We start from the raw sequence: 72,089 nt of genomic DNA, 5'->3' as shown, positions 1-72,089 counted from the left end.
GTTTCATCAAATGCCTCAAAGGATCTTACTGGGTAATTATCAAAAGAGAGTAAATTCCACCATTGGTTCATATGGTTTGTGGTAGCTTGCGTTTGGTCTTTATTTATTTATTTTCATTAGGAAGATCCTTATTGTTTAAATCTATTTCGATTTTGGTGTCTAATATACATAAAATGACTATATGGTTTGGGGTAGCTTTGAGGCATTTGATGAAACAAACAACGTCGTCCTTCCCCACCTCATCCGTCTTCTATGACAAACTAAAGGAAATCAAACAATAATTTTTCAAAAATAAATCCTTATGCAACCTATCCAGTGACCCCAGTGAAAAAAATCGATAAGCTAAATCAGAACCACTGTCGTTGGTTTTCAAAACAGTAAAACCCACACACACAAACACACCGGAGACTATCATGTTCCATCTAAAAAAAGACGGATCTCCTTCCCTTTTCCACCGATAAACCACTAGAACCTATATATACCCTATCATTGGAACCATCTACAAAGGTTGTAGATGGCGGAGGAAGGTGTGCATTGATGGCAAATTTGTTCAATCCATCATCGAAGATCGAGAAACACTTCATAGCCTAATAAACGCACAATAGTTAAATAATAGTAAAGCTAGCAATGAGCTTACATTGAAAACAGTTGTTAGCAATTTAAAAAAATCAAAATTAAAAAAAACTGAAAAACTACAATCGAGTAGTAACCATGCCAACTAAATTATAGTGGCAATCAATATGTATTTCACAATGATTCGGGTCTTTCTTGCTGAATAGAGTTTGGCATTTTTTTTATGAATTCAATTACAATATAGGTGGCTTTTAATTAAAAGTATTCGTAGACACATGAATCTTTTCGAGACAATTTTCTAAACCTAATTTTATGTCCTCTTGGTTTCATATACTTAAAATATATTGTTTTAAACCACATGTAACATCCCAAAAAATACTAAATAAAATTTTTTATTTTTAATCAACCAAAATCATCAATCATTCGTTCCAAAACCAACAAGGTGGGATAATGTATAAAATATTTATCAGAGTACAAATCATATCTTAAGTGCAGAACATCCGTGGATGCGATTCAAATCACGTCGAGCTCTTCCCCTTAAAAATAAACAGTACCTGAAAACATTTTAAACATAAACAATAAGGACAAAGTTTAGTTAGTTTCCCCAAAATACTACATACCATACATGCTCATCAAGCTATCCGACTCCAGAACCTTAGCCCGAACCCTCACTGGCACCAGAATTGCCAACAGGTCTGCCTCACAATGCCACCATACTAAAAATAGACTAGACAAACCATCAGAATGCGCATCATATATATATATATATATATATATATATATATATATATATATATATATACATCGGGGAATTACAACTCAACAAGCTCCCTGGATTCATCGTAGCCCTCTTTGAGTTGAGTACGGATCCTCTACTTCCAATAGCACAGAGTACAGACCCATACTACCTTCCACATTTATCCATACTTTCCTCAATGATTACATTGACTCTACCAAGTCACTTTATAACCATACAATTCCCCTCACAGATAAGGCTCCCAACACTAAATATCATCCTAGGTTTTCCTAGGGCAAACTTCACACCACTCTCCGCCATCAACTGTAGAAGGAACTCCCGCTAACTTCCTCTAACTAGCTCACGAATACAATTACATATTACAAAAAGACCAGATAATTCTTGGAATAAGAGGCCTCACACTACAACGGTTGGAATCAAACAAGAGTTGCACAATAGAGTTAAAACCTAACCTTCTATATTTTCTAGTTTTTATAATACGTGACTTAGCATATTCGCTTACTAGTTAGCTAAAGTTAGTTAGAACTCCTAAAAGCACAAAGCAGGCAACATTCGGGCATCAAGTAATCAGAACCAAGCATCACCTAATCAGGTCATCCTATCACCGACTGATCAGCACTAGCATGCAATTCTAAAAGCTCACACAATAGACATACAAAGGCATCTCTCCTAGCATTCTATCATGCAAAACTGAGCAAATCCTTAGCCTTAAATAGCATGTGATTCACATATTCACAGATCAAAGCATATCTAATAACATGTATGAGTATTTTGGGAAACTTACTTGAGCTCAGCTGATTGCATGCACAACACCCTCTCTTATTTTAGAAAAACCTTTTCTTAAAATATATCTCTTTTTGGAAAAAATAACTTTACCAAATCCTTAGTTTGAGTTCAGACACACCCGCGAGTGTGCCCAAATCCCTCAAACCAAGGCTCTGATACCAACTTGTAACATCCAAAAAATATGACCCAAAAATTTCATTTTTAATTTAAGTAAAAACAGTATTCCAAAACATTGTTCATACAACCCAGAAAAATAAGTATATCAAAAATCATAAAATTAGAGTGTGTCCATAAACAGAATCCATATGGTGTGTGCAATGGAGTCAACTCGAGCTCTTCCCCCTAGAACCGGAAGTACCTGAAACATAAACTAAAAACCGTAAGCACTAAGCTTAATGAGTTCCCCAAAATACGCATACCATACATACATATCATATAACGGGCCTAGCCCAAATAGTATAACGGGCCCCGCCCTAACTCGCATAACGGGCCCCGCCCAATGAGTATAACGGGCCCCTCTCTAACTCGGATAATGGGCCCCACCCACATACAAATCATATAGCAAGTAATAACATACAGGATAATCATCGGGCCCCGCCCAGAAAACATACAAGCACATATACATACTTTTGTCACACAGACAATAAGTATTTAAACTGATCATATCATGGGTCGGCATTGGTGCCTTCGACATGCTATACATGGTGAGGAAACTCACCTCGAATGCTGAATCTCACTGAAGATACCTAGTTGCTGTCCTAACGACTCCCCGAGCTATCAGTACAAAATAACACCCAATTAACACTTGGGTTCTAAAGTATATCGAATAATCCATATTTGGGGTAAAATTACCATTTTACCTTTGATCTAGTTAACCCAGAACTAAGGCCCAAATCCAAAATCTAAAAGGCCCAAAACCAAATAATCCTTCATGACCCAATTTTCCTAGTTGGGACCAACCCTTTCATGAGCCTTCCCTAAGCCCAATAATCTTTTCCAAGTCCAAGACACTTGATCTTAGAAGGCCCAACAAGAGCTCATAAACCCAAGCCCAACAGGAAACCCAAACCCTCGGCCCAACTTGCAAAATCCCTCTGACTGAGTACGCGGAGCGTACTAAGATGTACGCTAAGTGTACTCACTGCTTGGCTTGTACACTGCGTGTATAAGCTTGTACGCCCAACGTACTCATCCATATAGCCAACTTTTCCATTAAGCTCTTATTGCTAAAGTCCAAGGGTCCAAACCATATATCTGAGTCATAATCAACGTCTAGAACCATAAAGTCACTGACTTGGTGACTTTACATGCCCCAAATGAATTGAAACTCGAAATATAACATTTCTACTTCCATAAAATGAACTCAACTCATGCATGGGTGAGTTTCAACCCAAAAGATGTTGACTTTAAGACTTAGAAACCTCATAAACGTCAAGAGCAACAACTCATAACTAGATGTTGACTTATGGTATTGCATCAAGCCACCAAAACTCACCCATAGGACCAAAAGTTAACCAAAATCAAGCTAAAACTAGATCTAAGCTATGACACATCAAGTTCAGAACTTTATACCTCCAAAGAGTGCCAAATGATGATGAAGCTCCGGATCCACAAGCTCTCACTCTTCCAATGAAGCTTCAAGATGATCACCTTCCTTCAAAAGCACCAAAATATACCCAAAATGACCCTCTAAGCTCAAGAACACTCAAAAATGGAGTTAGGGTTTCATGGAGGTTGATTAGGGACAAGAGGGAGGCTGATAGAAAAGATCCTTGGGACATAATGTTCTTTAAATAGTGCTTAAACCCTAAATATTAGGTCTTTGGGTCTGGACACACACGTCGTGCATACCAGCTTGTACGTTTTGTGTATGTGTATGGCATCCGTGACTCACTTACTCGTGTTTGCCCTGCGTACATAAGGCGGTACACCTAGTGTACGACACCCCCACCAAGCCCAAAAGGTTAAGTCCAAGATCTTCAAAGCCCAAAACAAAATTAAATGAGGAAGCAAATTAAATAAATAAATAGGTACTCATCCAAAATATATTCCTTCTTTTCGTATCTAAGGGTGATACTTAGAGAACAAATCCATTCAAGATAGTTCGGACCAACAAGTTTGTTTCGCGAGAGAAGTAGAAGCAATGAGAAGTTTGATGATAAGGTATATGCGGGTGAACAGGTGCACTATCACCTGCAGTCATTTATAAGAATAAACAAAGTTTAAGATTAGTTTATTCAATACTCTTTTTAAGATAATTACCCAGTTATAACATTATTTAATAAAAGGTTAGGATCCATATTTCGCTTCAAGATGCAAAGTGGACTAGCTGAAATTACACAATGAAATTACTTAGGTAGGCAAACTTTTGCCAATTTCAATCTCTATGAAATTCCAAGATTTTTCGAGATTTACTGACTTTAGTTAATTGCATGTTAATCTATTTAATGTTCATTTTAGCATTCATGATTGGATTAGTCGAGGATCTTAAATCAAAATGATGAATTAACCATGCAAAGGAACGATGGTATTTAGCTCAAGTAATTCTTGAGAATCGTGATTATCACATCCTTTTATAATTATATCCCCATATTGATGTGCCGGAAAACCACACACGCATCGTCAACATAATATATGAAAATGTGTATTTTTTTCATGGATAGCTTAAGACTCACGTTTTTACTTATTCTAAAACGAGATTTTGTTTTAATACTTTTATGTTAAAACTTTTTAGCTAGACACATCGTCTTATCAAACCTTTTCGGTAGCTCAACTTAGAACGTAAGAATGCAGTGAGGGTGGCTAGCACTAACGCTTTTAAAAGTTAACCTCATTTGGAATCGGAAAGACCCACTTAAACCTTCCTTATAGTATGAGAGTGGGTGAGCATAGTCATGGTAAGACTGACAATGCGTTCACATATGTGATATATACATATATATATATATATATATATATATATATATATATATATATATATATTAGGGAATTAAAACTTTTTAAAATTTTATGTCTTTTAATTCAATTCGACATGTGAGAATGCAATGTCAATAATTAATTTAAACATATATTCAATATTTGACCCTTAATTAATTAATTAAGCATTAATTAAATAACTAAACCTATTTTTTTGGAATGACAAATCTAACCTAGTCCTACTAAACTACTCCTAATGTCACATATGTTCCGAACGAGAATTGAATACCCGACCTCAAGGAGGGAGGGCAACATCTGGTCCAGCTGGGTTTGAAGCCATTTGGTATTTAACTAATTAGTATGATGTTTTCCAACTCCAAAAAAATTGACAGGTTTGCATGTATTCGAAATCGAGGCAGACATGCAAGGGACAAATGTGCTTGAAACAAAAAAAAAAGCCTTTCCAAGAACAATACGCACCGTGTAGGAGGACCTACACGTTGTGTATCTGGAAGACACAATTTCAAAAGGGGAAAATTAAGGTTTATTTTATCGACCCCTACGCACAACATAGCGTGGCCTATGTATCGCGTAGGCTGAAAAATTATTTAAATCCTTACGATATTATCAGTCAATTCTAAAAACATTTAAAACTAATTTAAAGTTTTAGAGATCGAATCTTATATGAACATACAAACTCAATTAAACACAAAGGAATGGAAATCCTAATGTGTCATAGACATGGACAGGTAGGCTCTGATACCATTGTTAGGTTATGAGGTCTTTTGGCCACAAAGGCGCACAATGGAAGCATACATATAATCAAAACATAAACTCATGAACCCAAGAAATGATCCATGTTCAACCATGTCTAGGCAACCTAATAAAGCAAGAAGAAGAAAGAAAGAGAACATGCTTTTGTGGTCTTCAATGTCTTAGTCTTCGCCACTTAATCAAACTTTAGAGAATCCAATGGAGAATCCATATTTTTTAATTGCACCGAAGAAACAAACAACATTGGAAAACACCCAACCTGGAACCTGCTCGAGAATCAGACAAATCTAAAACTCGTAGCCTGCTACGCGACGCATGGGACCTTCTATCGTGACACGTCAACGAGGGTTTCGAGTATTTCGACATTTAAGAGCACCACTGAATTTATGAGGGTTTTGACTTTTGACTATTTTATCTAGCACACAAATCCACTTTTAGGCCTCTCTATTTATAGGGGAAAGATTCAAAACCTAACAGATAATTATCTTGTCTCAGAACAAATATCCTTAACTTTGGTAATTATTTGATATTCAAATCCTTTTATTTAGAACATTCCGGATTTTTCAAGTTTCATTTAATTAATCAATCAATAAATTAATTAACAAACTAAAATGAAACCCCAAAAAAATCAAGACAATTTAAAACTTTTTCAACCATTCAAACCATTAAGTTATTACAAAGTGTTTTCAAAATATTTTAAACATCACGGTATCCCAGAAATCCAGATCATGAAAACATGAGGAGGTTTACGATCACGCCTTCGCCTTACCGCGATCATCTGAAGTACCTAAAACAAAATCCAAAACTTTATGCCATGTAACTTGTCGAGTCCCTTCAGTCCATTCTCATTCAGACGTTTTTAAACTACCCCAAAGCTCCAAAATGCAGATCTAACCTCTTAGGGCATGGTTTCCACGTACAGTTGCAAACTTCACGTGAATGCATGGTCCTAGATGCCAAAACCAAGTTAAAGGAAAGGTTTAACCCAAAAACAAGGGCCCAAGCTTGCTAAATCTGATAATTTTATGGTTATAGGGACCTAGAGGAGTCTAGATCTGAAATTACAACTTCAGATCATGACCAATACCCGAAATGGTTCACATATATGCTAAAATGGCCCTTAACTTAAGCATGGAGAGATCTAGCTAAAGAGAAGTCAAGGTAACAACTTGTTACCTTCCACATGATGCCAAGATGAAGTAGAAGTCGAATCCAAAAGCTTCTCCTTGTTCCAAGTTCCTTAGACTTCAAGTCCTCTGCACAAATTCACCTTCCAAGCTTCTTAACACACAAAATGGAGTAAAATCGCGATTAGGGTTTTCTGAGCTCAAGAGGGACGGTAAGGGAGGCTGGGGGAGGCTAATGATCCTTTAAATAGGGTGCAAAACCCTGGAAATTAGGGTTTCATCTTCCAGCTCCTACTCGTCGATTCGGGGTCCTCCAACTCGTCGAGTAGACTACATAAATCACACAGGCTGACTAAACTCTACACGACGAGTTGGGGCCTCCAACTCGTCGAGTAGACTTCCTTAATTTCATGAAATCACTAAATCTCATTTTCGGAAATCGGGATGTTACATAAAACCCTTTAATTAATCTCTTTCCAGTTTTACTCATTTTGTTCTTGTGTGTAACCCCAAAGGACAATGTTATAACCGACTTGTTGTGGCTATGGCACCATTGTAAGCTACCTCTGAGTAGACCTAAACTTGTAAGTTATAGATATCCATTCACCTTAATCATGTTTCTCCACCATTATGGGTTCTGCTCTTTAGACTTTGCAAGGTGTGGTGCCTTTTGACCTCGTTAAGCGTTGTGGCCCCTTGACACCTATTTTTCATCATGCTCGAGATCAAACTCGTCAACTAAACAAGTGTACACTTCGCACCATCTAACTTGTTTTTATCACTATTTGATGCCCTATTAGAAGTCATTTTAATTCTAATTACACCAAATGGTCAAGTGACACTAAAATTATTAAATACTTTAACCATCTTATCATTATATACTCGATAACATTGACTTTTATATCCTTTACTAGGAGATAGATCTCATATACATGATCTCTCCTTTGCGTATAATACTTACTCCCGCATGCAAACTTCTACTCCCTCCTTATTAGTCTTCTCGTTGAATTGGACTAAAGATATTATCTCATTACGTACTATACTAAATTTTAATTATTTCTCTTCCAACGTCTTCCTCCAAGTATCCATCTCATCATTCAATTCCATCGGTATCTCTTGCCACCAATATAAAATCATCAACATTTCCATTTTCAATTGAAATCATGTGGATATAAGAGTGAAACAAAGCAAATTATCTACTATTAACATTTATCGATGCATGTACTATAATCATCTATTGTGACTTTGTAAGTTTTATGTTTAAAGCTATAGGCATAAATCATGGTTGCCTTAGTTGTGTAGCCTGTTTTATTTAACCTTGATGTCATATGTTTGGACCGTAACTATAGTAACTTGTTATTTATTTATTTTTGCACACGGGTCATAAAAGTCTAACCCTCTTTAGATCTAACACAAGTCCACCCCATTCAAAGCAAAACCCGACTCATACAAGATGTTGGCTCACATATGATCCCTCAACTTTTGTTTTTTACAATTTTGACAAATGTTTGATTATTTTATGTGAATTTTGTCCAAATGTCCGTAACAAATTATCCAAACCTTTTTTTAAACTTTGTTTTTATTTTCTTTTTAAAAACTAGTTTTTTCATTTACAAGATTATATTTCTTGCAAATTCTTTTAAATCTTATTTAACGATATAGATCTTAAAAAAATTGTATTTATAGAATTATTTTTTTATAACTTTTTAAAATGTCCGCTTTTATGCTTATGGTTTTTTAAGATTCACTACTAGAAAACTGGGCAATTTCCGACAGCCATATCTGTCAGAAATCCGTCACTAAAGCCAATTTTCGATGGAATTAGGTCTGTTGTAAAAAGCCCTGTGGGTAAATATTACTGACAGAATTTGTGACGGATTACCGACAGATAGCAACGGTCTTTCGTTCAACTTCTTTGACCAAATTAACAACAGGATAGTGACGGAGTATCGACGAACACATTATTGACAGAATACTGACGGACACTTTTATTGACGGAATACCGACGGACACTTATAGTGACGGATTTCCGACCAAATGTACTTTGACTATGTTTGACTGCATTTTGATAGATTAGCGACTGACTGTTTTGCTATGGATTTCCGACGTAAGTACTATTTCCGTCACTAATCCGTCATAAAATTGATAAAAATTTTAAAAACTTAAAATATCCAATTTTTTTCTGCCCAAAATACAGAAAAAAAGACTTTACATTTAAATATAAAAAACATCAAATAACTATTACTAAATCCAAAACCAACTATTAGTATTTAAAAACCTTTCATAATCCAAAAATCAAATATTAGTCATTAAATACCAAAATAACATAATCCAAAACCAAACAATTTAATCCAAATTTTATATACATATTTGATTTCAAAGTTAAGTATAATTCTTGATTTACTCTTATGTTATGATTTGGAAGATGCATATTCTCGCAAATCTCTTCGTGAACACATTCATATTCAACCTACAGTAAAAACACAATACGAATATAAAAAGTAAATTTTGTAAGCACAAAAAGGGTTTTAAGCCGCTTTTAGCAATATACTTACATTAAAAAAAAATCTGAAACATCATACCTTTAAAATTTAAAATTGTTATTTACCTAAGTGTCTCCTTTAGCAATGTACTTACAAAGTACAATCTACTCCAATAAATGAAGATCAGTTTTGACACATGTCAATCTCTCATAAATTTTGACACTTGTCATTTTATGGTATTTTTAAAATAAATAATATACATATGTCAATTTCTAGGTTTTTTTAATTTTTAAAATTAAAAAAGCCACATAATACATATAGCTATATAAGTAAAGTATTAAATGTAATAAATATGATCTTAAATTGAAATAAATATGTTTTTTCCTTCCTTATTTTAAAATTACTTTTAAAAAATACTTAATGTTTACATTTTGATATTTAATTTTTTTTAATTAACCCATGTAATACATGGGTTTCACACCTATTGCTTTAATAAGAAACATAAAAGCACACCACCACCCATATGTGTACAATGAAAACCACCAACCAAACCAAGACTAGTTCATCCACATCTTTCTCCAGACAATGCATAATTACTATAATTACTGCAACATAACAAATATTTAATTAGATTTTGTATTCATAATCGAAAAAATTGATTTATTATATACTTTAGCAAAGAGCCATGATACATATATAAATAAGAATAAAATCAAAAATGACGAATTGACATATACATTTCATGGCATAAGTTTTGGTAGAAAAAGTTAATTACTAATACTAATAATAGTAATTGAATTATTTTTATAATGTTATTAGTAGAAAAAGTCAATTTAATTCCTAAAAAAGAATTTTTGTTGTATCGACGGATAGCCCAAGTCACTGATTTCGCTTACATTCCGCCGGTAATTACCGACGGAAGTTATTTTCGTCACTATTGTGTCAGTATTCCGTCACAAAAATTAAGGTTTTTATCTTTTTTACAATTCCGTTGGAATTTCATCACTAATTTCCGATGGAAAAATTCTCATCACTAATTTCCGTAGGAATTCACTCAGATTTCTAGTAGTGATTTGTTTGTTTTTACAAATTATTATTATTTTTTACAAATGTTTTTTCTAAGTGGTTTTTTATATATTTCTTCAATGTGGTTGTAAAAAAAAACATGTAACAATTCATTTTTACAAAGCAAAGTATATTATTGCATATAGCTAAACTTAATTCACCAGAAACTATATCTTAAATATTATACATATATAAAAATCAGTAACATCATGGGTGATGCAAAGTGTAAACCGGTATATTTTGGTTAACTTATGAGTTTGAAAAGTTTACCATTTTAAAATAAAATTGTTCTTTCATGTAATTTTGTGTGTAACTTGAAAGGGAACCCTAAATTTTCAAAGGTACTTTATAAAAACCCTCACACTTTCAAAAACTCGTTTGTGTGTTATCCGAAGATTTTATGTGTTTTTACTAATTAACAAAGATATCCATCCCTAAATCAATTTTTTTTTTCCATATGTGTGTCATATAAACATTAGTTCATGTATATATCTAATTTGCGTTATTATTGTGGCTGAGTTTACATGAATTATCGAATTTCTCCATTGATTCCAAGCAATTTTGTGGATGTTCAATCAAACATAACTTTAGGAAACGTAATTACCTTTTTCTGATTTGTTATAAAATTATCGAAGCCCTTCAAAAAAATATTTAGAAAATAATTCAAAGGAAAAAAAATATTAATAGAAAAAGATCAGTTGAATAAAACGGTTATAGAAATTCAGTTCGTTTAGTTTTTCTGTTACTCTGTTAGAACGCTTGGCTGGAAGGATGAAGGAAATTTTGTCTATATAATTTCAAATCAAACGTCTTCTCTCATTCATCTTCAAAACAGTTTCAAGTTTCAACAACTCCGATTCATTCATGCAACGTAACTAACTTCCAATCATCTCATCAACGATGACGACGCAATTTGAACTTCTCTCTGAGATCGATCCATCGAAATTCGAAGCAGTAACCCCGTCGCAGTTCATCACATTCACAATGGTAAATTCCCTCAACCACCGCCGGTGGCTCCACGCTCCAGCACTCCGCGTCGCCGTACTCGATTCTCCGATGGCCAAAGCTGACGATGAATCCCCAATAATCGCTGCCGTGATTGTACCGAGGAACCGGGAAACAGACTGGACCTTCTGTACTGAATCAGGCCATTTTCAGCTCCTATTCAAATTCCATGGCGTCTCCCGCCTCTTTCTAATCGGTAATATTCCGCCTCATCTTGGCGCTTCCGTTTATAAATCCCTTCCGGTTCTTGATTCCGAGGAGCAGGAGAAACTAAAAAACGAATTGAAACCACTACTGATGTCCTGGTATCCCAAAAAGAGTTCTGATAATGCTTTTCCAGAAACCCTATTCTTGACAGATGAAGATGATGTAGCGTATCGTGTGACTGTAGCCAAATTTCTGAGCCCCATTGTTGGTGAATTTCTTGTTGAAGATGTTGAGTTGGTCGGTGGTGATGATCGCAATAAACAACTCCGGAGGAGATTGCGATTTAAGAGAATGCCTAAAGTGATACAATCGGAGGCCCTTCTTGTTCCTATCATTCCCTATGACGAAGCTACTACACTGACAAATTTGCAAAGTTTGAGGTCAATAGAAGGCGCAAAGTTTAATGCTGATACAACAGTTTTGGTTCAACAATACTTGATTCCCATGGTTGCCGGTATGTTCTTGATTGCTTCACATCTCAATGAGCAAATTCACCAATCTTTAGCTCCAACAGCTTTATGTTTAGGGGTTGGTGGTGGCGTTTTGTTAAATTTCTTGGACACTGAAATGGGGTTTGTAGTTACTGGAGTGGAGGCCGATGCTATGGTTATATCTGCTGCCAGATTTCATTTTGGGTTAAACAATTCAGGGTTTAATCGACTAATTGTTGGAGATGCCATAGAAACTATTCAAAACTTTCCACCCCCAAAGCCAGAAGAGGACTCAGATGAACTGAAGGTTGATGATGATATACCAGAAGGAGACAGAGATGATTCAAAGGTTGATGAAAATGTACCACAAGAGTATCATCCTAAATTTGATGTGATTTTTGTTGATTTGGATTCAAGGGAGGCTAAAAATGGGTTTAGTGCTCCACCACCAGAATTTGTTAAGAAACCTGTTTTTGAAAGTTTGAGATCACTTCTTGATGATCATGGTGTTCTTATTATCCATGTGGTTTCTTTGAATCAAGTGTTCTATACAACATTGGTGGAAGAACTTAAGGAAAATTTTCACAAGGTTTTTGGAATTAATGTTGGGAATCAAGATAATTCTGTTGTTATGGCTACTGTGTCACCACCTTCCTCCACTGATGATGATAATGATTTCTTGAAGAAGTTGAAATCTGTGACTCCAGGGACTAATATGGATTCCATAGTGGAATTGTGAAGCATTTTGTATGACAAGTTTATAATTGCAACACTAGAAAAGGAATTGCATCTCTTAAAAGGTGGTGTACATGATTTTGGAAAGGTAAATACTTTGTTTTCTTTCCATTTGAATAGCAAAATAGATTGAGGTATAGTTCTTGAAGACTTGATGGGAACCATTTAAGTCATTAAATGTAAGATACGTTGTAATCAAGAACAAGATTCAAATAAAAGTTGTCCCAATTCTGTCCATTGTCTTTAATATGGTCTCCATACTTGTGTTAATTGTCCAGAAAAAGCTACATGTTTAGAATGCATTCAAGAATCTTGGTGATTTTCATTTTTTTTATTGCAATCTCTCCTGATGCAGAGTTTGTGCTGATTTTATGGAAATTTTACATATAAATATTGAACGAAAAGATTTACTAGGGGTGGCTCTATTTAATGACTCAAGAAAATTGGACCTTGAAAGGTCTTGCATGGTCCTTTTTAATAATATGTATGAATGCATAGGCGATTTGGGGAGATGAATTCATAATAACACGTTACATTTTTATTGGAATCTTGCACTTTTTTATTTTGAATATTTTTTGACTCGAAAACACACACACACACACAAAACAAAAAAAACAAAAAAAAAAAAAAAAAAAAAAAAAAAAAAAAAAAAATCCCAAGCTTCTATGATAAAATACATTTTTTTGTTAGAGATGGTGCGTTTAGTGATAGCAATGGTGGTTGTCAAGAATATCACTAATATATAATGGTTAAAATTAAATTAGGATATAGTTATAGAGTTTGTAAGAATATCACTAGTATATAATGGTTAAAATTCAATTCTCTTTCGATTTTTATTTTTTATTTTTGTTCGTGTATATTTCTATTTGGACTCTGCATATTCATTCATAGTGTTATATATTAGGTGATTTTACACTTAACTTGTACGCAATGGAACGAAAATTGTAACCTAAAAACTTTTAACTTGATTCAATTACTTGAAAATACTTGATTCAAATTATGATATCTATTTCTTCCGGGCAATCACACATGTCATCTACAAACAATGCATTATGAAGAAGCTGATGTAAAATCATGATTATGTTATTGATTAAAGTTATTAGAACTACGATACAAAATACACACGTAAACATCATGTAATTTTACTAGAATATCTAGTATGTTTTTTATTAAAACAAAATAAAAGGAAAAAAAAACTTAATATTAAAATTTAAAATAGTAATCAGATTAAAATAATCAATCAAAAAACAAGGTATATGACTAAATGTGATATGGACCTGATGAACTCAGCTCGAATCCTTCCACCGTTAAGCCAAGGAGAAGAAACAGTGCCAGGGAATGAAGAGTATCATAAACGAATATGAAATGAATTATGAAATAGATTTTTTTTACGAAGGAGCATTGTTTTATTGTTGTAAATTCAGAAGGAGAAATTGATCTTTTTAAAAGGAGAATTTTAAGGAATTTGATGGAATCTAATTGCATCAGTTTTATCAACCAAATTGATTTTGTGTGTGTGGGTGTGTGAGTGTTAACTCGTGAAGTTGTTGAGGATTCGATTTTATGGATGTTCGATTAAATATAATTTTGGTAACTGTAATCAATATATGATTTCTGATTTCTGATAATTAATAAAGAGAAAACAATTTAGAGGAAAAGAATTATTACCAATAATTTATATTAAATTATATAGTTAATATTTAAATAGAAAAACTAAGGTTATAGAACTTGAATTCTGTTAGTTTTATGTTTAGTTTTATATTTGGAACCGTTGGCCCGAAGGATATTGGAAAATTTGGCTATATAATTTCAAATCAAACGTATACTCTCTCTCTCTCTCTCTCTCTCTCTCTCTCTCTCTAAACTCTAAAGCAGTTTTCAACAACTCCGATTCATGCAATTAACCTCCAATCATCTCATCGACGATGACAACGCCATTTCAACCTGTTACTGTGATCGAGCCCTGGAAATTCGAAGCCATAACCCAATCGCAGTTCATCACATTCACAATGATAAACCCCCTTAACCACCGCCAGTTGCTCCCTGCTCTAGTGCTCCGCCTCGCCGTACTCGACTCTCCAACAGCCAAAGCCGACGACGACTCCCCGATAATCGTAGCCATGATTGTACCCAAAAACCGGGAAACAGACTGGAACTTCTGTACAAAATCTGGCCATATTCAGCTCCTACTCCGATCCCATAACATCTCCCGCCTCATCCTAATCGGTAACAATCCCCCGCGTAATCCAGGACTCGCCATTTATAAACGACCTCCGACTACTGATACATTGGAGGAACAGAGACTAGTAAACGAATTGAAACCACTACTAATGTCTTTGCATCCCAAAATGAGTTTTAACCGAGGTTTGCCAGAAACCCTATTCTTTACGTATAAAGACGATTTGGCGTATCGTGTGACTGTTGCTAAAGTTAAAGGCCACATTGTTGGTGAATTTCTTGTTGAAGATGTTGAATTGGTCGGTGGTAGTGATCGCAATAAAGAACTCCGGAGGAGATTGAGGTTTAAAAGAATGCCTACTTTGATCCAATCTCAGGCCCTTCTTGTTCCTCTTATTGACTATAACGAAGCTACTACACAGACAGATTTGGAAAGTTTGATGAAAATGGAAGGCGCGAAGTTTGAAGTTGATACAAGGGTTTTGGTTCAGCAATACGTGATTCACATGGTTGCAGGTCTTTTCTTGATTGTTTCACATCTTAAAGAGCGATATGAACAAGGATTCTTTCCAAGGGCTTTGTGTTTAGGGATTGGTGGTGGAGTCTTGTTAAGTTTCTTGAATACTCAAATGGGGCTTCATGTTACAGGAGTGGAGTCCGATGTGTCTGTTTTGATAGCTGCAACAGAGCATTTCGGGTTCAACAAATCACTTGCAATTCGAGTAATTGTTGCAGATGCCATGGAAGTGATTCAAAACTTCCTGCCCCTGAACCCAGGAGGGAAAATGGATGATAAATTTGATGTGATTATGGTTGATTTGGATTCAAGTGATGCTAAAAATGGGTTTTGTGCTCCACCACCGGAATTTGTTAAGAAATCTGTTTTTGAAGATTTGAGATCACTTCTTGATGATCATGGTGCTCTCATTATCAATGTGGTTCCTTTGAATGAACTGTTCTTTACGACATTGGTTAAAGAGCTTGGGGAAATTTTTCACAACGTTTATAAAATAGATACCGGGAATCAAGAGAATTTTGTTGTTATTGCTATCTTTTCACCATCTTCCTCAGGTGATGATGATGATGATAATAATAATAATATATTCTTAGAGAGGTTGAAATCTACGATTCCAGGGACTTATCCATTTGTTACTTTTCATCCCTTAAAAGGTGATGTACATGACATGAACATCCCAAATATCATATTCCTATAGATTTCATTTCCCAGAACAGGCTTATTGATCAATTTGTTACTAGTTTTAGAAATCATACTTTGATTTTTCATTAGAAATGGAAGTTAGATCGAAGTGCAGTCAGAGTTGATGGGAACTAGAGATCGAGTCACTTAAATTCTTACTAGTGTAATTTGTTGGAAAAAGCAAATTTGCCAATTATGTCTATGTATAAAATCAAGTCAAATTATGAAGTTAAAAAGGAATTGTTACTATAACCATGTCATGTTTTGAATTTACAATGAAAAGTAAAGTAATCAATCTTAAGCCATATAGCTAATTGTATATTGAATTTTAAGGTGATAAAACTATTATATTCAATGTGTGACTCACAACTTCTTTTAGGAGATGCTTTTCTAAGCTAAATAAAGAAAATAAAATATAATAAACTAACTTATGTTTGTTAAAGTGATTTCGTGGATGTTGTTTTAATTTTTTTTGTCAAAAATGGAAAATACATGTAACCTTTCACCTAGGGGTATAATAACACGTATTAAATCTTCAAATCTTTAAGTTGAGATTTCAGCCTTACAAGAAATACTTACATGTAAGTGTATTTTTGTCTAAAAAAACAAAATCTAATTTTTGTAAGTGCAGTTTTTCTACTTGCATACTTTTATAAAGAAAAATTATCAAACACAATCATAATCATTTTCATGAAGGAAAAAAAAAGTTAATATAAAGGTGTAGAAATATAATGTTGTATTAACAACATCCCCACTCACATTAACTTATTTTAACTCATTTAGGGGATTCTTTAGCTAAAAATTGCTCAAGAGGAAACAAGGAAGAAATCACTTGAATTATTGGTGATTTCAAGGGTGCAAAGCAAAAGGAATTTGGTGTTCTCGATTAAGTGGACGATCAATGTGGTGTTGTTAAGGTACCTATATCATTCCAAATCAAGTGAATAACCATGGTGCTTTTGTGGCCATGTGTTGGATTCATGCTATTTATAGTTTCAGTAGATTAATGGGATGATTATGGTGATTGTTGCATTGATTAACATGTCTTAAGTGTCGTCGATATGTTTTAGAAGTTATCCATTGTGCTTCAAAATTGGTCAAACTCACGGACATGGACGAACTAGAGATTATGCCTATTTTGCACGACTTTACATGTATATGATGTAAAGTTTGCACATTCTTGCACGACTTTGAAAATTATGGTGTAAAATTGTATAAAGCTACGCCAAAATAGGTGATTTCCTGACAAAGTGCACGACTTTAAAGGAGTCTCTACAAAATAGTGTAAATTGACTTGATGTTTGGGAATTTTTTTAGAGGCCTAATGTGTTATGGTAGCCTTGTAAAACCATGTAATTGACAAAAATCGGGGGTTGTAAAATCATACAAACCTTAATTTTTTTTTTAACTCTTGGGGATTAGTGTTCTAATGTAAAATCCTTATGTTGAATATAAGTTATTGGGCTAAGAAGAATCAAAATTGACAATATATATAAATTTAAGTGGATGAAACAAAATTGCCTTCGAAAAATCAATCCCCATTGATAAACCTTTCACAGGAGCTTTAGCACAAAAGAGAAAGTTCAATTTTCCATTTTTTTTGGCTTAAGAGAAGCAATACATGTGGCCAACATTTAAAATTTAAAAACTTCATAGTCAATGGTTGCTAATGAAAAGATACTGATGGTTGCCAATACTTCAATAACAATTCTTCTTATACAAAAAAGAAAAACATAAATATATGCATACTAGGAGAGTGTTTGGACATGTTTATTATGACTTAAGATCACATAATCAATTTATTACAGATTTGACAAACTGCTTCTGATTCTAATTTTACAGGACCAAAGCAATTGTAATTTAAAAATAAATAAATAAATAAAATAAAATAAAATTAAAAAAAAAAAAAAAAACCTTGTTCAAAACAAATGATTGTTATTGTGTAGTTACATAAATTTTGTTCAAAATTCGTATAACCTTCAAACTCAAAGTCAAAGGAGAGTAACAACAATGAAGATGAGAAAAACACCCATGAAAGTGTACTTCACACCAGCCATCAAAGTCGCCATTGTTGCAACAAACAGCTGCCGCAACACTTGTACACCAGCCCATGCCAACGCCCCAGTTAAACCCACCGCTACAACATTATCCGGATCCGGATCCAAAAGCAACTCGCTCCACCTCAAATTAACTCTCGGAACTTCATCTCCTCCTCCTCCCTCTTTTCTCAAATCTTCTTTACCATCGCCATTACCATTCGAATCTTCAGAAGATGATACCTTAAATCCTCTACTGTTTTTTCTCCTTGATTTGAGTTGCAAATATGAGAAATCGTTAGGTAGAAATTGGAAGACAAATCGACGGTCTGTTTCTAGTTTTCGATTTGGATTCATGAATTGAATCGATGAAATCTGATGGGATTTGAGCCCTAGCATGTTTAGAGTGAAATGGGGATTAACCATAAAATCAGCTAATTAGGTATTTTATTAATTGTAATGTAGCATAATTTCAACTGATATCCTTTTGGTTTAATTTTTACCAATGTCAGTCCCTAATTTTGTAGAATTATTGCATTTTTCTCATATTGAACACATGAAAAACTTTGACAAAATTGGGTAAACTTTTATAGGAATCTTGTTCTTGATAACAATGTAATGTATCTTACATCTAATGACTTTCACCGATTCCCATCAAATCTACAAGAACTATTACTTCATCTATTTTCCAATTCTAATGAAGAATCAAAGTATGATTTCTACAACTAGTAACTGTTCTGGGAATTGTGAAACTGATACTGCACAATTTATGTAGGGACTCCATGTCCATGTAACCTTCCGGAATCACAGATTTCAATTTCTCCAAGAAAGCATTATCATCGTCATTGGCGAAAATTGGTGGTGATACAGTGGCCATAAGAACAAAATTATCTTCTTTATCAACGTCTGTTTCATATACCTTGTGAAAAGCATCCTTGAGTTCTGCTATCAATGTCTCGTAGAACTCCTCATTCAGAGGAACCACATTCATGATAAAAACACCATGATCATTAAGAAGCAATCTTGCAGCATCAAAAACAGATTTCTTAACAAATCCTTGAGGTGGAGCACAACTTCCATTTTGAAACTCGCTTGAATCCAAATCAACCATAACCACATCAAATTTAGCATCCAACCCACCAATTTTAACCTCTGAATCTGAATCATCTGTTTCCTCTTCTTTTGTTGCAATGTTTTGAATCACATCTATTGCATCTCCAGCAATTAGTTGAATAGAATTGTCATTGTTTAACCCGAAATACTGCTTTGCAGCAATCAACACAGCATCATCCACCTCCACTCCAACAACTTCAAACCCTAGTTGAGTGTTCAAGAAAGTTAACAAAGCACCACCACCAACCCCTAAACACAAAGCTCTTGGAGTAATCCCCTGTTGAATTCGCTCATTCAGATGTGAAGCAATCAAGAAAAGACCAGAAACCATAGGAATCAAGTATGGGTGAACCAAAACCCTTGTATCAACTTCAAACTTTACATTCTTCATTTTCCTCAAACTTTCCAAGTCTAACTCTGCAATACTATCGCCATCATCAAGAATGGGAACAAGAGAGACCTGCGATTGAATCAAATTAGGCATTCTTTTAAACCTCAATCTCCTCCGGAGTTCTTTCTTGTTTTCACTATTACTTCCCAATTGAACATCTTCCACAACAAATTCACCAACAAAGGAGCCGCAAAATCTATCTATATTCACACGACACACCAAATCATCTTCATAATTCAAGAATACTGTTTCTGGCGAACCGTTTTGGAAACACACTTTCGGATGCAGAGCCGTTACTAGTGATCGCAATTCTTTTTGGAGTTTCTTTCTATCAACGGTATCAATAGCCGGAGGGCGAACATAAATGCAGGGCTGTGGATTAAGCGCGAGATCATTACCGATAAGGATGAGGCGGGAGAGGTCTTGGAAGTTGAATAGGAGCTGAAGTTGTCCGGATTCAGTACAGAACTTCCAGTCTGTTTCCCGGTGTTCCGGTACAATCATGGCGGCGATTTTTGGGAGCCTATCAACAGCAGCGGCTATCGGAGAATCTAGTACGGCAACGCGGATTCGTGGAGTGTGGAGATGGCAGCGGTGGTTAAGGGTGTTTGCGACTGTCAATGTGAGGAACTGCGATGGCTTTAGGGTTTGGAATTTTGGGTTGCTCGTCATTAGTAGCGTTGATGAGAGAAGTCAGTTGCATGAATGAATCAGAGTTCTTGAATTGTTTTGAAGATGAGAGAGTAGACGTTTGGTTTGAATTTTATATGCAAATTTTCCATCATCTTACCGGGCCAAGGTTCTAAACAGAAAACTAACGGAACTGAATTTTAATAATTATATTATTTTTATTTAATTTTAATTATATAATCTAGGATAAATTATTAATAATGGTATTTTTATGAGATTGTTTCTTTCCATGAAATGCTTTCTCAAAACTGATAGCTAATAACCAATTTGATTAAAAATATATAGAATTAATATATGTAATACAATTATAAACCATGGAGATGTTGAAGAACTCACTATAACTCATCCACAATAATGATGTGGTATTAGAAACGTTCATACAAGGATATGTGAGAATGACAAGCAAGATGGTTTTAGCTTTATATAAATTATAAGCACGGTTTTTTTATTGTGTAAAAAATATACAAAACCTACAAAGATTCAAGACTATTAGATGCATTTTTATGCATTATTTGGGATATTTCTCCTTTTTTTCATAACATTTCATACACACATCATGCATTTCATTACTTTATGGAATTTTGTACATATCTAGTAGAAATGTGGAATTATCTAATGTTTTATTTTGTAGAGCATATATTTGGGAACACTTCAAGATGCATTGGGCCCATTTTCGGGAGCCAAAAGCTAGAAACTGAAAAAGCTGGAAACCCGTTTTACATAATCGTGAGGTTTTGCATTTAAAATTTACATGAATGTACTGAAGAAGGATTTTGTGTGGATTTAGCAATTACATGACCGTGTAAATCCATGAATACATGATTGTATGGGTCGATTTGTTGACGGTTAGAAGCATTTCTTATACACGGTTAATAAGAAAAAAGAAAGTTTCCAAGGAGGTTCAAGAGAGAAATACAAAAAGAATGGGAGAAGTTTCAAAGGAATTTACATTCAAAACAATCTTTAATTATCGTTTGCAAGTGACTAATTAGTAAATTAATTTTCTATTTTGATTTTGTAACAAACACTTAGCAAACATGACCGGCTAAATCCTTAACTTTTCGACTTTGAGTGTCTAATTCGTCTTGATCGTGTTTGTTTCCTATATTTGTATTGGATTCATGTTTGGAATTAACAATATATGTTTGTTTTACTCAAAAATCGCACTGATCATATATGTTTTTGTGTTTCTAGACTTTGTACTTGTTTTAGGAGCAAATTTACGGAAAATGAATGCTTTTCTATAATCATACATTGCGTGTTTATGAAACCTTTAAGCTTACGAAATGCAACAACATACCATATGATTGAATCTCATTAAAATAGGGTTGCGGATGTAGATTTCGAGAGTCATGTCCGTGTCAGGGATAGAGAGATTGTGTCACATATAAGCTATGGGACAGGTCCAAATTATAACTAGTAAATAAGACAAAAAAAAAGTGAAAATAAATCAAAGTGAGCACTAATGATAATCAAAAATGATAAAATATAGTATAAGAATTTGGGAGCATGGATAGTTCATAATACAACAAACGAAACCAATAAAAATTTGTGCTTGCGGAAAGGTGAATGTTATTGAGAATCTTTTGATTTTTTATGTTTAAAGCAAATTATTATTTGGGTAAGTTACATCAATGGTCCTCATGCACATGTCAGAAAGCGTGTTTAGTCCCTATTTTCAAAAATTAATTCGGAACGTCCCTCATTTGCATAAAACTTGCACTTTTCGTCCCTGATATACGTTTTGGTTGCACATCTAGTCCATGACATATCTAAAATGATCATAATGCCCTTTGTCTATTTATTTTTCAATTACTTTAATGTTATTATTATTTTTTTTAATTAAAAAAAATCGCCCCACCTTTTTAAAACTCTTAATTTAATATCTCTCTCTCTCTCTCTCTCTCTCTCTCTCTATATATATATATATATATATATATATATATATATATATATATATATATATATATAACATCACCGGGAATATTCACCACCACTCCTTCCCCCTTCACTTACCCAACCCATCTACCCACTTTATTGTGTCATGGTCGGAGAGTACAAGATGCACAAAACATATAAACACACACACACATAAACACTAACTCGATGAGATGGAAAAAAAAGACCAAGAACTCACCGATCACCCCTACCAGTGCTTACCACAACATATCCATCAAAAATCGTCAGTCCACTAAAAACCATTGGTCATCGTTGCTCCATCGCTACCTCTCACCCACTATCATTTGTCTCCCTCTTTTACCATCTAAATTCCTCGGATGATCTACCCTCTTTTTGAAGATTAGACCTGAGTGGTAAGGTAGAAGGTGGGAGATGAGAAGACAATCGGAGTGTAAAATCAATACCCTCTCGTCGGAATATTAGAGGCGGCTAGGGTTTAGTCGTCGCCGATTTGCATGCTAAGTGCAGATCTGTAACCCAACTCAGCCGCTAAAGACCTCTCGACCACTGCCGACTTCCCTTGATTGATCCACCAGACCATCCGGCGAGCACGACAACCAACGATTTCTAAAACTGACGTCCGGCGGCCAAACCCGAGGTCTCGTCACCGCCTTGGTTGTTTCCAACCAAACTCCCACCTCCTTCTCATTTGTTTTTCGCCACGATTGCACCCTATACTAACTGTTTAAAAGAAATCAAAGCAATATCCAACTGATTAGGCTTCAAATCAGAAGAAATCGAACTTGCATTAGAAGTTTTTTTTTCCATACGAGAGGTTCTTCTACATATTCATACGAAGATATAATCAGATTTTTGGTTTTTTTTTTTTTCTATTTATGTATGTGTGTTAGTTTATGTAATTAATTTTTGGATTTGATTTCATAAATGGATTTGATGTCTTGAATGAATTTTTATTTTTGAATTTTTTCTGGATTAGAACATGGATTATGTTTTCTCCGATGACAGATTTGGCAGTGGTGGTAGCCCGGAGGTTAGTGATGGTGGTGGTCAGAGGCTAATGGTGGTGGTGGTGGTGGTCAGAGGTAATTATCCGATAGCCAAGTACCATGAATTTAATAAATAATTTTCTTAATGGATTAATAACTAGATAAATTAAAAAAAAATGATAATAAAATAAAAAAAATAATAAATAAATAAATAAGGGCAAAACGGTATTTTTATGTCATGAGCGATGAAATGTGCAAGTTTTAACAAACGATGGACGATCCAAGTTAATTTTTAAAAATAATGATTAAACACGTTTTTTTGGCATGTATACGATGGACGATTGGTGTAATTTACCCTTATTATTTACTCAAACTTAATTAATAACATTAGATTTAACTACCAAGCTCGTTTTGGCTACACTCTAATGAAAACAATATGTGTTAGAGCTTGTGAACACATTGCAATACCAATTTAAATACATAACTGGGAGTCCTTTACACTATGTGTGGACTCTGGTTGGGACGAGACACATTCTTCAACATGGAATATGTTCAAAGTTGTATATATTTTTTTTAATTGTGTATCAATTTATTTCTTTTAATAGATCTATTTATTAAATATCTTTCGTAATGGTTTATTTGAAAATAAGTTTTTTTTCTTTAAACAATGCAGAAGGGTCCCAAAGTAAAAAAGTTTACCAAAAAAATTGAATATAATTTCCAAAATAGCACATTGGATTGAAAATGCTAGTAAGGTGCACATGGTTAGACATTATATATAAATACAAATATATAACTTAAAAGGATTAACAATAAGTACTTTTTATAAAGATTTTTAAATACATTGTTTATATAGTATATCCAAATACATAGTTTCCATAATATTTCCAAATATATAATGTTCTCAGTATCTCTAATACATATTTTTCTTAATAATTCCATATATGAAGTTTCAAAGGTTTGTCAATACGTAAAGCATTGCATTAGTTTAGAATATACACTTTAAGTGAAGAAATATCATCATCTAATATCATAATGTATTTGAATGCAATACATGTCATATTTTAATTGGTTTCTCAATTTCTATTTCCATTCTATTAATTCCTTGAAAACTAGTTTGGATTTGGGAAGAACTTCCTCACATAACCCAAACAATGAGATGTTTGGGCTACTTAAATGTAATATGTACAATTTCATGGGCTATCATCTATCTATCTATCTATCTATCTATCTATCTATATATATATATATATATATATATATATATATATATATATATATATATATATATAAAGACTATCTTCATTAGCAATCCAATCCAACCCAACTTTTCTAATAAAAAACTAATTTCTCTCTTTTCTACGTATTCAACTCAATCCAGTCTAACTTTTTACACCCATTAGCAACCCAATCCAAACCCATTTTTATTTAAAAATATAACTTAATTTAAATTTTCTTTTACTAAAAACTACTAGAAATATTAAAAATAAATATTTTATTTGAAACAAATAAATTATTTATATTAAAAGTAAAATTAAATAAAATAAATATTTTACATTCATGAAACATACTTAATAAAATAGATAAAATAAATTACAGATACAGAAGATGCAAACTACTAAATTATTCTTCAGTGCTGAATTTTTTCCATATATGCTCAATCAAATCGTTTTTTAGAGCGTTATTAGCTTCTCTATTGCGAACCTGTGCCATGTTGGTCATATAACGGGATAGATCTCCAATTCGTTGAGTAGAGTATTCAAAAGATTCTTCGTCTTCTGTAGTTATAAATTCTGATGGATCATAATAATGAAGGTATGTGTGTCGTTTATCCTCAACTATCATATTATGAATAATGATACATGCAATCATAATTTTCCCCATCATATCTTTGTCCCACACAAGGTAAGGGCGATGAAGAAAAGCAAAACGAGCTTGTAAAACTCCAAATGCTCGTTCAACATCTTTTCTAGCTGCCTCTTGATATTCAGCGAACAACTTGTGTTTTCGAATTTGTGAAGAACTTATTGACTTGACAAAGGCAGCCCATGAAGGATATATACCATCAGTGAGATAATAAGTCATATTATTTTCTCGATCATTCACAGTGTAACTCACCTTTGGTGCTCGACCTGCCAAGACATCATCAAAAAAAGGAGATCTTTGGAGGACGTTAATGTCATTGCACGAACCTAGTGTTCCGAAGAATGCATGTCATATCCATAAGTCATACGATGCAACAGCTTCCAAAATTATTGTTGTCTTACCGCTTCTACCTGCATATTGTCCAGCCCAAGCGGTGGGGCAGTTTTTCCATTCCCAGTGCATGCAATCAATACTGCCTACCATACCTGGAAATCCACATTCTTCTCCAACATGGAGCAGTCGTGCCAAATCATCTCTATTGGGACTTCTAAGGTACTCTTCACGAAAGCATGAAATAACACCTTCCACAAACTTTACAAGAGCATCCCTTGTCACGGTCTCACTCATTCTCAAATATTCATCAAGTGCATCTACTGATGTCCCATATGCCAACACCCTCATAGCTGCAGTACATTTATGTATTGGTGAAAAACCTTCTTTGCCTATGGCATCGCGTCTTTGTTGAAAATATCGGTCATTGGCTGTAACAGCTTCCACTATGCGGAGAAATAGTGGTTTCGCATTCGAAATCTACCACAGAATTTTGTTTCACCATACGTTGGGTTGTCAACAAAGTAGTCTTTCATCAAACGTGCCTCACCCTGCTCACGTTCCCGGTCACAATACCTCCTTCTTGATCTAGGATGATCTCTTACACTCATGTTTGGCAAGCCTATGAGTAACTCACTCATGATAACATCAAGTTTTCGATTTTGTTGAACAACTCGTGCTTCCCATTCATCATATTCATTCACATGCGATGAACCGGAACCATCTGATGAGTTTGCATTATAAGACATTTTTCAAAAAGATTAGAAATGAAGAGTGAAATGAAGAATTAGAGGTGGGTATGAAAATATGTAAGTGTTATACTCTATTAATAAAGGAAGAATATTTATTTTTGTTTGTTTTTTCCAATTTTTAAATAAAGATAATGTTAAAATAGTTTATCTAGATAAAATCCAAGGATCCTATAAAAAGACGACACGTCACAGAATCTTATACACATAAGATAATGAAGGATTTTCTCGATGATAAGATTATACTGACAACTCTGCATTCAATAAAGATGATAATGACAACTTTGTATTCAATAAAAGCATACGAGAAATGAGTGGTGTCTCCGAAAGATGATAATGACAACTGTGCATTCAAAATAAAATGTTGGTGATTTTATATCACTAATATATATATTTAAGTGTAATAGGGGTTAATTTGTTGATCAATGTCACTTTAACAATTATCGAACAAATTAGTATGGTGCGGAGTGCACATTTGTTTGATTTTGTCATTGTTGAAAGTATACTGTTATTTAGGGGCGAAGCCCCTGAACTGACGGGGGTCCGGGGGCAGCGCCCCTGGGAGTGGAGTCCAAGGGGCGGCATCCCCTGGCAGGGTCCAAGGGGCAGAGCCCCTGGCTGGTTTATGTTACTATATAAAAAATGTCTTAGAAATCCGTATTTTGATAAAAACACCCGGTTTTGTGATCCATTTATAGACCCGGTTTTATGGTAGTTTGTGACAGGTAATATGGCCATTTTTGGACAGGAAGTTATTTATATATAACTACCATATGGCAGTTTTAAGACAGAAAGTTAGTTTTCTGTTATATATGATCAATTTTGGATTCTCTTTTGGGTACAAATTCATAACATCTTCTTCATTCTATATTCTAGAAAAATAGTGAGTTTCATCCAATTTGAGATTTTGAGTGTACCCTCGAAATGCTTTAATCTGAAAGTGTTTCACAACTCTCATTGAATCCAAGTATATCTCTACCCCGAATATCTAACATAAAATATCTTACAAATACATAATACATAATAAAATATCTTACAAATACATAATAAAATATCTTACAAATATATTAAAAGCATGAGATACAAATATAAAATAAAATATCTTACAAATACACTAAAACATACACTAAATTGCAATTAGTTTCCATAAAACTTAGACATTAGAAAACATTTCATGTTTTCTTCTTCAGGTGACAAGCGCTCCTTTTGTAGGAGTGTGTTCAAATGCAAACTTTGCATCTTCATTAGCTCCCTTTCATCTGTTTTTTGCTCCCTTTGTTGATCCAAGTCGATTCTTTTTTTCATGACTTCTACTTCACTATTTCTACTAAGCCTCATTGCACGAAGTTCTACAACAACTTCATTAGAAGACTTACTTTTTTCTTTTCTTTTAGCAGCATCTCTACCCGTTGGATGTTTAGTTGTTGAACCAATAATATTTGCCCCTTCTGTGTTGGATTGGACACAATACTCCCCTTCTTCAGTAGACCTTGATCTTTTTATGCTACCACCACTTTCTTCATCACCCACTTCATATTCAGGACGTGATCGTGTTGCATCATGATCTAGCTGTAAATCCCATTTTCGATGTTTACACATAACCTCATTAAAAACAATTGTGTCATTGAAGTTGTTTCCACTTGTCTCATACAATTTATGAGCTTTGTTCTCAACATCTTTCATACTCATTCCACTTCTTCTTTTTCTATATGCTTCTCGGTAAACACCAACCTTTTTTGCCGGTACTTGCATTAAGTCGTTTATAACGACCTTTAATTTTGAGCTATGTTCCTGTTACCAATCTTTCCTGGGTTTTCCGCCTGATTTGCATCATATAGCTCCTTCACTTGTGCCCATATTGATGTTTTCTTTTGGTTTTTTCCACGTCTCTCATCTTCACTAACGATACAATATGCTGACATTAAAGCGATATCTTCATCAGCATCTCATTTATCACCTCTTGGATTTTTTCCGATATTTTGTGAGGTTTAAACATTTTTAGTGATTGGAAATTGATTGGGATTTGCAAAAAACTGTAAGGTTTCATAACTTTGAAAGTTTTGATAATCTTGAGAATCATCAAGATTTAAGACCAAATTTGGATTCATCTTATTAAAGAAATCAAAAGGGTTTAGAAATGAAAAGTTGAGATGAGATATGAAGTATATCAATATTATAATCTATTTATAGAGAAAAAAAATTAGTATTTTTTTAAAAAAATTTTGATTGAGATAATATTAGATTTTTAGTAAATAATGTTTTTTATCCTAAAATATACTAATGTTATCTAAAAAAAATATGGGTGTATGTTTCTTGTTTCAACACGTATAAAGTAGATTGGTGTGAGCTCTTGTGAACTTGGGTTGGAATGCCGGCCTAGTTCACCAAATTAACTCAAAAAAAATTATTTAATATAGTGTGAGCGGTCGTCAAATAGACCCCAATGGAGGTAGTCTAAGGGCTACATGTAAGGGTGGCTACCATAATTTATAGTAGTTACTTACTTTTCCATGAGGCTAGTCAAGTGACAAGTATAACATTGGATACCAATGGTAGCTACCCAAACACATATTCATGTATCCGGTATCCCCAAATTCCTAAAAGCAATATAAAAGTACCTTTCGGTTTGCCTATTTCCAAATGTCTTAACTTCTCAATGTTTTCCACTCATGCTCCCTATATGACTTAATGAATACATATAGCACAATAGCACATGGTTTACCAATGTTACTCAAATATCTTTAAATGCAAAAAATGAATCAAATGCATACATATAATTATACAAGTGTCTTTAAATGTTATATATGATTCCAAAATATATACATATGATTTACTCAACTATCTATAAATACTATGCATCATTAAAATATACATATAATTACCACGTATTTTTAAATGTTATACATAATTTAAAGATACAAATACAAATATACACCCACGTATAAGTTTCCAATATATACGTATAGTACTAGTGTGCTACAATAATAACATGTATTCCAATTCAATACAATCAGCTAAGTAGAGCATCCACTCCAAGAATCGTTAGAGTGGTCCAACTTTTATATAACAATATTGCTTAATAAAAAATGAGACCCACGTTAAATAAGTTTTGTCAAAAAAAAAATGCTAAAAGTTTTTTTTTTATATATATATAAAAATGAGACAAACACTTGATATATTTTTAGTTATATGAAAAGATTTTATTTTTGGTTTTATAATTTCAATTGCTATCGTTCTCGTTTGATGTTTTAACAAATTCAGTCCCTTAATTTGTAGATTTATTGCATCTTGTCTTTAACAATTTTCCATTTTCAATTTCAAGGTTTCAATTTTGGATGTCTATAAGCACAAGGATAGAATTGGGACACAATTGTTATCGGAATCTTGTTCTTGATTACAATCTATCTTACCTTCAATGACTTCTCTGGTTCCCATTAATTCTGTAACAACTATACAATTCAATCATATGTCGCAAAATTCTTCATCTATTTGCTATTGTGATGAAAAATCAAAGTATGATTTCTGAAACTAGTAACAAAATTGAATAACCTGTTCTGAGAATTGTATTGGAAGATAGATGGAAGTTGATGAACCGATACTTCACAATTCAGCTACGGACTCTAAAAGACCTTCAGGAATCTCATGCATCAACTTCTCCAAGAAAGCAGCAGCATCCTCGTCCATGGAGGAAGTTGGTTCTGATACAGTGGCCACAAGAACAACATTATCTTCATCCTCAACATCTATTTCATGTACACTGTGAAAAGCATCCTTAAGTTCTTGAACCAATGTCTTATAGAACAGGTCATCCACAGGAACCACATTGATGATACAGACACCATGATCATCATCAAAAAGTAATCTAACAGCCTGAATCACAGATTTCTTAACAAATTCTAGTGGTGGAGCACGTATGCCATATCGAGGCTCATTTGAATCCAAATCAACCATAACTACATCAAATTTAGCATCCAAACCATCAATTTTAACATCTGGATCTGAATCATCTGTTGCCCCTTTTTTTTGTTGCATCGCAGAGTTTTGAATCAGTTCGATAGCATCTCCAACAATTAGTTGAATAGAATTTCCATTGTTGAATCCGAAAAACTGCTTTGCAGCACTCAGAACAGCCTCATCGATCTCCACTCCAACAACTTCAAACCCCATTTGAGTGTTCAAGAAAGTTAACAAAGCACCACCACCAACCCCTAAACACAAAGCTCTTGGAGGAAACCCTTGTCTAATTCGCTTATTGAGATGTGAACCAATATAGAAAAGACCAGAAACCATAGGAGCCAAGTATGAGTGAACGAGAATTGTTGTATCGATTTGAAACTTTACGTTCTTCATTTTCTTCAGATACTCCAAGTTTATCACGTCAGCAACAACCTTACCATCATCAGCCATAACAGGATAAAGATGGACCTGTGATTGTATCAAATTAGGCATTCTTTTAAACCTCAAATTCCTCCGGAGTTTTTTATCAACGCTATCATCATGAACTTCCATTAACACATCTTCAACAACAAATTCCCCAACAACAGGGCCTACAAATGTAGCTACAATCACCCGATACAACAGATCATCTTCATATGTCAAGAATCGGATTTTCGGCAAACCGTTTTGAAAACACACTTTGGGATGCAGAGACATCACTAGTGACTGCAATTCGTCTTCTAGTTTCTTTCTGTCAACATCAACGGTATCAGTATCCGGTGGCCGAGTATAAATGCAAGGATGTGGATTAGGCGGGAGATCATTGCCGATTAGGATGAGACGCGAGATGTTAGGGTAATCTAATAAGAGCTGACGAAGACCAGAATTAGCACAGAAGGTCCAGTCTGTTTCCCTCTGGTCCGGTACAATCATGGCGGCGATTTTTGGGAGGTCATCGGCAGCGACGGGTACCGGAGAATCGAGTACGACGACGCGGATCCTTGGAGTGCGGAGGTAGCAGCGGTGGTTAACGGGGTTTGGGGTTGTGCATGTGACGATCCGCGATGGCGTTAGGGTTTCGAACATTGGGTCGATCGACATTACTTGCGTTGATGAAAAGATTGAAAGTTAGTTGCTGGAGTCGGAGTTGTTCACAACTGTTTTGAAGAGGAGAACAGTATCCGTTTGATTTGAAATTTATTACCGTCGCCCTTTCGGCTCTCGGGAAGGGATTGAATTTTTACAAGACAAAACTTCAAAAATGGTCCCTGTGGTTTCTAGAAATATCAAGTTTAGTCCCTAAGTTCAAAAAACCTCACAGATGGTCCCTGTGGTTTCAAAACTTTTAACAAATGGTCCTTCCGGCTCACTCCGTTAGCATTTCACCGTTAACTCATTTTTTAATAAAATATTGCAGGGGTAATTTCGTCATTTCAGTTGTAACCTCCTCTCTTTAATATGAAATGATTACTTGCTTGCACATCACTACCCGTCCCTCTCCCAAGAAGATAACCAGTTACAGGTTTAGTCATCGGGTTCATTCCCATCGTAGAAGCAAGAACAGAAATTGGGATTTAGGGTTTTAAGCTGCAGAAATTGCAATGGTGCTATCAATATGGTGTTTTCGAGAAAAATTTGTAACCGTGGAGGACTTAGGAAAAACATACGGTACAATACTACAACAAAACTTGTTTTTTCTTGGTCTATTGTGTTGACGTAAGGAAATCATTGATTTTACTCTTTCTTTTTTTTGTGTTTACAGAAGGTTATGAGAACTATTTCACGTTGAAGATACACTACAGTGGTGTCTTCACCAAAGCACCTGGAAGGAAATACGTTGATGGTGTTGTAGCATATGTAGATTATGTTGACACTGATTTATTTTCAGTTCATGAGCTTGACGACATGGTTCGAGAACTAGGGTACAAAACTGAGCAAACCCTTTACTACCATTTCTGTATCCCTGAATACCCTTTGGACTATGGCTTAATGCCTTTAGGTAATGATCAAGATGTACTTAAAATGGTATCATATGTCCCTAAACACAGACTTATTAGGGTGTATATTGAAACTGGTCAGACAAGGGTAGGTAGTTATTACAAGTCTCCTTCTAAAGTTGTTATTGAAGAGTTGGAGCCTGATAGTGTGTCACATGAAATGAATAGAAAGAAACCTTGTAGGAGAGAAGCAGGCTCATGTAGTAGAAAGCTTGATCTAAACAAGTCTATGAACCCTGATTATGAGCAGTCACAAGTGTTAGATGTTGATGAAGGCCATGATTACTCAAAGAGTATTCTACCATTTATAAGGTCACAAGGTAAACAAAGTCATGTCATTCAAAAGGAAGTGGTGAATCATGAAATTGAAACTCAAGAAGAAGTGATCACTAGTGCAGTTGAAACTGAAGAACAATTGGGAACTTACCATGTACAGGAACCAAGCTGCCAAGCTGATAATGGAGCTAATACTACAACAGTTGATGACTATGAACCATTTGTAGAGGATTACTCACTTTATGCTGATTATGATGCTGAGTTTAATGTTCAAACTTCATTTGAAAAACAACCAGAAGTGGATTATCCAGAGGGTATGGTGAGTGATGATAGTGGAGATGCTTTCTACTCTGAGAGTGGCCATGGTTCTGAGGATAGTGGAGATGATTCTGATGACAGTGAATACAATGTGGATGAGTCTAACATACAATTTGATGTAGATGTAGACATGAGTGAATTCCATAATGCTGTTGATGTAGATGAACATGGAATCTTGAACAATCATTCAAAAGATGATGGGATTGGAGTGGTTGACTTTGATAATGAGTTGGAAGTTATTGCCACTGATGATTATCAATTTGCAGGATTTCATGAAGATGATAGGAAGAGACTGCTAAAAGAGTTGAGTAAGTCAAGTACATGCTCACATGGAGAGGTTCATGTTAAACCATTTCAGATTGGTCAGGTCTTCAAAACCAAGGTTGATGTTAAAAACTACATGAACTCACATGCTGTAGCAACAAGGAGGTCTTTATACCTAGCCAAAAATGACAAAATCCGGATTAGGGTGAAATGTAAAGGTGTTGTAAGTAAGGCTTCTACAGGAGTTGATAGTGGTGGGCCCTCAACCAGAAGTAGGGCAAAGTGCAAGGGTAAAGATGTAATTGCCAATAAAGGTACATGTCCATGGGCAGTCCAAATATCGAGGGCTAATGAAAATCAGGATTGGTTGGTGAAAACAGTACAGGATGAGCATAAATGTTTGCAAACAAGGGCGGTTAAAGCTTGCACTTCCAGATACGTAGCAAACTTAATTGTTCAACAAATACAGAGTAACCCTAAAATTCCAGTGAAAGCTTTACACGAAGAGTTGTGCAAGAAACTGGAGGTAGGAATGTCATTGCAAAAAGGTCGCTAGGGCAAAGTCAATGGCTGAGCGTATCATTAGTAGGGACTACCAAGTACAGTATGGATTTTTGAGGGATTATGTGTTGGAGCTACTCAACACTAATCCTGGTACAACAGTTCGGATTGATGTGTATCCAGAAACCTCCCTGTCTGTTACCACAAGAACTTTTAGAAGAATATATGTCTGTTTAGGTGCATTGAAGTTAGGATTCAAATCTGGATTAAGAGATTTTCTAGGTCTGGATGGTACTTTCATGAAGGGCCCTTACACTGGGCAAGTGTTAACTGTTGTAGGGTTGGACTCAAACAATGGCATATACCCTGTAGCATATGCAGTGGTAGAGACAGAATCAACAAGTAGCTGGACCTGGTTCTTGGAACTGTTAGGAGAAGATCTGGATCTGGGACCAAATTCAAACTTTACCTTCATTTCAGATAGACAAAAGGTGTGTACCACCTAACTTTTTTATTACCTTTACTAAATACATTTGGTTAACTAATGTTGATTACATTGACTTTTGTTTAGGGAATAATACCAGCAATGGAGAAAGTATTCCCTAGTGCAGAACACAGGTTCTGTTTGAGGCATATCCAGGAAAACATGAAGAAGCAATGGAAAGGAAAAGACTTAAGTGACCAGCTTTGGGAGTGTGGTAGAGCAACAACAGTCAATCATTTTAACAGAGCAATGGATGAGTTGAAGAAGATCAATGCAGAGGCTCATGCTTGGGTGTCTAAGATCCCAGCAAACACTTGGGCTAAATCTCACTTTAGTGGTAAGTTTCTAGAAATTTATTGAGAATTGTTAATCTTCCCTTTTGTGTGTTTACTATATGTGTAATTGTCTTCTGTTAATATATATTATTCAGGAAGGGCACATACTGATTGTTTGTTGAATAACCTTTGTGAGGTATTCAATTCAAAGCTAGATGAAGGTAGGGATAAACCTATTATCACTTGCTTAGAGTATATTAGAGAGTATCTCATGAAGAGGTTATGTGTGGTGCAAAAGGAAATAGATAAGTGTGAAGGACTTCTAACCCCTACTGCAACTACACTGTTTGAAAAGATTAAGGCTGATGCATCAAAGTATGTGGCTAAATACAATGGGGCAGGGAAGTACCAAGTGGCAAGCACATAGCAAGACCAATATGTGGTAAATTTGAATGATCACAGTTGCAGTTGTAGGTTTTGGGAGATTACAGGTTTCCCATGTAGACATGCTGTTTGTGCTATATGGGACAAAATTGAAAATGGTGAAAATGCCCCACATGTTGATGAATGGGTCCATCCTTGCTATAGGTTATCAACATGGAAAGCCATGTATTTCAACAAAATTGATCCATTGAATAGACGTACAATGTGGCCTAAAAGTGACTGCCCATTCACTTTACTTCCACCAAAACATAAGACACAGGTTTGTATTTAAAGTACACCAAATATATAGTATACATGTGAACATGGAATGAATTCAATTTTAACTATAGTATATCAACATGTGTAGGTTGGGAGGCCTAAGAAGAAGAGAAGAAGGGGTGTTGATGAGCCAAACAGCCAAGCTGGTAGATTGAGCAGGAAATATTTGGCAGTCACTTGTTCAAAGTGTCATAACAAAGGGCACAATTCCAGAACATGTAAAGGGCAGGGAGGCAGTGGTGAAGTTGGAGGAGGCTGAAAATTGACTTTTTAGTGGTTATTAGGATGTTGGTGTTGTAGGTATTTAGAAACTTATGTAATGTGTACTTGTTTGAAGATGTGTTAAGAACTTGAAAACTTTGCATGTAATGCTTGTGTTGTAGGTCTTTTTAAAAATTTGCATCATGGTTGTGTTAAGAACTTTATAACTTTGAATGTAATGGTGTGTATGCACTTTTTGGTGATGAATTAATATGTTTTGTGTACTACCCTTCACTTCACAGATCAATTAATAACAATGTACATTTCAATTGCAAATGAAAACCATCTTCAAGATGCAATTACAATACACTTAACAATTACATTTCAAAAACATTCAAGAAATTGAACAATGAACTATAACAAACTACATTCCATTACCATTACCATTACCACTGCATTACACATTAATCTGATACATAAACCAAATACACCAACACCAATTCCAAAACCACCTACATAAACTGAAAGCAAAAAAACCCCTATCCAATTAAAATAAAAAAAAAACCCTGCAATGGTTACAAACCAAAAACCAAAACTCCATTACCATCCAAACCTTCAGAAGATACTTAGAGATTAAAATAATACCAAAAAAAAAACACCCATGAACAAAACAACATCAGCTGGTAGTTCCACAATTCTGCAGTTACAATGGCGACCCTCTCCTCCAATCGATTCATTGATCTTATCAAACCTGGAATCACCACCAATGCCCTAGCACACATAGGGGGATCAGACCATCGAATGAAACCACATCTTTTACAGTTCCAAAATTGCCTTCCAGGGTTACGATCCGTCCATGAAGTGATCTTCGTTGCTTCATTCCCACATCTGCAAGTCACCATCTTTGAATCAGAAGCGATTGGATGTCGTGAAGGGTGCAACGGTCGAGCAACAGTGGAAAGGAGGAGAGATGATCGACTAATGAAGCTAAAGGATTTGCCCAAAAATCGGACATGCAATTTCTTTTAAAGAGAGGAGGTTACAACTGAAATGACGAAATTACCCCTGCAATATTTTATTAAAAAATGAGTTAACGGTGAAATGCTAACGGAGTGAGCCGGAAGGACCATTTGTTAAAAGTTTTGAAACCACAGGGACCATCTGTGAGGTTTTTTGAACTTAGGGACTAAACTTGATATTTTTGGAAACCACAGGGACCATTTTTGAAGTTTTGTCTTTTTACAATTATTATTTTTGTTTAAATTTAATCTTAATATAAATTATTGATAATGGTCTTTTGTGAATATGTTTTTTCGAGTTAAGCAGAAAAAATATTGAAAGGGTTCCGAGTAAAGCATTTGATATATCAAAAGAATGAGTTATTTTACAAAACTACTTCGTGAAAAAATATTCAAAGAGTTCTATGATTTATTTTCCAAAATAATAATAATAATAATAATGTGAGCTATTCATGGAATTCCGTAGGAAAAATAGTAGAATTGTAAATCCATGTACATAACTTTGCTTAAACAACCTCATTAACCTTCAATTTGAGCGTCGATTTTCTATTATTGACAACCGGATGTTAAGTGTCGAAGTTAACTTCCAAGGGGTTTTGTTTCAAATCCATTATAATACATTACATTACAGTGGGGGTGTGTGTATCAATTGATGATGTGGATTTTGAAAAAAAAAATGAATTACCCAACTTAATAAAGTACCTTATTAGCTTGATCAAGGACTTTATTACAAATCTTTATTACTTTTACAAATCTTTATTACTTGTGTAGTGATCAAATTTTGGCAAGATGTTTGAAGTTATTGATATGTGATATAGATTTCAAACAATGCATAGTTAATAGACATCGTAATGGTTGTCTCATATGTATGTACATTTAGAGGTGTTTGTTTAGATGTAGCGGTGATTCGATCCGATAAAATCAAATGAATCCAAATTGATTTTGGTTTTCAAATCATGTATTAAATAGTATAAACTAAATTCAAATCCAATATGATCCAACCAAATTACAATTCGGTTGGATTAGTTTTATAGTTCGGTTTTTAAAAACATAAACATCTTAGAACCACATATAAATAGAATATTAGTCAACTTTATATAATATACAAAACCAAATTATTTAGTTGTGGTTTAAAACTTATAAACAACTATTAAAAAATATATTATAGTTTAATATTTTATATATAAAAAACTTTTGATAGAAAATGCATATTTAGGGTTTTTATTAGATGAACTTTAAATATAATGGAAAACAAAAAATACTAAATTAATAAATAATTATAGATATATATTGAAAATAAACAAATAGTAAATTGTTATTCGGTTGTAATGGATTATTCGGTTCTTATTTTATAAACAAAAACCAATCCTAAATCCAAAATAATAATTTTGGTTTTGTTGAAAACCAATAAAAAAACGAATATTCGAACCAATTTATCCAATTAGATAATGTGGTTTTATCCAAATAGTGAACAATCCTATGTACATTGACCATCATGATGAGGACATATTGGATTTGATTGCAAAGAAAACCATTCACTTACGAAAACTGATTTCAGACATGATGAAATTGATATGAGTAGTGAGGAAAAAGATGACGAAGTTGATGACAGGTAGTATGAAGATGGTGAGGAAGATGGTTTGTCTAATGATTGCCCAATGGAACATGAAATTGATGCGGAGAAAATAAAAACTATGGCGGCTAGCCTTGAGGATCCATTTGTAAATGTGTTGTCTATAAATACTTAAATAGCAATGACAATATAATTGTAGAACAAAAATAGTTTCGTACACATGACCCCACATTAAATTGGAAGCCAATGATACCAATTTATGGCATGTGTTTTGAAGACATATATTGTTTGGAATGTCGCTATGCAAAATTATGGAGATATGTCCATGAATTAAGGAGCTATAACGGTGGTTCAATTATCAAATTAGATGTCAATGTCATGTCTAATGGAAAGAAATGCTTTAAATTTTTCTATATATATTTGTTTCAAGAGTGCGAAGGATGGGTGGATAAAAGGGTTGAAAAAGAGTAATTAACGTGGATGGTCTTTTTTAAAGGATGTTTGTCAAAAAGGAATTGCTTTCAGTAGTTGGACATGATGTAAACAATTTCAGTTGAAAATAAAGAGACATGGAAACGACTCATAGAATTGGTGATAGAAGACATACGAATGGTTATTGGAACTAGGGGTGTTCAAAGTCGGATATCCGCAAATTTCGGATACTGGATTTTGGTATCTGAATCTGATAAAGAATGGGTTATGGGTCTTATATAAATATATGGGCAAACATTGGGGACCTGATTGTAATATCTATTATTATTTGTTTTGCACCCTATCTAGAATTATCTCAAGGATACCATAAATAGTGTGGTGACAGGAGTAGTAGGCATTCAGTCTTTTGCATTTGAAGTCATCGACATTAGCTTGGGCAGGAGGTCATCTCTTTGAGACCTTCTCTGACTTAGGGTAGGAAGGATAATCATTTGATTAACTTCTCTGATTTGTTATTTTGTTATTTCCAGTTGAAGTTCATAGTAATCAAGCATTTACTTCTTGATTTTCATTATTGTTTTAAGATTCCTATCAATTGGTTCCATTTTCGAGAATCAAACCCAGGTCTCCTAGGTGAAAAACCATATATCAAGCATGTTAAAGTACAAAACTTAGGAACAAATGGTGAAGAGTTTGCATGGTATCGGTACACAGTGAATGGTTGAACGAAGGGTCCGCCAATTGGTACTTATGAGCTTGCTTTAGTAGTTAAAGAACTTGGAGCTAGAGAAATATTGCTCAATTGTATTGCATGTAGCGGTCAAGGAAAATGATTTAATATTAACTTGAATATGGTAATTCTCGATGTTGTGAGCATTCCGATATTCAAGGTTGACTTCTTTTTCCCTCCATGGTTCTCTTCAAGTGCCAAGAAGCTAATTAAAAGGATTTTGGATCCTAATCCCCAGACAAGAAATATAATAGCTGAAGTGGTTAAGAATGAATGGTTTAAGAAAGGATATGTGCCACCAAGATTTGAACGAGATAATGTTATTCTAGCTGATGTGAGTGTTATCTTCAATGAAGCCGTGAAATATCCTATCCTATGGTGGAAAGGCAGGATGAACAGCCTGCTCAACCTGTCACCATGAACGCTTACGAATTTATCTCTAAATCTAAAGGCCTCAATCTCAATCATTTTTTTGAAAAACAATGGGGCTTGTGAAGCGTAAAACAATATTTACATTGAACTGTCCAACAAATAAGAATATATCAAAATAGAAGAATCTACTACACCAGTCAGATTTGATGTAAAAAAAAGTACAAAGTTGAAACTTCAAGGTGAAAAAGACAGGATGCATGGGCCATTTATATGTTCCAATAGAGAATTTTGAAGTGGCACCTTCAATTCACATGGTTGAGGTTTGAAAAGCAGGAGGAGATACATTAAAATTTCACAAGTTTTACAAGAACCTTTCTATTGTATTGAAGGCTATCGTGTGGAGAAATAGAGTTGTGGAAAGTGGAGATCTAAATGGCTAAATGGCTCGAGGACAAGCCTCTTCTTCAAGACGGCAGTATTGATAAAGAATTGGTTATGTGTCTTATATATGTAACACCCAAAATCTGGAAGGCCAAGAAAGGAAAGAAACCCTAATTTTTAGAGGCGACTCGGCGAGTCCGAGCGGGATCCGAGTCGAGGAGTAAGTGACCGACTCGGCGAGTCGGTCAAGGTGACTCGGCGAGTCTGGTCTGTGCGAGGAACACCCTACTTTCGGGACTTGGAGCCTTTATAAACGCCTTAATATCCTTCCTAGGGTCCTTTTACTGCCTCTTGCACCCAGAGCATTGAACCCCAAGCCCCATTGTTGCCCATTCAAGCTCCCAAGACATATTGAGTGATTTGAAGGAAAAAGAAGAAGGGGAAATCATTGAGGCTTCAAGAATTGGTCTTGGATCTGAAGATTGGGGAACATTTCTGAGCATCTGAAGGTAATAAGCCGTTTCTCTCTTTTAGATCTTCTATGGTTGTGAGATTTGGGGCTTTTAAGCCATGGTTTGCCACCCAATTGAGTTAGAAGTCGGATCTGGAGTTGCTACTTCAGATCCAAGTGTGTTATGGCCTAGAGAAGCACAAAGTATCAGCCATTGAGTCGATTTCGGAGCCTCTTGGTCTTAAACCCTAGTTTATGGTGGATTGTGCCTAGATCTCCTTCCTTATACGTAAAGTTTGCAACTTTACGTGGGGAATAGGCTTGGGAAGGGTAGATCTACAGTTTGGGGTCCATGCATGACTCAAAAGTCCTCTGCATGTATGTAGATCTAAATGGACTCGGCGAGTCCTTCGAGTGGACTCGGCGAGTAACATGAAGATGGGGAGGAACTCGACGAGTGGGATGAACAGCTCATCGAGTCGGATGAAGATGGGCATGAACTCGGCGAGTTGGATGAACAACTCGGCGAGTTGGATGAACAACTCGGCGAGTTGGATGAAGATTTCCTTATGCTCGGCGTGTCTGTTCTTGGACTCGGCGAGTCAGGTCGCGTAGCCCCAAACCCTTCGAGTTGAGATTCGAATCAGTGAGTCAGGTGGAGACTCAGCGAGTGGACAGGTTAGGACTCGGAAATCGTTGGACTCGGCGAGTCATGTCGCGAATGGAAGGACCCTGAGTATATGAACTCGGCGAGTCAGTATGTGGACTCGGCGAGTAGGGTTGACCTGGAAAGGTTGACTTTGACCAGGACTTTGTCATTGGCAAGAGTTGACTTAGTTGACCTTGGAGGTCAGTTAGACTAAGTGTTATGTTGATATTGGTAGCTCGGGGAGCTAGTGGAGCAGCAGTTCGGAGTCAGTGGTCAGGTAGCGGTCAAAGGGATTAGCAGCAGCAGTTCAGCAGTATCAGGTGAGTTTCCCTTTGTGTGAATGGGTCTACGGCCACAATGCCGGCCCATGTAGATATGAGTAGAAGACCCGGGGGTTAGCCCTAGGCATCGTATGCTAGTATGTTGTTCAGGACGAGGTCCAATGTTAGCGGGCGGGTGCCCAAGGAATGATTTATGTGATAGTTTATACTTGTTGTCTTTGTGATACTTGTATGTGCCTGGTAGGGTGGTGAATGTGGGCGAGGTCCCTTACCTCACCAATAGCAGAGTGTGGATGGTGTTCCACATCTCATTAGCAGCAGATCAGGGGCGAGGCCCAAGTTAGGGAAAGAGTGAGTGCGGGCTGGGCCCGTATCTCACTATCAGTAAGTGTAACATCCCCCTCTGGCACGTATCACAATATTGTCCGCTTTGGGCGACTCGGCACGAGGACTTCCCAGGGGGTCACCCATCCTGGTACTACTCCCGCCCGAGCACGCTTAACTGCAGAGTTCTTATGGGATCTGCTGCCCTCACGGTTTTAAAACGCGTTGTGACAAGGAAGGTATCAACACCCCTTTATAAGGAAATGTTTCGTTCTCCTTCCAAGCCGATGTGGGATCAGATCTAACCCACTTTCACCCCCCATTATAGGGTTCGACGTCCCCGTCGAACACATCGACCCGTGCCCTGGCTCTGATACCATTTGTAACATCCCCCTCTGGCACGTATCACAATATTGTCCGCTTTGGGCCACTCGGCACGAGGACTTCCCAGGGGGTCACCCATCCTGGTACTACTCCCGCCCGAGCACGCTTAACTGCAGAGTTCTTATGGGATCTGCTACCCTCACGGCTTTAAAACGCGTTGTGATAGGGAAGGTATCCACACCCCTTATAAGGAATGCTTAGTTCTCCTTCCCAGCCGATGTGGGATCAGATCTAACCCACTTTATCAAGTGAGTTAGATCTGATCCCACATCGGCTAGGAAGGAGAACTAAACACTTCTTATAAGGGGTGTGGATACCTTCCTTGTCACAACGCGTTTTAAAGCCGTGAGGGCAGCAGATCCCATAAGAACTCTGCAGTTAAGCGTGCTCGGGCGGGAGTAGTACCAGGATGGGTGACCCCTGGGAAGTCCTCGTGCCGAGTGGCCCAAAGCGGACAATATTGTGATACGTGCCAGAGGGGGATGTTACAAATGGTATCAGAGCTAGGGCACGGGTCGATGTGTTCGACGGGGACGTCGAACCCTATAATGGGGGGTGAAAGTGAGTTAGATCTGATCCCACATCGGCTAGGAAGGAGAACTAAACACTTCTTATAAGGGGTGTGGATACCTTCCTTGTCACAACGCGTTTTAAAGCCGTGAGGGCAGCAGATCCCATAAGAACTCTGCAGTTAAGCGTGCTCGGGCGGGAGTAGTACCAGGATGGGTGACCCCGTGGGAAGTCCTCGTGCCGAGTGGCCCAAAGCGGACAATATTGTGATATGTGCTAGAGGGGGATGTTAAGCGTGCTCGGGCGGGAGTAGTACCAGGATGGGTGACCCCCTGGGAAGTCCTCGTGCCGAGTGGCCCAAAGCGGACAATATTGTGATACATGCCAGAGGGGGATGTTACAAATGGTATCAGAGCCAGGGCACGGGTCGATGTGTTCGACGGGGACGTCGAACCCTATAATGGGGGTGAAAGTGGGTTAGATCTGATCCCACATCGGCTGGAAAGGAGAACTAAGCATTCCTTATAAGGGGTGTGGATACCTTCCCTATCACAACGCGTTTTAAAGTCGTGAGGGCAGCAGATCCCATAAGAACTCTGCAGTTAAGCGTGCTCGGGCGGGAGTAGTACCAGGATGGGTGACCCCCTGGGAAGTCCTCGTGCCGAGTGGCCCAAAGCAGACAATATTGTGATACGTGCCAGAGGGGGATGTTACAAATGGTATCAGAGCCAGGGCACGGGTCGATGTGTTCGACGGGGACGTCGAACCCTATAATGGGGGGTGAAAGTGGGTTAGATCTGATCCCACATCGGCTGGAAAGGAGAACTAAGCATTCCTTATAAGGGGTGTGGATACCTTCCCTATCACAACGCGTTTTAAAGCCGTGAGGGCAGCAGATCCCATAAGAACTCTGCAGTTAAGCGTGCTCGGGCGGGAGTAGTACCAGGATGGGTGACCCCCTGGGAAGTCCTCGTGCCGAGTGGCCCAAAGCGGACAATATTGTGATACGTGCCAGAGGGGGATAAAGTGGGTTAGATCTGATCCCACATCGGCTTGGAAGGAGAACGAAACATTTCCTTATAAAGGGGTGTTGATACCTTCCTTGTCACAACGCGTTTTAAAACCGTGAGGGCAGCAGATCCCATAAGAACTCTGCAGTTAAGCGTGCTCGGGCGGAAGTAGTACCAGGATGGGTGACCCCCTGGGAAGTCCTCATGCCGAGTCGCCCAAAGCGGACAATATTGTGATACGTGCCAGAGGGGGATGTTACAAATGGTATCAGAGCTAGGGCACGATTCGATGTGTTCGACGGGGACGTCGAACCCTATAATGGGGGGTGAAAGTGGGTTAGATCTGATCCCACATCGGCTGGGAAGGAGAACTAAGCATTCCTTATAAGGGGTGTGGATACCTTCCCTATCACAACGCGTTTTAAAGCCGTGAGGGTAGCAGATCCCATAAGAACTCTGCAGTTAAGCGTGCTCGGGCGGGAGTAGTACCAGGATGGGTGACCCCCTGGGAAGTCCTCGTGCCGAGTGGCCCAAAGCGGACAATATTGTGATACGTGCCAGAGGGGGATGTTACAGTAAGAGCATGGACGGGGCTCCCTAGCTCATCAGTAGAGTTCGGTTGTTAGGACCGGAGGGTAGTCAGACACCCCAGAAACGTCTGACAGTATGTGATGATATGTTTGCATGCTGGCCTGTTATACCCTTCGGTTGTTAGGACCGAAGGGTAGTTCAGACACCCCATATATGTCTGATAATCTGTTACGTTATGATATGTGTATGTGATAGTAGTAGAGTTCGGTTGTTAGGACCGAAGGGTAGGTCAGACACCCCAAATATGTCTGATAATATGTTATGTTACGATATATGTGCTAGTAGCAGTAAGGGGTGAAATAGTCCCCGAGGATCGGTTGTTAGGACCGATGGGTAGTCAGCACCCCAGAATGGCTTGACACGGGTAGTCGGCACCCCAGAATGGCCGTACAGGGTAGTCAGGCACCCCATAATAGCCTGGCAGTATGTATGTTGTATGTTTGCATGGTATGATGGGGGAACTCACTAAGCTTCGTGCTTACGGTTTTCAGTTTTGGTTTCAGGTACTTCCGGTAGCGGATGATGGAGCTCGGGATGATCGCATGGCACACACCATAATTTTAGACAGCTTGGGATGTAGTACTCTGATAATGAACATGTGTTTTGAAAACTATTACTTTGATTATGCTTTGAATCGACGATTTTACTTTAAGTAATATTTTATTAAAAGAAATTTTTAGTCTAGAATTTTGGGACGTTACAATATAAATATATGGGCAAACATGGGGGACCTAATTGTAATATCTATTATTATCTCTTTTGCACTCTATCTAGAATTATCTCAATGATACCATAAATAGTGTAGTGATAGGAGTATTGGGCATTCAATCTTTTGCATTTGAAGTCATCGGTATTGGCGTTAGCTTGGACAGGAGGTCATCTCTTTGAGACCTTCTCTAATTTTGGGCAGGAAGGGTGATCATTTGATTAACTTCTTTAATTCATTATTTTGTTATTTCCACTTGAAGTCCATAGTAATTAAGCATTTGGTGCTTGTTTTTCATTATTGTTTTAAGATTCCAATTAAAATCCGTATTTGAAATTTCGGATACGGATACGGATACGGATCCGGATAACCGAAATGTTTGTGTTTTTTCATCAATCTAAATAAGTGGTGTAACATTTGAGTAATAACCATCTAAAACCATCTTATATTTATGTTAAACTTTCCAAAAAAAAAAAATAATAAATAAAAAATAAAAAAAAAATCAATCAGTGATGAAGAGATGATTTTTTAATGTTTATATGCTCTTGTTCTATAGGTTGATAGGACCAACCATAAAGTATTCTTTATATCTTCTTATATGTAACATAACAGGCATAAACATTGCATATCTTAATGTTAAGATATGTGATAATGTTAAGATATGTAATAAATCAACACAAAGTGGTCAAACATGGTCTGATGAAATACATATTCCGATTACTTAAGGTGATAAAGCTAAATGTATATTTTATTTTGATACAATTAATGTTACCATATTAGCATTCAAAGTTCAAACAACAAAATACATATTTAGTTGTGTCACTTAGATCAAAATACAACTTAATTAGTTTAATCTAGCGTTTTTTTATTTACAAATAACAAATGAAAGGAAACCACAAAATATATTTTTTAGATTTGGTATATTCAAAATATCAAAAACTTTATAAAATTACTACAATAAAATGAAGTTTGATTAACTTAAAGCGGCCCTTTTCATTTTCAAAAAATAAATAAATTAATAAATAAACATATTCTGGGATGTTGGATATCTGAACTTCTATAGAATTATTATCCGAATTTGAATCCAAAAAATCGGATATCCAAATTTTGGATTTTCAAGTTCAGACGTTTTTGAATAGCCCTAATTGGCACCGGTAATTGAATAAGTGTCATCTTTGACCAACATAAGGTATGAGCCTATTCATTATATTGTTTTGGTTTCATGATATAATTTTCGATCTAACTTTTTTATTTGTTACAAATGACTCATGGAAGCCATGAAAATAACTAATACTGCATCATGTGTGTGCATGCGTGTGCACACATATCCTTCAATAAAGGATTCAAATTTTCCTTTTACAAAAACAAAAGAAAGCAGTAAAGTCCACAACTGAACTGCGCTTTACTTTTTTCATGAACTAAATCAAGGTAATTAGTGTTGATTCATTCAAGTACTTAATGGAAAAGGTTCTCAAAACTTGATCAAATGTCTTTTTGAAGTGGATATGCTATGTTATGTAGTAGAAAATAGAATGTCTAGATTCACAAAGGTTAATAGAGATTGACTGGGTTAGAACGGACTTGGTTAGAAGTCGACTAGGTAAGAGGCGTGGACCAAGTCAAAAGCAAAAATGTATACATAACACTTGGACCGAGGACCGTGTCCGAAAACGAAGAGTAAAACTCATGCCACAGGTTATTTTGTCGAACTGGATCAGGAGAAAAAAGTTGGACTCGATCAGAAATTAGGACCGAGACAGATCCCTCAACGCAAATCAAACATGTTGACAAACTTTTGTCGGACAAAGTCCTAGCTTTGGACCCGTTTAGAACCCTCATCAAACAACCCATATATAGTGGGGGGACGTGAGAAGGTTAACGATAGTTGTGAATATTTGTTAAATATGAATAATCAACCCTTTAATATTCAAATATCCTATGATGGATATTATTGTCCACATAAACAACGGTGACATGGTAAATGATTTATCAAATATTGTTCATTATGTGTTGCCAAAAGTGGTTACATTAATATGTTGTGTGATATCGATGGTGGTGTGTGTCATCATGTGGACATAGATATAGTGGAAGGGGATCAAGAACCGGTAGCAATCAAGTCCCGATGATTTCTCAAACTGGTCAATTTAAATATGTTCATCAAAAATGGAAATGATATGATATGAAACTGTCTCCATTTATGGAGAAGTTTGAATTTTGTATGAATTGTTGAGAACAATAATGATAATTCAAGGGATGAATACGATGGAGTCAACGATTATTGTGTGAAAATGAAGTCGGTGTTTATGGAACCATAAATGATTTTTGGTGGAGATCTCCCCCGACCCCGTTACTATGTCTAGGATCTATTATTAAAACCAAAGTACCAATACATTATCAACCTACTTTTTACATGTCTCACCCCATCAAATGTTCAAAAGCAAACCGGATTTGAAATGCACTGAAGAAGACTTTCTAATTAAAACAAAACAAATAATCTAAAAACATGTTTTAGTCGCATTGTCTTTCTGAAAAACTATAAATGGCGTATTATGGTCATCTTGTTAGAAGGTATTGAATTTTTCCAAAGTTCAAATAATGATATGTTACAGTTGATCAAGAATTCAACTATGTTACATGATATGGATTGCATTGTGAATCTAATGATTTTGACTACTATGCTATTTACCTGTATGTTGTCAGCTTTTCTATCATTTATATTGAGAAGTACAAAGCTACTTCCAGAAAATGCAACCTTCAAGGCTTCAACTACATGTTTTCAACTCTAAATTCAACATTGTTAAGGACCAATGAACAACATGGTCTAATATTGTTGATCACAAACCTGTTCTGGGAATTGCATTTGTACAAGAAGAGGCTCTTTGAGATGCCAATATCATGTTTCACAATTCCACTATGGAGTCCATATAAGCTCCCTGAATAACAGATCTCAACCTCTTCAAGAAAGCATTCTCATGATCATTGGAAGAAGATGGTGATAAAGTGGCCACAAGAACAAAATTATCTTGATTCCCAACATCTATTCCATAAACCTTGTGAAAAGCATCCTTAAGTTCTTGAACCAATTTCATATAGATCACCTCATTCTGAGGAACCACATTGATGATAAGGACACCATGATCATGAAGAAGTAATCTCACAGCTTGAAAAACAGATTTTTTAACAAATTCTGGTGGTGGAGCACTAATTCCATTTCGAGCCTCACTTGAATCCAAATCAGCCATAACTACATCAAATTTATCATCTAAACCCTCAAAACTAACCTGTGAATCATCTGTGTCACCTTTTGTCGCAAAGTTCTGAATCACTTCTATTGCATCTCCAACAATTAGTTGGATAGATTTCCCATTGTTTAACCCAAAATACTGTTTTGCAGCACTCAGAACAGCTTCATCGGCCTCCACTCCAACAACTTCAAACTCCATTTGAGTGTTCAAGAAAATTAACAAAGCACCACCACCAACCCCTAAACACAAAGCTCTTGAAGTAAACCCTTGTTGAATTCGCTCATTGAGATGTGAAGCAATCAAGAAAAGACCAGAAACCATAGGAGTCAAGTATGGGTGAACCAAAACCGTTGTGTCGACATCAAACTTTGCGTTCTTCATTTTCCTCAAACTTTCCAAGTCTAACTTTGTATTACTCTGGCCATCATCGAGAATGGGGATAAGAGGGACCTGCGATTGAATCAAATTAGGCATTCTTTTAAACCTCAATCTCCTCCGGAGTTTTTTATCGCTATCATTATTACTTTCCATTTCAACATCTTCAACAACAAACTCACCAACGAAGGGGCCTACAAATCTAGCTATAATCACACGATACAACACATCATCTTCATATGTCAAGAATAGGAGATTTGGCAAACCTTTCTGAAAACACACTTTGGGATGCAAAGCCATTACAAGCGGTTGTATTTCGTCTTCTAGTTTCTCTCTATCAACAGTATCAGTAACCGGAGGGCGAATGTAAACGGGGGGTTCTGGATTAGGCGGGAGATCATTACCGATTAGGATGAGACGGGAAAGGCCAGGGATGTTAAATAGAAGCTGAAGATGACCAGACTCGGTACAGAAGTTCCAGTCTGTTTCCCGCTGGTCCGGTACAATCATGGCGGCGACTTTTGGGAGGTAATCGGCAGCAACAGCTACCGGAGAATCGAGTACGGCGACGCGAAGCCTTGGAGTGTTGAGGTAGCAGGGGTGGTTAACGGGATTTGGGACTGTGAATGTGATGAACTGCGATGGTGTTAGGGTTTTGAATATTGGATCGTTCATTACTTGCGTTGATAAGAAGATAGAAATGCAGGAATCGGAGGTTTATAACTGTTTTGAAGATCACAGATTCACAGTACACGTTTGATTTGAAAATTCATATCCAAATTTTCCATCATCGTTTCGTTGGAGTCGAGCGTTCTAGGGTGTATGCCGTTTGGGAGTTTTTTTAGAATGATTTAATTTTTTCAAAAGTCAATACTTTAATATATATATATATATATATATATATATATATATATATATATATATATATATATATATATATATATATATATATATATATATATATATACTAGTCGTTTGCCCGCACAAAGCGGCGATGGCGAATAATTTTCAAGCAATGATTAATTAATTTCGTTGAATAGTTGTCTTGCGGCTATAAGATCAAACCATAAAACTCATAAAACCAATTGATTCCTAACGATACACACAAGTTTACAGATTTAAATGTGCTTTATTTATTGTTTTCTTATAAGTAAAATGTTTGCATGCACACTATTCAAACAATTTTCATTTTTATTTTTCCCAAAGTAATTTTTTTAATGTATAGCAATTTGTAAAAATAGTTTTGTCTTTCGTTAGATATGGCCAAACTAATTTGAATTTTTTTAGATTTTTAAAATTAAATTATTTAAAACAAGCAAATATGCATTGCAATTCCCACTTGGTCCTAATTACAAAAAGACCCAAATAGGAATTAATATATTTATGCTATAAAATTTACATGAATCCAAAAAATTTAAGGCTATAATAAACAAAAGAAAAGTGCAGTGCAATTCTCACTTGTTTTTAATTACAAAACACCTAAATAAGAACATTGTTACTAAATGGAAATGAACATACATCAGAAATCCAATATATATATATATATACGAATGTGTTGCCTTTGTTTCAAACTTCATCTACACTGTCCCACCTTGATCCATTGCTAAATTGAGTTGATTTTTAAGAACACAATGTGTTGATAAGAACAAATTTAGCAAAGGAAAATAGATAATTTATTAACATCAAATTACTATTCAATAACAATCAAAAGGGATTTACATTTAACAAATATTTTATTGGACCTTGCAATATGGTGATAAGTCGGCTAGTGTTTCATACTCTGTTATAGCAACTTGTCAACACTTCATTAACCTTCTTGTGTAGTATTTACAAATATGGAGAGATAAATAGAGATCCAGTTATAAAATACTTATTTTTAATAACTTTTGTTGAGGCTCCTTTGAGAATTAAAATTGAATTCATCTTCTTATGAAGGACTATTGGGTAAACATCATATGGAAAAAATTAAAAAACAATAATTTCTTGTCTTTTCCTTTTATTTAAACAGGATCTACCAATTAAGAATGCACACATAAGAAAAAAACATGTGAATAGTTGACGCCTTAGATGGTGGTCAGCAAATTCTTTTGTCAACAACCTGTATTGAAAGGCTTTACATATGAAATAATACCTCCGAGATGTACAAACTTACATGAGAGCCTATAACCAATGAAGCATCATTAATCATCCTCTTTTAACAATTTATTGAAAAAAATGGATGAAGCTATAACATTGCAAAGAAACTCTAAGATCCTAAAATAATAGAAATGAACTTTAACCAATCAGTTTGGTTTCCATCTCCTTTTCAAACTCTTTTCAAATGAAATAATAGAAATGAACTTTAACAAAAATATATGTAATTTTTTATAAACTTGAGAATTGGAGTAAACATGTATACCTTCATCCTCACTTAAACTTTCAGTTTGAGGATTTCGCTGAACAAATAGAATGCAAAAGACATCTGCAAGTCCCTTTTCTGTGAACCACAATGATTTCTTGTAAAAAAATTAACAAAATGTAAGTACTATAATAATTCAATATGTTTTACATATATCAATTTTAGATATCAAAGAAGATCTCAAAATGGAATGCATTTCCAACCACTTCTAATGTATCGAGCTATTTATCCACCAAAAGAGCCCTTGCAGCTACAACTATCATCGACATTAAGCTCTCAACCCATTGCATGAGTGAGCTTTTCACCATCCCCTGGGCATTTTATCAAACACTTGTTGAGCACCATCAATATAATCTATCAACCTCATAATCACTAACTTATTTAATGCATAATATATCATTTAAAAAATTATGTTGTACTATTTAATTAAATATGTAAACCAGATTAAACTGTAAATTTGAGATAAATTAATCCATACCCAACATACCCATTAACCAAATCGGCACATGAATAATTTAGGTAACTAACTTTTTTTGTTTGCTTTAAGTTCAAAATTAGGATAATCCGTATCCACTTTGAGTAATCATTACATCGAATAAAAATAAAATATCAAACCTGGTAAATCAAAGAAAGCGAGGTTCATTTTTGGTGATTAGGTCTTTGTGGAGAAATTCATCGGGTCTAAGTAAGAAAAATGTATAACTTGCAATTTCTTCAACAATGAAAAGAGAAGAATCAGAGAGAGAGAGAGAGAAAGAGAGAGAGAGAATAGACAACTTACCTAGATTTAACCAAAGCAAGCAATAGAGAGAACCATAGATTTCAGAGAGTAAGAGGCCCTATACAGATCCAGTTCTTTGTCTTCTTCATCATCTCGATGAACTGGCTGCTTGTTGAAGACCTACAATCAGTAGAGTAAAAGAAAGTTATGGGATATGAGATTGAGAAATACTGAGCCTCTAAAGCCTTAGAAAAAAAAATCAAACAACATCATTAGAAAATATGAACCTTTTAGTGCACAAATTATAAAACAAAAAAGAGCTTTGACTAAGCTTTGTTCACTACTTGGAGACACGATTGGTGATGATACATCTAGGGCTCTGTTGAAGAATCAACGTCGATAAAGTATCAATTATATTGGGGGAGTTTACGTTCAACAAAACCCTAAAAATACGATGAGAGAAAGTCTGATGAGAATAGATTTGGGATTAAGTGGTGGCGGCATTCAAATGCAGTGAAGTGTGGTTAATGTTGTGGAGAATGAGGGAATTCAAGGGCTGCGAGGCATAATATATAGGGAAGCAAGCAAGATTCTTAGAGATAAGTGCTGAGATTTGGCTAACTGGAATACAAAATTTGAAGTAATAAACGAATAGGAGAAATAGGCGAAATAACGGGGAGGGGACTGAATTATGCTGAAGATTTCCATTAGGGTTTGTTTTTTGGTGGAAGAAAGAAAAACGGTGGTGGTGTGCACGACGTAACTGAGGGATCCGGTGGTCATGAGTAGTGAGTGGTCTTAGGGTTTTTTAGGAGAAGAAGAACGGATATTGGGGAAGTGGCCACGAACTGAAAAGATTTTTTACGGGATCTTAGCTTTTTCACAACTCATCGGTTGGACTAAGGAACTGGGTCAAACCTGATGCATTGGTTAATTGTACTTCGTTTTTCATGTTTTGTACTACTTAAAAAATATTATTATTTTATTGATGGCTACTTGTACCAATAGCTTAATAATTTGAACGTCTTAAAAAGATATTATTATTTTATTCAATCTATTTATAGAAATAGTTAGATTTCTTTTATAAGGTAGTGTGTATATATATATATATATATATATATATATATATATATATATATATATATATATAGGGGATAGGGAATATACATTACAGCCCCACCTAAGCTTAGGTACTAAACTTCTAAAATATGTCGTTTTAACATGCTAGACATACCCGATTTGGTTTCACTCGGTAAATATATCATCCTCCACAACATTTCTTTCTTTCATTATCGTTTTACCATCCCTGTTTTCTTTCGTCAATTATCGTTTATTACTTCACCTAAGTGAATATTACTAAACCATAAACCTAAACCATAAACCATAAATTTAAACCCTAAACCCTAAACCCTAAATCTAAACCCTAAACCCTAAATTTAAACCCTAAACCCTAAACCTAAAACCTAAACACTAAACCCTAAATCTAAACTCGAAACCCTAAACCCTAAACCCTAAATCTAAACCCTAAACCCTATTGTGTCGATCTTGAATTTACATCTTGAAGTATTAATCGTGAATCCATTAACCGCAATCTTTATATAGTAAAACAATGTATTTTCAAGAGGTTTAGTACCTAAGCTTAGGTGGGACTGTAATGTATATTCCCTTTTCCCATATATATAGAACCGACTTTTTGGATAAAAATAAACCGGATGATTATCAGTTAAACAAATAACAGAAACTTTTTATTTTTCCAAAAAACTAAAAAAAAATTGAGAAACAATCACAAACACGTCCATCTTATCACTCTTATTAACTTTATTGATTAATTTACGGTTCGATTATACAAAAGCAAATAGAAAAAACTATAAGATTTTTTAGGAAAAAAATAAGTTTGGGTTTAATCAAGAAACAGTTTAATATATAGAATCATTTATGATTTATCCTAATTTTTAGTAGACCTGACAAACATTGACACGACACGAAAACACGACACGAAATTAGTGGGTTAGGGTCAGAGATTTCGACACGTTTATATAAATGGATTGACACGACAAGACACGATAATTAAACGGGTCGGATTAGGGTCAAGACTTTCAACTCGAAGATATGTGAACAAAAAAAAACTCAGTGACCAAATGTGTACAAATCGAAAAATATATTACCCTTTTAAGTCATTATCCCTATTTTATATTATTAAATAACTAGGTGTGAAACCCGTGTAATACACGGGTTTATTAAAAATAAAAATTTAATATCAATATATAAATATGAAATATTTTATAATGTGATACTTTACCTAACAGAATGTAATCTTCTGAAAATTTGCAAAAGAAATTAAATCGTTTGAAGTATTTATGAGAATTTATTATCAAATTAATAGGATGATTTTATTTTCATTTAGAACCCATTATAATTTTATGGAATTTTATTTTAAGAAAAATGAAAATCCCTAAAAAAGACAAGTAGAAAATAAAATTTTTAAAATTTTCACAAAATGACAAGTGTCAAAATAAAGGAAAAGATGACATGTGGCAAAAAAAACTTTCATTTATTAAAGAGGACTAGACGAATGCCCGCGCGTTACGCAGAAACACCTATATATGTAAAGTCTTTACAAATATATGTTTTTTAAAAAAAAAACACTGACGTTGTTGTTAAATTTGCTATAATAATTTTTATACTAAATTGATATAATATATAGATTATTTTGAAGGGAAAACTGCAATAAAGTCCCTACATATTGGCCTCATAATCGATTTAGCCATTATATATACTTTTTATTCAATTAAGTCTCAAATACCGGTAATCGTATTCAATTTAACCCTTTGACCCGGTCAACAAGTCATCCAACTTTTAAAAATTACATTTTCGGCCGAGATTTCAAAATTTATTACAAATTTGGTCCAAAATTTACACTTTCGGGTTGACACGACAAGACACGATAATTAAACGGATCGGATTAGGGTCAAGACTTTCAACTCGAAGATGACTCGAATATGACCCATTTAATTATATATTATTTATTATAAATTTCATATTTTTATAAATATATTATATGTTATAGACTTATAGTGAGTCAAACTCAATAATTATAAGTAATATTCAAACTTTCAAAATTACTTAATTTTAGTCATCCTCACCATCTATCCATTTTGCTCCCCAACTTTAACTCTTTTCATAACTCCAGTGTTTCATTTTTTTCCTTTTTGTTTCCACAACTCCTACTTTTCAACCTTTAAAATATTTCAACTCGAGATGACACAACATATTTATAAGGTCTAAACATTAACCCGAAACCTGACACAAAAATAAACGGGTTGACACGGCACGACACGATAATTAAACGGGTCGGGTTAGGATCAAGTCATTTCAATCCGTTTAATGTCTTTACACGGCACGAACCCGACACGACACATTTACTAAGTCTAATTTTTAGATATAAAATAAAATAAATGATTGATATCATAAAAGACATATATTGATTTTTTTTCGATTTATTGGTTTTAACTGTAATCATCCGGTTTTATATAATATTTTTGAAAAACCTATTAATTTTTTTTAATAAACCTTTAACTATTTTTCCCAAAACTCCTCAGCATTGACAAACTTTTTCTATTGAACATTTTTTTTTTCTAATTTAGCTCATAATTCCAACTAGTAAAAAACCCCCTCACACTATGTTGCGGGTTTGAAACAGTTTGGTGTGCCGGAAAATTATAACATACAAGTTTTATGATCGATGATTTGTTTTTTTTTTTTTATTATTGGTTGTTTTCTAAGTTTTGTTCTTCTTCACACAAGGATGTCAAGAAAAAAAAGAGGAAAAAGCAAATAAAAAAATTGTCAAGAGGTGGGAAGTTATCAAATGTTGGGGCAAAAAGGCAAATAAAAAAATAGTATTTATATATATATATATATATATATATATATATATATATATATATATTAAACTTGCACAATCCTTAGGAACAGTACCTGACCAGGTAACTCGGGTTCCCTTCCTCAACCATGGTAACCGCCCCATCTCATCCGGTATAACCCACCGCCTCATCTCGATCCTTCCTCATTACACTATCCTAGAATCCCACCGCCTCATAACCTCTTCAACATCAGACTCATCGATCTTCAACATCAAACGAACCCGTCACCGCCTTCCCTTCTCTCTCCCGACATCGACCTAGGTGCAGATATATTCTTCTTTGCTTCTTTGTGTTACTATTTTGCTTTCGCGTCGGCGTCAAGAGCTTGCGGTGGTGAGGAGCATCGCCAGTGAGGGAGCACTGTTTCTCTCTAGAAGCAATTCAGCACCACCATCAGCACCGTCTACTCCGGTTCGCCTCCGCCATCTCTTACAGATGGTTTTCACCATCGCTCCTCTAAGCATCTCTCATTTAGATGTGCTCCATAATTTTTTTTTCTGATTTTCTACAGTTTTTGTCTGCCCTGTTAAAATCGACACCACCACCGGAGCACCATCAAAGAATCTCATCACTACTGCAGTAGTCAATGGCCTCTAATGAGGTAAGAGGATTGTATCGATGTGTTTTTTGAGTGGGTGTTATTCTGATTTGTTCGTTTCATTCGAAAAAACTAGGCTTTCAGACACATATATCTCCATCGGTGTGGAATCTCCGCTGCAACAAATCAGGTAGGATACAAGTATTTTTTTAATTTTACATTTCTATTCCGATTGCAACGTCGCACTCGACAAACAGTGAATTCCCGTCTGATTACATCGATTGCTTGCGTTTGATACACATGTGTTTCATACTGTTCAGCCCTAATTTCTTCAACTCTTCCGTTCTGCTTGACAAACTTTTAAGAGGTAAGTTATAAACCCTAAGTATACATTTTTGAAATTACTTGGGTTTTGTTGTCTGTCTGTGGAAATAACCTTTTCAATTTTTATTATTACAAGATTAATAATCTGCCCTTCTTATATACCCCAATTATTTAATCCTTTATTTCAGATAGTTCACGTTGAAGAGGTTAACAATTTTCAGCCAATTCGTATTGTTAAATGCAGAGTGAACTATGTATGTGTCTTTGGAGTATGTTGATGTTCCGATTTAGATCAGACATACGATGAGTTTGAGGCTTTCTCTAACATGCACTTAGTTTACTCTAATCTCCCATAAACACCTTGAACCGTGGGAGTCCGTCGACCATAGAAACCACGACTCACCGACTGCCTCTTCGTTCTCGGTTGTGTTTGTTTCTAATCTGTAGTGGTCTTCCTCTGGTTGCAGATCATAGTCGACACTCCAGGTATGTCGTGTTTTCAAAATTCTCTCTGCTACTTCGTTGTTTTATTCGGTCAATCACCAATGCAAAAACGGTCCTTCAAATATCAAGATTTTGTGTTTCAGGCGGCCTCGAAATATCTTCCGTCCTTCCAGACTATTACTATTGCTGGCCTCCTGCGGCGCCCACCAACTAGAAATACGTTTCCCGTTCCATATCCTCGGCCGGCAACCCACCCGCTGCGGATTCCCCGGTTTCAACCTCTCATGTGACGAACAAAACCAAACAATCATCCGACTTCCGTCATCCCGCTCATACATCGTCAATAGAATTTCCTATGTTTCACAAGTTCGTTTCCAAAACATTACAAAAATAAATCGCTTCAAATTCAAAATCACGTCTCTAATCAGAGACATGTAAACGATTCACATGTGATCTACATAGATCCGGAATATCTCCTGTTTCCAAATCTGAGTCTCTGAATTCATCCGCATGAACATCAACTGTAATCACCTTCTCTATATCTCTCTATTTGTACTTTTGGAGATGTATATATGGTATGTACATAAGGTGTTCTATCAAATGTTTTACTGTTTTTTTATTGCCGATTATTGCTTTTGTTTTGATTTGTTTGACAGATCTTTGATTCCAAGTTGAACTTTTTGGGTCAACTGCGTCCCAGATAAACGAGATCACGATTTTCTGGATGTGTCGCTACTCCTCCTCCCTCGAGTTCAATGAAAACTTCAGCTACAACGGACCACGTTTATGATATTAACAAACAAATTCGACAACTGAAAAAGAAGGTAACTCTTTACAAAACATGGGTTTAAACAGTGTAATTAATCCCCAAAATTATTGTTTTCGTGATATTATTGTTTGTTTATAATGTTGGGTTGCAGATTCTATTGATGGAGGCTCAACAACAGAAAGCAGGGTGTGGTCATGATCCAAAACAAGAACAAGTCGAGACGGTTGCTAAATTTGAAGATTGGAGGAAAGAATTGAGACTTCTGTTGGATGCTTCTCTAGGATCACTATAAAGGCATTTTTGTTGGGATAAAAAAGGTTAGATGTTCAAATACATAGAAATTTACAATTCTTCATTGTTGTTTTTTGTATGCAAAAATCAAAACCATGTTTGTTAGACATGTAGCAATAAACTGAACATATAACAAATGGTGATTTTTTCGGATGTAGTGATTTCCATTTCATGGAAGAATGTGTTTTTCACTTCTATTTTTGATAATGGAATGATATATTGTAATTTCACATTATTTTTATGAATATTATTTTTAATAACACATGCGTTCAAAAAAAAAATTTAAAAATACTTTAACTAAATATATATTTGTTATATAATGCAAACTCATTATGCATGCTCTGAAAGATTTATATAAGTTGGTATAATCTATTATTTTAAGTAAAATAATCACCAATAAGTTAGTTCTTAGAATAATTTTCCAAAAATACCCTTATGGTTTTTAAGTAAAATCATAAACACAACATATCATAAGTTACGGAGCATATTTGCAAACTAAAATATGATGTTTTTTTTTTCCAATATTGCTTTCATAAAAAAATAACAATAATAATTATGGCGTTTTTTCTTTCTCTTAAAGGGTCTATATGAAAGAAAATGTTTTCTTCACTGCTTGACCTGATGAGGTAATTTCTATCAACAGTAAAAAAAAATTACCTCCTAGATTGTTGTATTGTTTAAATTAAAAATGAAGTGGCTCTTCGGATGCAGAGAATTTGTATGTTTGATATTTTGTAGGTAATTAAGTTTGAGGATCTTAAAGAGTTGGGAAGTGTGCCTGCTGTTAAGGTATGTAAGCAAAAAAATCTATGTTTATATGATTTTTGTTTTGTGTTTTATAGGAGATATTGCTTATTTTTGGAAAATTGAAAAACTGAGATCTGAATTGATGAAAACACATACAATTGGGATAAAATGGTGGAATTTGAAATGAAAGTTAGCGAATACTAAATAGTAATGTACTTTGCATTTTTGTTACGCCTCTTTTACCAAAAACCAAAGTACATTGCCATTTAGTGCATTTTCCATATTTAGATGGTAAATGCAGTAAATAGCAATGTACTTTGCATTTACACGTTTTTTTCACATTTTTTGTAATTTCTTTTAATTTTTTCAAAAAACCTAGCTACATTGCCGTTAGGTGCATTTTTCATTTTCTGGAGTAAAATGTCCCAAATAGTAACGTACCTTGCATTAACCAAGATACAATGCCATCAGGTTATTTTTCCGTTTTTTGGTTATTGATGCAGTAAATATCACTGATAGTTAAAGAGTAAAATTGTTTATGTGCATGAAGACAGAACATGGAAGTCATATTTTGGTCCACCTTCAAGAAATGGTTGACTGACGATACTACCATATCGTAATTAACAATTTTTTCTCAACTCACTTTGCAGTCACACCTATTTCTTTATGTTTTTTTTTCCAATTTATTTCAATTTATCAACAAAACTAACTATTAGTGCCCCATTATAAACATTAGTATATAGTATATTTTATCACCAGTTCATGTGAATTGAGCCAGCTCTGTGTAATTTTTTGTTTCAAAAAAAAATTACAAATTAATCATCATCTAAAAATGTAAAAATTAATGTAAAGATTTTAAATTATGATTAGAATTACTAAATTAAATTGTTTCTATTAATTCCAATTATTATATCTCAATGTTACCTAAATGGTTAATGACATCCATTTGGAAGAATGTATAACTACATAGTCATAATGTTGACCTATTTAACTATTCTTCATGCTTCTTAACAGCAATCAACTATGAAGGAATAGAAAACTGATATACAAAATGTCAAAAAAAGGGTTTTTTTGGTGGAAAAAGAATAGTGTAATTGAAATACATGGTAATTTGAATATCCTTTTCTAATGCGCATTCAATCTATTTGTTTTGTAATCAGGCTCGAAGTTGGTTGATAAACACATCTGCACCTTCTTGGAGTAGGAAAGGGAAATGTTGGATGAGATCAGATAATCAAAACAGTGGATGTCCAAGTCAGTCCTTTGTTTTTTTTCTCACTTTTGCTAATCATAGTGCCAGATCCACCTGTAGCTATGAAATCAAGTATGTTCACTAATTTGTTGCCTTTTTAATTTGTTTTTCTTGATTTGAGAACGTTTGGTTTGCTGTTTGTTCCCCAGATTAGTACGGATAGATGGGTTTGCGGTTTTATGAGCACACAGATTTAGCTACAGTTTTATGAGTTTTTGGCAAAAATATCATATGAGGTTAGTTTAATTATGTATTCAGAATATTGTTTTTGGTTTTGTCCATGGATTCTTTTCTTCAGGGTTCTGGCTGGAAGGTGAAGATTTCTTTTTCTTATTACTCTCACTTTTTCCATTTGGAGCACTAATAAGAAGAAGACATCGATGCGGTTAGTATTTTTAATCAAATTGATGCTATGGTGCTCAGATTAATATAAAGCTTCTATTCTTCTTTCAAATATCTATAATTTTTCATGTGGTTTTTTAGATTTTAGGGTTTCTTAGTTTGTGGTAATTGTACAGGTGATTTAAATAACCTTCCTGCTGCCTTGCTCCACGTTTGAACCAGATGCCCTATTAAGGTTGGTTTACATGATTCCTAGATATATTAACAGAGAGTGTGACCAACTATTATTTAATTAAAAAATGAAAAAATCTTTGAACAGTTGGGGCATTTTTTATTTTGATGCTATTGTAGAGGTATTTTTATGCATTTACGGTATTATAAAAATGAAAATGCAAATAATGATAACACATACTCTGGATTTTATAGGTCGTTGCGTATCTTGGTGAGATGGCGGGGGTACGTATGGTTGAAAGAAGAAAAAGCAAAACACTTGCAGCAACAGATGGAAGAAGGTTGTTATTATGAACATTTAATATTTGAAAGTATATTCTTATTTGAAAATACTTTTTAGATTAACGGAAGCCATTCTAACTTTAAGTAACACATCCTTATGCAAGGTAACTCTCATTGCAACCCGGTTTAATTCTTTAGATTTGGAGCTATAATTGCAAGGTTGCAACATTTTTTATTTTTTGCTAAATATTAAACTAATACTATCATTTTGTTTGTTATAGACCTCCAATTACAACTACTCATTTTAATAATTGTTTGTTTTAATATTGCATGTCACATGGAAGCATTTGAATAATTGCGGTAAATAGCAACATGCTTTGACTTTTAATTTTTTCTTCTGTTTTTTTTCCATTTTTTTTTGTTTTTTTTTCCCAAAAACTTAAATACATTGCCATTAGGTACATTTTCTATTTTTTTGTACTAAAATGCTCTAAATAACAATCTACTTTCAAGTTCTACCTATTTTTGTTTTCTGTTTTTTGTATTGTCATTTTGGTGACTTTTCCATTTTTACGTTATAGATGCAGTGAATAGCATTGTACTTCAAATTTAAAAAATCTTTCCTGTTTTTATTGAAATTTTTTCCCGTAAAACTTTCGATCGTATCTGTTTAGCTCCATGCCCCGCAACGCGGGGCTCCTCATCTAGTTGGTATTAGAGACTAAAGTGTCAAAGTGGCAAAGAAGTGTCTACAAAAGTTTGAAACATAACAATTTTACTATTCCTAAGGCCATTTGAGAATTAATTACATATATACTGTTTTTTATTTTGTTGGTGTTTTTGATCATTTTAAGGAAGTCTCCAATAAAACTCTATTATTTTGTTATAATTTATGGAAAAGTCTCAAATTAATTATTTTGCTTCAAAAAGACATAATACCAACTAACGGAATCAAATCAACTCATTTTAAGCTTCTAAGCATGTAACTTGTTGAAGTGGTCTAATTAAATGACATGAAGGTTGTGGTGGCCTGGTTATTTTACTATAAAAGTCAAAATTCGATTTCTAATCACCAATACCATCGTTGTTTCAATTTTCCTTGAAATCACCTCCGCCATCGTTGATCATTAGCAAAAAGAATTATGATTCAACGCAGTGAAAGCTAGAATCCTAGAAATAACATAAACGTAACTTAATCTCATAACCGATATAAACCTCTAGACAAATATATTATGAATCTTATTCAACATTCACAAGTTGTACATATTATGGGTGGGCATTTGGACCAGATCGGACCGGTTTTGCAAAAAGATTTATGGACATTAGAACGGACCTGTTGAGGCTTACTATACTAGGTCGAAATCTAAGTCCAGTTTCCGGTTATTGGACGTAAGGGTGAGCATTTGGACCGTACCGATTTTGCAGATTTAAAAAAATGGTTCGAATGGGAAAAATAAGCATGCCTCTAAGGAATATAATGCGTTAGTATGGAACAAATTACTTTTAAGATTTAAATGTTTGTAAAGGAGAAAACATGAAAACTGGAATCTGATTACATAAAATGTGTCAAATGTGAGAATATTTTCGGAATATTTAAAATAAATGTTCAAAACCGGAAGATTAAAGGTAAATCCGCTAAAAATATCAATAAAAAATAAAAAAAGTTGAAGGTCCATTTTAATGGAAAAAATCATGGTTTAATACGAAAAAACTAATATATATATAATATTTTTTTTCCATATCATAAAAATTATTTTTTTATAAAATTTTACGACGATCTAATAAAAACTAATCAAATTAAATATAAATTACTATTAAAGGCATTATTGTTGCATTGTTTTTTCTTTTAGTGTGTTTATTCAAAATTAATGATTAACCGATTTGACTTAAATATAAGAAAAATAATGTAATTAATACATAACTAGTAACTTGCTAGTCATGTGTTGAACAAACAATTCTTGAGCTTACCTCAACCATTCAACCTCTAATGATTCTCAGGCTCAACGTGATCCGACAACCACTAATGACTATCAGACTCACCCGATCCTACAACCACTGATGTTTCTCGAGCTCGCCTCAATCTAACAACCACTAATGACTCTCGGACTCACCCCGATCTGTCAACCATTGATGATTATCGGGCTCACCCCGATCCATCAACCACTTACCATATTAGAATAAACTATCATAAGACATAACCATATTCATGAAACTTAATTATCCCTATCAAGCTTTTGGATTGTGAATCGAACCCCCAAACCCCTAATCAAATAAGAACAAACGAGGAGGTATTCATCACAATCCTCCACCTAAGTCCCTAACATCCTAGAACCCTTAAGGAAATACCTTCGCACCTTACAACTAAGGCTACCATAGAAGGAATTTATAACAATATATACAACACAACCAACACAAAACTCTGGAGGTCGCACAAACGTGCAAAATCCATCAAATTGAGCAGTCTAACAGAAGATCAATCGGCTTAAAGCCCTCCCACTGCGAAATCTCCAATGTCCTCCACTTTGAATTTATGAATATTTAAAACAATGCCAACACGTCATCAAGATATCCAAATCGACCCAGTCGAAATAATACTAACCTAGATTCTAAGAATTAAATTCAAAATGGAATTAAATAGTCCTTTGAACCATCAAACTCAACCCTAAAACATTCATTAGGCAATAACATGTAGAATGGTCAAGTCAAAAGTTCTGAGTTTGTGTACCCCCATTACTATAGTCTACCAAAAACCTAAGAATGTCTAAATTAAGGTGCATTCACAAACAAAAATTAATATGGAGAAGATCTCAAAAGCAAAACTCAATACATACACATAAATAACATAGTTGGAATCATACCAACAACCATCATAGTTTTCACTCTCAAATCATATGAAATAAGTTGGTTGGCTCTCCCCTCAACCCTAGGAACCTTAGCCCTCCCTTGACGTCCATCCGACATCTTCCAAGCTAAATGTTAAAGGTTATGCACTATGCCTGCAACAAGAATGGGAAAACTAGCCATGATGTGGCCCACCTGATCGCAATGAAAGCAAAATCGTGTACCTTGCCTGCAGTCCCTGCTATAGTGTCCCTCTTTTCCATATTTGTGGCATGTAAACGACCGACATACCCCATCATGAAACTTCCCACACTTACAACCCCTGGGACCCCTCTGATCTACTGCTCCTGACCTCAAGACGGTGGATTTGAACCGCTTGGTCTTCGGGTGGAACTGAACTAGGTGTGGCCTCTTCTCTTTCCAACGGGTCTATATCTCAATCTCTCTCACATGCTAGCATTCGACAACAACTCAACCAAGTTCTGGTACTGGGTGTTCACCACAAACTTCCTTATCTCAGTGTTGAGCATACTCAAGTAACGAGTCATTTGTACATGTTATGAGGTTGTATACTTAGCACAAAATAAGACCCTCTTGGTGATCTCAGTCACCAACATTGTTGTCTGCTTGAGCGACAAATATTGCTGAGCTAGTCGCTCCCTCTCTCCACAAGGGGGCATACTCTGTCCGGAACATCTCTGAGAACTACTCCCAAGTCATCACGGCTCGCTGTGCAAGAGAAAGGGTCTGAGTCGCAAACTTCCACCAATCCTTCGCTCCTAAGTGCAGAAGGTTCAATGAAAATCTGAACTCCAGGTTCTCCGAACATGAAAATATATAGAAACACTCTTCCACATTAGAGATCCAACTCATTACAATGATTGTGTCCTTGACCCCATCGAACTATAGACTCAAACATTTCTGGAATTGCCTCTCGGATCGTCACGGCCGCCTCGGTGGAAATCATCCCACGAATCTCCTCATCACTTAGACCCAACCCTTCACGACCGATGGTGCCCAAACTGAAACCTCTGGTTATCACCATACTGAAAATATATTGGAGCACGTCAAGAAAACATGTCATAGCAAGCATAGGTTATACACGCCTTCGCCTTGCCACAATTCCCTGAAGCACCTGAAACAAAAAACCACAATTGTAAGCCCGAAAGCTTAGTGAGTTTCCCCCAAAGTACCCATACACACATAAACGTACGCATATAGCAAAGAACAACATACTACGGGTCCAATCAACCTTCCGGTTGGAATACCCCTTGCCCTCAACCATCGGGTTGGAATGCCTACATAACACGAGTCCAATCATCCTACCAGGATGGAATACTCTCGGCCCACAACCATCGGGTTGGAATGCCCAAACACCGATATGTACAACAATAACTACTATGGGGCCAATCATCTCACAAGATGGAATACCCCAGGCCCCTCAACCATCGGGTTGGAATGCCAACCTACTATGAGTCCAATCATCCTACCGGGATGGAATACTCCTGGCCCACAACCATCGGGTTGGAATGCCCCACTCCCTATACATACAGTAACTACTACTACTATGGGTCCAATCATCTTGCAAGATGGAATACCCCAGGCCCACAACCATCAGGTTGGAATGCCAACCTACTATGAGTCCAATCATCCTACCGGGATGGAATACTCTTGGCCCACAACCATCAGGTTGGAATGCCCCACACTAGAAAACATGCACACATAACAGGAAACCACAAAATACTCTACAAAACCAACATACTAGGGCCCTATCATCCTACCAAGATGGAATACCCTCTGCTACTGCTCAACATACATAACCCGCAGGTAACCTCCTACCAGCGTACATAAGGCAAGAGCAACTACAGGTCTATAAATAACCACTACCCAACTACCAGGGCGCTGATCCAATAGAACTAGCCATCACACAACTATCTATTTCTCTAGGATACTAAGCTAACAAGGCATATCCTCATATCACTATCCTATCTACCAGGATAATAGCAAGCATATCATCACATAACATAAAAAGCTCTAAACAACAGTTCAAAGGGTCGGCCTTGGTGCCTTAGACCCTTGAGTACAGTGAGGATAACTCACCTTGCAACTGCCGAAATCCTGCAAATCTCTGACCGCTGTTGGGTTTTGAGCATTCTAACACTCCTAAGTGTACATGCAACCCTAAATACCTTGGATCTATGTTTTCTCTATTATACATGCAAATATGAACATCCAAGGTATTATCCTAATCTAGCATACAAAACAATGAATATAACAAGATAGAATGCATACCTCTTTGATGTAGAATGTTCTCAAGAAGCTTGAGTGCCTAGTGCCCCAAGTGTGACACCTCAAATGGTTCACACAACATCAATTGCACTTGGAAGACTTAGAGAGAAACACCGCACTTTATGAAAATCGGCTAGCCCTTTTCTTATCTTACATAGTGGCCGATTTTGCCAAAGAATATGATCTTATATAGTTGTTACAATTAGGGTAAACCCTAATTGTCATGGCTTTCCATTTCCTTGGATCCATGGGTTCAAATACACCATGGAGCATCCATGGAACATCATATGGGTTTTAGCCCAACTTGATAATCCATAGAGCATTAGCCCACTATACAAGTATGGATGATTTACACAATCAACCCATATATTTAATTAGTCTTCTTTTGATCTCTTAATTAATTCTAGATTAATTCTTGATCAATACTAATTAAATAATCTTATTAATATATTATAACTTATAATATATTAACAAACCTTAAGTGTTATTTCTCTCATTATAGTCTATCCAAATGCATGATGCCATGCAACCCAAATGGACCATGCCGGGTCGGGTCAAGTCTTACCAATTATAGTTATGGACTTAGACATTAATCCAACAACCGCTGACTCACCGGAAATCCCAAGTATCATATGAAAATCATCACATTAGAATCCATCATGACTTTCTAGGCCAAGTGCCGACCACAATCATTAAGTCCATTATTCTCTTATTGGGCCAAGACCCAAAACCAAATCCTCATACAAAGCCCAATATTGCCACGGTCTCCTGAAGAACCTGAAAAACATTAAACCACAACTGTAAGCCCGAAAGCTTAGTGAGATATCCCCAAAATACCAACCACATATACCATACATGCATAACATGCCATATCATAACAGAACACAGAACACAGAACACAGAACAGCCATGCACTTCGGGTCTACTGTGTGACTGGTCCGCCGCACCGGCCTTCAGTCCACCTGGTCCACCCTCCGAGTCTAACCACATACATCGAGTCTACAGTGTGATTGGTCCGCCCGCACCGGGCCTTCAATCCACCTGGTCCACTCTTTGAGTCTACAGTATGACTGGTCCGCCCGCACTGGGCCTTCAGTCAGCCTGGTCCACTCTCCGAGCCTCGGCACGTCTAGTCTGCCCTCTTGGGGCCTACAGCCTATCCGGACCGCTCGCTGGGCCTTCGGGATAACCGGTCCGCCCTGGGTATGCTGGCCTACAGCACAAAGCAGGTCCCGCCTCAACCCAACCCCAGTCCAACAACCATGTGCACATAAACATTCAATCATATAACATATCACATCCAATCAAACCGATCTAACAGATCACATAGCAAAACATCATCCTAACCAGGATACCGACCTAACCGGTCACTAGCATAGCATCATCCTATATACCAAGATACCGACCTTAACCAGGTCTCTAACATATACCATCCTAACTACCAGGATGCAACACAACAAACAAAACATAACAACGATACCCGGATCACAATCCGATAAAAGGGCCGGCCTTGGTGCCGTAGACCCTGTCGATATAGTGAGGATAACTCACCTCGCAACTGCCGACTGAACAGATAAACCCAAGCTGCTCCGACCACTGATATGATCTCCAACACTAGCCAACACCAAAACTCTGAACTCAAAACAAAAGCCAACAATTACCAAAATGCCCCTGGAAATCAACTGGTCAACCCTTGGTCAAAGTCAAAGTCAAATTCAACCCCTGACTGACTCTACTCGCCGAGTCAACCCGATGACTCGTCGAGTCCCCATGCACAGAGCTTCCCCAATCAGCGACTCAACTCGCCGAGTCACCCCGAGACTCGCCGAGTCTAACTCTGATTCCTTTCACACTCGACTCACTGAGTCATCCCTTGACTCACCGATTCACAGCTCAACCAGAAGAAAAGTTAGGACCACACGACCAGACTCGCCGAGTCCAAGAACAGACTTGCTGAGTCCAAGGCTATCTGCAACCAACTCGCCGAGTTGTTCTTCCAACTCGCCGAGTTCCTGCCCATATTCAACCAACTCGCCGAGTTGTTCTTCCGACTCGTCGAGTACCAGCCTATCTTCAAGCAACTCGCCGAGTACACCCTTGTGACTCGCCGAGTACCCCTAGATCTGAAACCATACAGAGGCTTTCCAAGCCATGCAGAAGCTCTAAACCATAGATCTACTCTTTTACAAGCCATTCATCACGTAAAGTGGCAAACTTTACGTGGATCCAAAGAGATCTAGGCATTTTACACTCTAGGGCTAGGGTTTGGGACAAAAGAGCTTCACTAAACACTTAAAAATCGGTACTTTATAACATATAGGACCATCACAAGCTTAGATCTGAAGTAGCATCCTCAGATCCAAGCTTCTGTAACGCCCGTAGATCAGGGCTAGTCAATTAGAGATGATAAGCATTAAAAATGACTTTTTGATGGAAGATTATTTAGAAGTATTAATCTTAACTAAGTTTTATTATATGTCACAAGGTTTCCGTGCATATAAAGAACGCCAAAATCTGAGTTATAACGAAGAAGTTATGACCTGTCGAAGTTTCGCGACAGAACCGGCACGACCCAGCGCGACGTAAATAGTGAATTTAAGGTAGATAGATATATATCCTTAGTGATCTAAATGAGAATTGAAGATCTCATCGATAGCAGTGCAACGACGGAAAGACGGACGAAAACGAAGTTCAGATGAAGGAGTTATGAATTTCGAAAGGAGTTTTCCTGTCCCGACCTACTAAAGATAATATATAAGTAATATATTTATAATATATTAAAAATAAAGTCAAAATTAGCCAATGGAGTCTAAACGAGAGTTGTAGAGCATAATCTCACCTTCGTGTCGATATAAAGAACGTCGAACACGGAGTTCTTATGCGAAAGTTATGAATTTCTGAAGTTCGGGGCGCGAAACCCCAAAATTGTCAGAGACCACGACGTGGCAAGCAGTGCCACGACGTGGCAATTCCTCTGACACCTCCGGGAGTCCCCCAGATGCAACTTGCGATGACGCATGCAATGACGACCAAGCCCACGACGTGGAAAAAGGTTGCCACGACGTGGCAAGGGCCAATTTTGCCCTATAAATAGATTTTAAGGGCCAGCCGTTTAGGGTTGCTATTTTCTCTTCTCTCTTTCCCGTTTTACCTCGATTTGCGTGCAATAAATATCCCGAAGCCCCGGTATCAACCCTGAGACCCGAAGCAAGTCCTGAAGCACCAAAGATCCCAAGAAGACGAGAGTTTCCGAGCCGAAGCTCTACCCGCGAGAAGTCCGGTGTGTGAAAAGATCACAGTTTCACCGAAAGGATACTACTTCTACAAGCCGTAGTGTTGCTCGATCATCTTCTGATCAAGTGAGTGTGTGGTCACTTTCTTCTAACACATAAATATTAAGTATTTGCTATGAAATACGTGCTATGTGTATAATATATTGTTGTTTATTTGAGATGATTGTGGAATGGATGAATTATATAAGTTTTAATGAGTTAAACTATATATGTATTTTGTATCTAAAAATATGTTGGGTAGAACATGAGTAGATGAGGTTGTTGGTAGGTGATAAAAGGTGGGTTGGACTATGAGATAAAAGGATAAAGAGATAAACTAGTTTTAGATCCGAGAGTATGGATCAGAGCAGGAGGTTAGTTTTAGATCTAAGGGTATGGATCAGATCAAGAGGTTAGTTTTAGGTCCAGGAATATGGATTAGGTAATGAGGAAAATTTAAGATCCGGGAGTACGGATTATGTATTTTGGAACTACGTATTCATTCGATAAGGTATCATGTGTATAGTCCCTTTTAGGAATCGTGATTTTAAATACGAGTATTGATTATAATATGAAATATACATATGTATGTGAAGTATTTGTCATTGTCCGAAATACGTGTTAGATATATTTGATAATATACAACGTGCGAATCAGATATGGTTCAATATGTGTTAAGATGTGTATATATGATACTATTACTTAAAAACCTTGTGTTAAGTATACACTAGTTAGCGTTTCCTAAGCAGAGATAATATCAAAAAAATTGAGTATAAACATTGTAGGTTTGCCTAGTGATGGGTTAAGACTTAAATGGGATGTTTAGTTCAATTAGGATTGGGATTTGGGTAGTCTCTTATTAAGAGTACGTGTGGGGTGAGATTGATGATCGGTGGAGTACGTCCTACGTACAGAAGTACATTTTATGTACGAAGTATTTTTCAAAGCTCTGTGTCTTGGGTGCTGCTTGTGCCAGGGTACTATTATGTTCTCAGATACGATTCTTTCGCATACCAGAGTACTATAATGTGCCAAAAGTACTATCTTGTACAAAGTCTTTTTGACAATTTTGTGTGTCGGTTACGGGAGCGTACGGGAATATTCTATTAGTATTTCCCCATACTTTTATTTTGAGAGAGCTTTGGAGTCAGCGTTTCTTATATGAAGTGATTGACTGAGCTTCATATGTCAGCGTTTTCTTTCACGAAGTAATTAAGGGAACTTCGTAGGCTACCTAATAAAGTGCGTTGGTAATAGACCACTGCTAGGTATGTCTGGTGTTATATTGTTGGGATAGGTAGAGTCTGGGGGTATAATACCTCATGATAGTCGGACCACGCCTAGGCATTGTTATCTAGATAACTACCCCTGACTTAAAATGTCTTGTGGTTCTTTCTTTTACGAACGAAGGTTCGTGGTGAAACTTGTTCCATTCCCCTCATTTGATGTCTTTATTGATCCTCGTTTGCTGTCAGGGAATTTCCGAAGCAGCTTCGTCAGTTGTTATTCATATCGAATCCTTAGGCTAGATCTCGTAAGATCATTGTATAGGGTCAGTATGTGGGGATCGACGGGATGGGATATGTTGTTTTAGAAATATAATATGTGTTTATAATATCAGTGGTTTTGCAGGATCGAGATATACTTTATTATCACGTTGTTTGAATTAAGAGCTTTCATACTCTGTGTTCCTTAGATAATTAGGTTCATTGGGTAATATTGGAACTAAATGTTCTTTAGGGTTTCTTGAACTAGGTGTCCATTAATTATTGTGAATTGTGTGTTCACCAGAGGTGATCCAAGAACCATGTCAACACTAGACTTTGTGCCAATTCCTTAGGGCAATCCTTAGGAATGAATGGGAGAAGGGTAATCGGTTCTTAGGATAAATATTTAAGAAATAAATGGAGATAAAGGGGGTGGGTAATTGGATTGATTATTTGATAATTAAATATAATAATTATATTATTGTGGGTTGAAAACCCTATATGCTCACCAGGCTCCCAAGCCTGACCCACTCAGTTTAATTGTATCACAGGTATCGATACGAAGCTGCTTTGCACTGAGAGATTAAAGGAGATGTAAATCACTAGAGTAAATGAATGTATGTTCTGTTTATGCTTATGTGTCTGTATCGGAACATGACATCCCGAGGTTTTATTATTTAATGAAAATACATTCTTTTTGAGAAATGTTTTGATAAGTTTTTATCATATCTATTTTTGGGAACAAATTCCGCAACCGTTTTCTTTAAATGATTACTCTGATTTTAAAATAAAGCATAAACAAACCGGTCTTTTCTGGCCGTGAAATTTGGGGATGTCACAGCTTCTATCTCAATTTAGATGTCATATCAACCACCACACATGAACCCATGAAGAAAATAGCTTAAGGAAATGGTTCCTTACCCCTGGAATGAGCCCAACCAACTATAGATTCCTGATCTCCCCAAGCTTCCTAATACAAACCTCCAATCTTCAAGCTTAAAGCACCAAATATCCTTCTCCAAGCTCTAATTCACTCTACAATGGGGTCTCCTCACGAATTTAGGGCTTATGGAACTCAATGAATGGTAAAGAGGCTAGGGAGAAGATATGATGTTCTTTATATAGGGCTCAACCCTCGAAATTAGGGTTTTCTCCACTCAGCACCAACTCGCCGAGTCCATCCATACTACTCGCCGAGTTGGTCACTTAACACGCGACTAGAGTCGCGACCCTACTCGCCGAGTCCACTCGTGGACTCGCCGAGTTGCCCTTTCCCATTTACACTTTTAGCCCTTCAACTCTACTCTTGATATTCCGGGATGTTACAATTCTCCCCCACTTAAATTAGGCTTCGTCCTTGAAGCCTGCGGCAACACGACTCCAGAACTACTCTCGCAATGCACCACCTGGCATTAACCAGACCAGGTTCCTCAAAGCACAACCACCGAAACCCAAACCCAATTTTCCTTCCCGCGGTGTTCTGACCACCGCTTCAAGCCGGCCACTGGCCTCGCCCTCTGACAACCACACTTACCAACTTATCAATTGAGTATCATTCCATGATACTTCACCCGCTCCAAATCACAACAATCACTCGACTCAACGAGCTAGAAATAACCATGAACCACAGGAATTCCCGATCTGAGCCCAACTTTATCCATTCCATGCTAAAAGGATGACACATCCTTCAGCCTC

General features: G+C 35.9%; 6 protein-coding genes, 1 long non-coding RNA gene and 1 pseudogene across 20 annotated transcripts; 4 read left to right on the top strand and 4 right to left on the bottom strand.

Moving 5' to 3' along the window:
• The first annotated feature begins 11,381 nt into the window (after positions 1 to 11,381).
• Positions 11,382 to 12,863, top strand: LOC145089943 (uncharacterized). Its single transcript, XM_079028320.1, has one exon. It carries the CDS (start codon positions 11,382 to 11,384, stop codon positions 12,861 to 12,863), a length of 1,482 nt encoding a protein of 493 aa, XP_078884446.1.
• Positions 12,864 to 14,784: 1,921 nt separating this feature from the next.
• Positions 14,785 to 16,251, top strand: LOC145089942 (uncharacterized). Its single transcript, XM_079028319.1, has one exon. It carries the CDS (start codon positions 14,785 to 14,787, stop codon positions 16,249 to 16,251), a length of 1,467 nt encoding a protein of 488 aa, XP_078884445.1.
• A 2,714-nt stretch (positions 16,252 to 18,965) lies between these two features.
• Positions 18,966 to 20,447, bottom strand: LOC145089941 (uncharacterized). Its single transcript, XM_079028318.1, has one exon. It carries the CDS (start codon positions 20,445 to 20,447, stop codon positions 18,966 to 18,968), a length of 1,482 nt encoding a protein of 493 aa, XP_078884444.1.
• Positions 20,448 to 24,994: 4,547 nt separating this feature from the next.
• LOC145089940 (uncharacterized) lies at positions 24,995 to 26,316 on the bottom strand (annotated as a pseudogene).
• A 3,600-nt stretch (positions 26,317 to 29,916) lies between these two features.
• Positions 29,917 to 31,353, bottom strand: LOC145089939 (uncharacterized). Its single transcript, XM_079028317.1, has one exon. The coding sequence runs from the start codon at positions 31,351 to 31,353 to the stop codon at positions 29,917 to 29,919; it is 1,437 nt and encodes a 478-aa protein (XP_078884443.1).
• A 2,320-nt stretch (positions 31,354 to 33,673) lies between these two features.
• Positions 33,674 to 35,328, top strand: LOC145089938 (protein FAR1-RELATED SEQUENCE 6-like). The gene is made up of 5 exons (XM_079028316.1): positions 33,674 to 34,099; positions 34,180 to 34,429; positions 34,523 to 34,772; positions 34,830 to 35,070; positions 35,158 to 35,328. The coding sequence occupies exons 1-5, from the start codon at positions 33,674 to 33,676 to the stop codon at positions 35,326 to 35,328; spliced, it is 1,338 nt and encodes a 445-aa protein (XP_078884442.1).
• Positions 35,329 to 47,583: 12,255 nt separating this feature from the next.
• LOC145089936 (uncharacterized) lies at positions 47,584 to 48,978 on the bottom strand. Its single transcript, XM_079028315.1, has one exon. It carries the CDS (start codon positions 48,976 to 48,978, stop codon positions 47,584 to 47,586), a length of 1,395 nt encoding a protein of 464 aa, XP_078884441.1.
• Positions 48,979 to 55,429: 6,451 nt separating this feature from the next.
• On the top strand, positions 55,430 to 60,783 carry LOC145088076 (uncharacterized). Of its 14 annotated transcripts, none has more exons than XR_013700969.1 (14): positions 55,431 to 55,756; positions 55,857 to 55,946; positions 56,020 to 56,073; positions 56,204 to 56,250; positions 56,396 to 56,693; positions 56,795 to 57,017; positions 57,114 to 57,226; positions 57,308 to 57,475; positions 57,572 to 57,737; positions 58,292 to 58,500; positions 59,619 to 59,782; positions 59,860 to 60,095; positions 60,229 to 60,287; positions 60,479 to 60,783. It is a non-coding gene; the product is annotated as an uncharacterized LOC145088076 (long non-coding RNA). The 14 variants fall into 14 exon arrangements; XR_013700970.1 differs by having other exon boundaries at positions 55,432 to 55,756; positions 57,114 to 57,174; positions 57,352 to 57,475; XR_013700963.1 differs by having other exon boundaries at positions 55,432 to 55,756; positions 56,795 to 57,174; positions 60,479 to 60,564; positions 60,670 to 60,783.
• Positions 60,784 to 72,089: the final 11,306 nt, after the last annotated feature.

Source organism: Lactuca serriola, chromosome 2, assembly GCF_051521515.1.
Source record: "Lactuca serriola cultivar US96UC23 chromosome 2, Lser_US96UC23_V15, whole genome shotgun sequence".
Classification (NCBI taxonomy): Eukaryota; Viridiplantae; Streptophyta; class Magnoliopsida; order Asterales; family Asteraceae; genus Lactuca; species Lactuca serriola.
This window is presented reverse-complemented; position numbering and strand designations above follow the sequence as displayed.

Coding starts and splice junctions, on each gene's coding strand:
- LOC145089943 (XM_079028320.1), top strand. CDS start 11,382: ATGACGACGCAATTTGAACTTCTCTCTGAGATCGATCCATCGAAATTC.
- LOC145089936 (XM_079028315.1), bottom strand. CDS start 48,978: ATGAACGATCCAATATTCAAAACCCTAACACCATCGCAGTTCATCACA.
- LOC145089942 (XM_079028319.1), top strand. CDS start 14,785: ATGACAACGCCATTTCAACCTGTTACTGTGATCGAGCCCTGGAAATTC.
- LOC145089938 (XM_079028316.1), top strand. CDS start 33,674: ATGGCTGAGCGTATCATTAGTAGGGACTACCAAGTACAGTATGGATTT. Junction 34,100..34,179: donor TCATTTCAGATAGACAAAAG/GTGTGTACCACC, acceptor ACTTTTGTTTAG/GGAATAATACCAGCAATGGA. Junction 35,071..35,157: donor CACCAAAACATAAGACACAG/GTTTGTATTTAA, acceptor CAACATGTGTAG/GTTGGGAGGCCTAAGAAGAA.
- LOC145089941 (XM_079028318.1), bottom strand. CDS start 20,447: ATGACGAGCAACCCAAAATTCCAAACCCTAAAGCCATCGCAGTTCCTC.
- LOC145089939 (XM_079028317.1), bottom strand. CDS start 31,353: ATGTCGATCGACCCAATGTTCGAAACCCTAACGCCATCGCGGATCGTC.